General features: G+C 31.0%; 3 protein-coding genes across 4 annotated transcripts; all 3 read left to right on the top strand.

Annotated features, from left to right (window-relative positions):
- The first annotated feature begins 32,090 nt into the window (after positions 1-32,090).
- Positions 32,091-37,050, top strand: LOC148202565 (hydroxyproline O-arabinosyltransferase RDN2). 2 transcript variants are annotated; one of them, XM_088110538.1, is made up of 9 exons: positions 32,091-32,250; positions 33,120-33,593; positions 34,611-34,678; positions 34,767-34,968; positions 35,326-35,423; positions 35,543-35,612; positions 35,715-35,786; positions 35,964-36,077; positions 36,751-37,050. In XM_088110538.1, exons 2-9 carry the CDS (start codon positions 33,198-33,200, stop codon positions 36,811-36,813), a joined length of 1,083 nt encoding a protein of 360 aa, XP_087966664.1. In that variant the 5' UTR covers positions 32,091-32,250; positions 33,120-33,197; the 3' UTR covers positions 36,814-37,050. The 2 variants fall into 2 exon arrangements, with proteins under 2 accessions (XP_087966664.1, XP_087966665.1); XM_088110539.1 differs by having other exon boundaries at positions 32,130-32,250; positions 33,061-33,593.
- Positions 37,051-51,060: 14,010 nt separating this feature from the next.
- LOC124837824 (aspartyl protease AED3-like) lies at positions 51,061-54,054 on the top strand. Its single transcript, XM_047313283.2, has 3 exons — positions 51,061-51,594; positions 52,336-52,810; positions 53,403-54,054. The coding sequence occupies exons 1-3, from the start codon at positions 51,124-51,126 to the stop codon at positions 53,765-53,767; spliced, it is 1,311 nt and encodes a 436-aa protein (XP_047169239.1). The 5' UTR covers positions 51,061-51,123; the 3' UTR covers positions 53,768-54,054.
- A 12,600-nt stretch (positions 54,055-66,654) lies between these two features.
- On the top strand, positions 66,655-68,452 carry LOC148202564 (U-box domain-containing protein 17-like). Its single transcript, XM_088108696.1, has one exon. The coding sequence runs from the start codon at positions 66,854-66,856 to the stop codon at positions 67,835-67,837; it is 984 nt and encodes a 327-aa protein (XP_087964822.1). The 5' UTR covers positions 66,655-66,853; the 3' UTR covers positions 67,838-68,452.
- The last annotated feature ends 3,637 nt before the right edge of the window (positions 68,453-72,089 follow it).

Genomic DNA, 72,089 nt, shown 5'->3' with positions numbered 1-72,089 from the left:
TGGTATTGATGGACATAATTCCATTATCCTCGTGGAGAGGTTACATGGTGGTGCCCGATAGTGTTGTTAGTATGAATGGTTGGAGTTAAGTTTGGGGTTCATCCTACATTCTAATGATCATTCATGCTCACTTAGAGATTGATGAGTTATGTTGTGAGAATAGCAAGAGGTCCTTGTCTACGGGCCTTATTTTGGTCAAAAACAATTGAAATGGACTAACCTTGTATGGTAGCTTGGATTGAGCTAACAGTATTACTACTACAGGTGCAGGAACGACTATAACTTGACATTCAAACTATATCCAGATGAGTCAAGCCTGTGCGTATTATATGTTTTCTAGAATGTTTGTATACTTGGTTTGATTTGATGATCTGTGTAGAAATATTTGTCATTTTATGATATTTTCTATTTACACTAGCTTACCTTTTTTTTTTATGTTCTTGTGCTTTGGGATCTTGACTATGATCATCAGGAACCACTATAATTTGACATTCATACTATATCCGGATGAGTCAAGCCTTTGCGTATTATATGTTTCTAGAATGTTTGTATACTTGGTTTGATTTGATGATCTATTAGAAATCTGTCATTTTATGATATTTTCTATTTACACTAGCTTACAATTTTGTTTGTATGTTCTTGTGCTTTGTGATCTTAACTATGATCATTCGGTGAATGTGACCAGAGGGTAATGAGTATCTGTGGAGCAGGCGTTGTATGGCGAGACGACAAATGTTTAGTCTTTTATAGACTAGTTTCTAGATTTATAGTTTGGTTCTAAGTTGGATTGTACAAAGTTAAATTTATAGTTATATTTTGTATAACTATGATGGAACTTTTATTCCTTGTTTTGATCGACTGTTCTATTTTATTAATTATGTAATAACTCTCCTATAGTTTAATACTATATTATAAGATGTTAATTTTAAGAGATATCCCAAGTGATAGTGATAAATCTAAAACTCACGTTAATAAATATATCATAATATTTACTGTGTTTTATTTATGTAGACGAACTCACATGGTGAAAGAAAAAGACTTATATAATAATAACTGTAGTTTTGAGTTATAAAAATATTTTATGCCTTAACATTTGAAACATTAGTTAAATTCTTATATGTGTCAAATAATTTAAAATATTTTAAAAAACATATTTATAACTATATATATATGAATTTATTAGTATATATATTAATGCTTGAATACCTAGTACTAGAAATTAATGGAAATTTGTCAATAATTATTTTGTTTGGAAGTACGGAGGTAGATCAAACCATGATTACATACATAAAAAAGCAAGAATTAATTAGTATAGAGAGCTGGTTAAGTAATTATTGTTGTTTTTCATTATAGCTAGTAGTAATCATTAATCGGTTTTATATTTTCTCACTAAACTTTAGTTTTTAACGGGGAAACAAATTTAAATAAGTTTTTAAGAAAAGTTTAAAATTTTACATTTAGTCTTTAACATTATATTTACTTTGTTAATAATTTTCAAATTGTTCTTTTACCTTTTGAACTTTTTTATCATAATATCCCATCATAGATAACGAATTATATTAATATAAATAATGTATGAAAAGGAACAAAAACCAAAATTTAAAAAAAATAAATTAAATGTTAAACTTATAAACTTCTCTCAGACAAAAACATAATTTAAGCTGCAAAAGAACGAGTACGTTTTCTTTTGGTTTAATGTCTAATAGGTCCTTATTTTCGTCCAGAATTTTAAATAGGTTCTTTCATTTTTTGGCGTTTCAATTGGATCTTTATTTTTGTTAATTTGATGCAAATAAATCATTTCCGCCAATTTCATCAAACGGCGTTAATGAGTGTCTGACGTGGGACACTGCATTTTTAATACACGTGTCAATAAAAACGTGTGTGAATGCGATTTTTTAAAATTTAGAATTAAAGAATTAAGTAAATATATTATAATTTTTGCTGAAATTAATTAAAGAAAGGGCAAAGATGAAAAATAGTATTGTTCTTTTTGTTGAAACATCCATTGTCTCTGGAAGTGGGAAATCAAAATCAAATTGGGGGAATTTTGTTTTTTATTGACACGTGTATTAAAAATGCAGTGTCACCAGGCCACAAAACACACTCAATAACGTCGTTTGATGAAATTGACGGAAAGAATTTATTTGCATCAAATTAACAAAAATAAGGACCTAATTGAGACACCAAAAAATAAAGGGACCTATTTAAAATTCTGGATGAAAATAGAGACCTATTAAAACATTAAACCTTTTATTTTCAAAGTCAATAAACATTTAAGCCATGTTGCCACATACTATGTAACTTATCATTACATATATTCATTAAATTGTAAAAGAATTATGTATAAGATAAACTATATTATGTTATTTGTGAACTTATAGTATTTAATTAAATTTCCATTTCATTATTAAAAAACGTTAAAACCTTCGTATTTGGGACATCATTTCTCTGACAAATTAATATTATATAAAACGCAATAACCTAAGATTCATTTTTTTTTTATCGTATAACATGGAAAAATGCACTTGGTAGATTTTTCAACTTCCAAAAACAAGCACACACATATAAACATGACATTTTTATATACTATATTATTCAATATGAATGCGTCTAAGTTAGTAAAACATATGTGGCCACTATATATTTTTATTATCAAATACATATATATATATATATATATATATATATATATATATATATATATATATTATGAATATATTAATATAAAGATATGAAAGTTACATCATTCAATGGTGGAATTGAAGTGTTTCCTTATAGCCGACCCTAGTTTCTTTCACTTCTTTTGTGGTGTTTTTTCTTTTTCTTTCTTTTCTTATGTTTGATTTTTTTTTCCTTTTTTTTTCTGACGTTGAAGGACTGTTTTTGGTCTATGGTTCTCTTTTATTGTGCATTTTCTCTAACAGGTTGTGGCCAATATCCTTTTGGTGACAAGTAACAATCATCTAATTATTTTTCTTAATTTAATGACACTAATTTAGAGAGCTTTGATTTTGGTTTTCAAAAATGTCTTCTGATGTAGTAGTAAATTTGAAAGTCAATGCTTGGTTTTACTCAAATTTGTTGTATATGTATGTTTGACCTAATGGGACATTACATAAATTTAGGGTTTATAGAGAAAAAGACTTTGTCATTGGTAGGTAGAAAACCTTTGTGTGGAGAACATCAAGACACCTTATGCTCAATGAAAAAGGCCAATGTAATTTATTTATTCATCTTTCACTACCCTTTACTTTTATTTTTTAGGGGTTATAATAAACTTATAATATATTTCTTTTTCCTTTTTATTGTGATTGTTTTATGTTCATATAACATTGTTAGCATTTACCTTTGGAAGAGTTTTACACAAGAAAAAAAAAACCCTTTTATTATAAACTCTTTTGGGATGAATATATAGTTATTTTTTATTTATGATATTCTTAAAATGATTGTTTTGATGTTAAGATAAAAAAAAACAGTGAATGAGAAACGTATTTCTTAGATATGTGATTACCATACTGTTTAACTAAAAGAAAAATATAAATTTAAAGTTTCAAAATACGTTTTATCTTTATTCACTAAACTAAAAGCCAATAGTTATATACAAAATTTAAGCAATAAAGACAAGTGTTCGTAATAAACATAAGAAAAAATGCAAATAACATTCATGTTTATCTGATATACATATAATTTTAATCTTCTCAAAGTTATATTACATAAAAAAATTAAGACTTATATTATATAAGTCTACCCACAAGATATGCACTTTTACATTACTATATATTGTATAAACTTTGAAAAAAAAAGTATTATATAGGGTTGAAATAATACAAGAAGATGTGAAGTAAAGTTAATTATGTTAAATTTGGAGAATGTGAGGGTAATATATTGGTGGTGAAGAAAATCGTAAATAGGTGTGAGAGTGTCACTTTCATATCTTTTAAAATAGGTTTAATCCTTTACTACATCCCCATTTATGTACGAATGTCTCAATTGGGTCCTCATATTTATTTTTATCTCAATTAGGTCCCTATTTTTGTAAAATTGAGTCAATTGGAACCTTGCCGTTAATTTCAATAGACGGCGTTAAATTTATTGAGTCGTGGCACGCTGACGAAGCAAATTTTAATGACGTGGATCAAATTCATTTCCACATGGACCTACAGCACCGTCCAGTACTCTCCTTCTCTCCTCTCCTCCTCTCCCCCTCCCCCTCCCCCTCCCCCAACCGAGCTTAGACTGAACGACATAGCAACTGGCGTTGAAGGTGTTGCCGATTCGGATAGCCTCGGTGCCTTCGTCCTCGGAGGTGAAATCGCTGCTGTCGTCCAGATGGTGCTTGTCCCCCATTGCCTAACCCAGTGCCTACCTTCTTGCTGAATCTCAAACCTATAAGAAGCTTTCTCGGTGAAAACCCGAGTCGATTGGTAAATGGGAAAAGGGGCACTAGAATTGGTGCTAGCAACAAAAGAATTCCCAGTTTTCATTACAAGTGAAGAATGCTGTGAGTCAGGAACAAAAGTGCGTCCTTGAAAGGTGATGTTTTGAGAAGAACCACATGCAATTAGATAGCTATTAGGAGGAGTGTATAAGGAAAACGACCCATTAACCAAAACTAGAAAAACAACAACCAAGACCAAGGGAACCCATCTCATGAGTTCCATCTTCACCATTTTAGCTTCTTCAATAGTCCATAAACCGCCAGATGAAATCACCAAGACGCGTTCTTTCAAAACCCAAATCCGAAGGGGACCCAAGAATGCAAATCTCAAATCCCACAACGAAACCTGCAACAAGCACGGATCTATCAGGAGTAATGCACAGAAGAAGACTAGCCACCGGGCGGGGTTTCAACTCCGTCGCATCCTTACCGTTCTGGGCGTCGGTGGCAAACCCAAACGCCACCGGATCTGGGCGACCCAACCACCATCTTTTCCGATCTGGGCGTCGGTGGCAAACCCAAACGCCACCGGATCCATTTCCAACCGTGGCGCCGTCAGCCTTGGAGGCCGCCACCGATGGGCTCTCCTATTCTCATTTATCTATTTTCTGTTTCTGTGCTTGATTGTTTTGATTGGGTTACAGTGTAGACAAAATGGTGATGCTTTCGGTGGTGGGTTTGTCCGAGTGGTTCTTGATGATTTCCAGTGAATACAAGTGAGTATTGTGAGGGGTGGAGAATTGAATTTTCAGAGCCGTGTGAAAGTGAATGATAATGGTATTGGAAGTGAGGGGAGTGTGGTTGGGAGGTAAGGATGAAGATGGGGTGATGAGCAGAGAGGAGTCAATTATGAAGATTGATGGAAAGGTGTTTCCAGTAGCCGTGAATGTCGGAGGTGATTGAAGAAGATAGGTGTTGGTCGTTCAGTGCTGGACGGTGCTCGGTTGGGGGAGGGGGAGGGGGAGAGGAGGAGAGGAGAGGAGAGTACTGGACGGTGCTGTAGGTCCACGTGGAAATGAATTTGATCCACGTCATTAAAATTTGCTTCGTCAGCGTGCCACGACTCAATAAATTTAACGCCGTCTATTGAAATTAACGGCAAGGTTCCAATTGACTCAATTTTACAAAAATAGGGACCTAATTGAGATAAAAATAAATACGAGGACCCAATTGAGACATTCGTACATAAATAGGGATGTAGTAAAGGATTAAACCTTTAAAATATTATGATTCATGAATGTGGTCTGATCTACAGAAATTAAAGATGGAAGAAGTGTGATGGTCCCAAACCCTACGTGCAACACATCACACTTTGGAGTTTAGAAAAGGTCAAACCCTAAATATCCATTGCCCCACAAAACCTTCATTTTTGTTACATGTAAAGGTGACACTTGTCATTTCCTCCCACACAACTATATTCATTCATTGCTACATTATGACTATGCTTCACCACCATAAATGGAAAAGGATATTAGTGGCAAATGGGGGTCTTTTTTTTTTTTTCTTCCTTAAACAATAATGATTGCAAAAAAATTAAATTCATACTTTTGGAATTATTTGTCTCCCGATTTGAATGACTAATCAGATTTTAAGGAACATAAATAATGATAGGAGGAAAAAAAAACTTTAAAAACTTGAGGATTATCACTTAGAGGAGAAACAATTTGCTAGGTCGGAAATTGATACAATTATACAACGAGGAACACTATATATATTATGATTATTATTGTCCACAAAAATCTAGTCCAAAACACATAAGTTTTATTTGGTGATTTATCTTTGTTATAATTAATACTTGATAAGTTAATAAAAAAATATTTTATTTAGGTTGATGGGGAGACTTTTGTATTTAAGAAGTTGGGTTAGAAAAATAATGTAATAAGATAATTATTTTATCTTTTTCTCCTTTATTAGCATTATCCTTATTATTGACAATCTTGTTATTATTACCAATACTATTATAACTATTATCATTATCATTACATTTATCAATATTATATATATCATTATTATTATTATAACAATAATAAGTATTAGTAGCAGTATTACTACCACTGTTTTCCATTATTGCTAGTATTTTGGATGTCATCACAAATATCATAAAAAAAATATTATAATAAGATAATATTTGCATATATTTTTTATATTCATATATTCCATCTAAATGGTGCAATTATAACATCTATTTTATCTTTCCAAATGACAGTACAATCGTCAATGTCTCGTAAGAATCAAAATATATAGGTAAAAATTTAATATCTAGTTCTGTTAACCTCATCACACTCATTGAATTATATTGAGATTGAAAGAGAAAAAAAGAAAAAAGTGAAGGCAGACAGAAAAAAATGTTAAATTGTATGTCTATGAATACTTTATACGAACCTCACATTGCAAATTAGTTCAAGTTTTTAATATAATATTAAAATTATGAGTTAGATTATATTCTAATAAAAAATGTTGTTTGTTGAATCTATTGTTTTACTATCGGATCATTTATTAATGCGTAGTTTTACGTTTGAGATATATATATCTCAATATAAAAGAAATGTATTGAAAATCTTACATTAATTAAAAATAAGATCAATTTATAATATCATTTTATAAGCTGATTTTGTAAGATTGAGTTAGATATAATATTTATCACTTTCAAACATTTTTAAAATATTTTATAAAGTTTATACACTTAGTTTTAGGGTTAAATATGTTTTTAGTCCCTAAACTATTGGCCATTTCTGGTTTTCGTCCCTGTTTCAAAGTAAGGTACAATTTGGTCCTCATTCTTTTCGAAACGTTCGTTTTAGTCCTCGAAAACTAAACACTTTTTAAAAATTTGGTCCTCATTTAGCAACAAATGAGGACTAAAACCAAAATTCCGAGGACTAAAACGAACGTTTCGAAAAGAATGAGGACCAAATTGTACCTTACTTTGAAAGAGGAACGAAAACCAGAAACGGCCAATAGTTTAGGGACTAAAAACATATTTAACCCCTTAGTTTTACAATATATTTTTTATTATTTAAAAGAGTTAGAACACTCCGATGATTTATTATTTATATATTTTTTGCCAATAAAAAAAAGATAGTATATTGATATAAGTGGTTCACTTTAAACCTTCGACATTGATAATTTTACTTTAGAAAATAAATTATGAAGTAATCGTGTATATGTTTAATTTCTAAATTTGAGAATGGCTCATGGAAAGATATCTTTAAAAATTAATCGACATTATTCGTTTTATACCAAAAGAATTTTTAATTTTGTGATAGATTAATTAGTATATGTAGCTATCATGTAGGGTATTTTTGACAACGCATTTTTTAAAGTAGACAACAAAAGTTCGGGCCATACATATCACTTGTTGTACATACTTATATAAAAATACTTTTAAAAAGTAATCGAAATTTTTGGCTTTATACACTAATAAAATTTTTATATTTTTGACAAACACATTTTTTTTTATATTGAACAACACTATTTTTTTTAGGGTTAAATATGTTTTTAGTCCCTAAACTATTGGGTTTTCGTCCCTGTTTCAAAGTAAGGTACAATTTGGTCCTCATTCTTTTCAAAACTTTCGTTTTAGTCCTCGAAAACTAAACATTGTTTAAAAATTTGGTCCTCATTTAGCAACAAATGAGGACTAAAACCAAAATTCTGAGGACTAAAACGAACGTTTCGAAAAGAATGAGGACCAAATTGTACCTTACTTTGAAATAGGGACGAAAACCAGAAACGACCAATAGTTTAGGGACTAAAAACATATTTAACCCTTTTTTTATACATCACAAGAGTTTGAAGGATAAATTACTTGTTGTACATGTTACGCACTCATTGAAAAAAAAAAAGGTTTCCCAAAAATATTTTTGACATTATAATAATCAAACTTTTCTTTGCCGCTCATAAAAAAAAAAAAAAAGAAAAACCTTCACCATGTACGACAAATAACGGGAGCATTCTTACAGCCAGAGAATCTTGAGTCTTAGAAAATGAGCTTTAGAATAATTTCATTCTACATTAGTTAGGTTAAACTTTGTAATGAATTATTCTCTGAAAAACTTAACCATTTTCACAACTTAATAGTCAACCAAACAAACATCAAAATTAATCCATCTCATAGTTGCCATTTCAATTTCATTTAATTTCTCACAACTTTTTCACTCTTGTTTGAAAAATGTTGTTGATAGATCGTGAGAGGAGGGTCACTCTTATTGGCACACCATCACATATTTTCCACAATTTAGAAACTAAGATCCATACATGATAAGAAAGAAATATTAGTATATTGAAGAAGCATCGTACTATATAATTAGGTTTTAGATTCCACCGATGATGTCATAATTTTATCATAAACTATTGAGAACTCTTATCATTAAAGATAAGATAAATAAGTATAAATTTCATTAAACTAATTTTATATGATTAGACATAAAATTTACTTTTTTAAATAGTATTACAATCATCCCAAAACTCTATTATAGCAAGATTTATTATTGGTTAAGTATACTCTACTATTATACTATCCATTGTTTAGTTTCATATTTGATATATATATTTGTACGAAAAGAATGTATTGAAAATTTTACATAAATTATAAAGTAAATTTAAAATATATAAATACACGAAAACCTACTTATAAAGTTAAGTTTATTAAGAATTTAAAATATTTTCTAATTCAACTTTTTGCTTCTTGTCACGCATTTTTTCTAATTCATTAAGTCAAATACTATAATCTTATTCATATTGTCACTAACCACATGAATCTATTCTTATTTAAAACGAATCTTTTGTTATTGGAATGAAAGTATTTGAATCGAATGAATGTATATTTTATGTTAAACATAAATAGTGGTGGCATGGCATGATGGTAACTAACCTAACTATATATATATATATACATACGTGTGTACATGAAAATCAGAAGCTGATAAAATAATGAAAGCAAAAATGTAATCTTAATATAAAAAATGAAAAGAGAGAAGCTGATTGGAAAGGGGTAATTAAAAAAAGGGTCTATCATTGTTCCCTTGTGATGTTAGGTCAAAGTGAGTGATTAGGCTCTAAACAAAGGTTAGTGTCAAAGAAAATGAGGTTGTTTTGTTTTGTGTTATTGAGAGACAGAAAGAGGGTGTGTTGTCAATGAAAATGCAGGCACTTTGTTGGTGATTGGGATTGCAAAGAGCCCACAATTGCTCTAAATTTATTGTGCTCTTTCATTTTGATGTCAACCATGTTAGGGTTTTGTCTCCCATTCAGGTAGCTCATGTCAGAGACAAATACCCTTTTGTCTAATTCTATATAACTCTTCAACACCAAAGGTTCCTTAGAGACAAGACCAATGCCTCATCTTAGGAAAAATGGTCCCCCACTATGTTTCCACATATTTTCTATAATTGTGGCTATAGACAACACTACATTAACAACTTCACTTCCTTTTAACACTTCTTTTCTGGCCAATAATATCTAGGCTCTATGTCAAATCAAGTAGAAGTAGGTTTTGGAAGGACAATCATATGTTAATTAAGATTTTCCACAACATTTTAACATAATACACAAATACACATGTCATTTTTTTTATGAATGATTCTTTTACTTACCTAAATTTTTTACATTCATTTGATACTATCCTTTCTTACTTTTTATACTCTCTTTTTTCTTGAAAAAAATACAAAAGTTTACACTTTTATGACCATTTTACCCTTGTATTATGTGTTAAATGAATGTAAAAATGTATCATGTACCACTACTCATTTTTTATTCATCAGTACAGTAACCAATAAATAATAGTATAGTAAGAAAATTATGTATATTATGTTAAAATTTTGTTAGAAAATCTATGTTAAAATATTTCTTTTTCATATTTAAAGTAATTGTTATTAATTCTTTTTACAAATTAATCAAGATTGTAAAATATGAAGTATGAAGTATGTATTTCATAAATATAAATTAAATTAGTGATTTGATTCTTAATTACTTAACAATTTTTTTCTCCAATAAAAAGGTTTTATTGATGCTTTTTATTTTATTTTATTTTATAAATCATTTTATTATTGATTAAACATTATTAAAATAAAAATATATATACAATTATCAAAATTTATCATTTTAATGAATCTTAGTTCATGTATGAAGTGTGTTAAAAATGTTTTTTTTTTTCTATTTTTCTATGTAGAATGTTTTCTCAACAAAAGATGAAGGATTCAAAAGGTGGGTATAATATATAATACATTTGAACTTCTTGTACGATGAGTTGAGTTTACAGTGGTGATATATTTTTTATCATGAGCTTTAAACTTTTGTTTTATAATCATGTAAGTGTCACATCATTTGATAAACAATGGAAAATTTTTAGTGGGACTCCTTTTTAATTAGTATCTTAATGTAACATTTACTTAGGTATATGTATCTTATTCACTAAGTTAAATATTAGAGGAACAATTATATCAAAAAATATGAAGGAGAAAAGAAAAAAACTCCTCAAACTCACATAAAGTCAATAATTTATCTTTTCAATTATACAGTTAATTCGTAAGATCAATCATGAGACTGTAGACCCTTGATGATACAACTACACGATTCCTGATGTTTGAATGGTAAATCATAAAAAATTTAAGAAAATCTTTACTTCTTCCTAGATAGTGTATGATCCACTATCTAAAAAAAAAGTTTGATCCACCCAAGTTTGAATTGTACATTTTTTTTGTTTTCTTTTTAACTGGTCCCAGTTTTGTTCTTAAACCTAGTACCCGTGTCTAACCTATTTTTCTCTGAACAAACTATGTTGTCAGATTCAATTTTTTATACATATGCATGACATAAAGACAATATTCACATGTAAAGACTTCTAACATTGCAATGTTTTCTCCCACCTTACATAATAAGTTGCCTAAAAAAAGAATTTCCAAACTTATTACTATGATGTTTGAACTTTTCACACCATTGTTACCAATGACTATAATTAAAGTGGTTTTCTTTATTATGAATTAATTAATTTTTTCTCTCCATCTCTGGCTAGAATGATTCACGTGTATAGGAAAAAATGTTAAAAGAACCATAAATTACATTTTTTTTAAGCTAATGTTATAAGAGTTTGATTTTGTAGGATGAAATATTTTGAGAAGTGATACATAAATTTAGAATTAAATATGTTTTTCTCCTGTTAGTTAAAATTGAAAATATCTGGTACGAAACTTTGGAATATTTTAATTTTCTTTCTTTAATGGTTTTAGACTCTAATTTTTAACTTTTTAACGAATTAAAATTTTGTTAAAATTGTCGTGCGTGTTTTTTCTTTGATCGAAATCTTCAATGGAAAAATTAGTCATTGTTAATGGCTTCGTAACTAACAGTAACCGTGCGAAGAGAGTTCCATGTTTTGTTGTCACGCTCCTTTTCTTCTTTTTTCATTTTGTGTTTGAATAGGTAGAGGATTGTCTCTTTGTGTGTGTTGGTCCGAGCTTGAGGAGTTGTAGATGTTGTGTGTTCTTTGTGGATTATGTCTTACTGGATTTGAATAATGGAAGAATTGTGAGTGGTGAAAAAGATGGAGGTTATGATGAATGGTGAATAATTGGAGAAGGGAATTGGATAAGTTTGTGTGGTTTTTGCCTGCAATTTGGTTAAAGGAGCAGAGTTGGTGCATGGCTGAATGAAGAAGTAGAAATGTGGCTGCTTTAATTGGTTGTGAAGGGAGACTATAAGACCCCATAAAATTGGGAATAATTATAAATAATATTTGTATGAATTTAATATAGTTTAAAGGTGTTAGGTGAATCAATGTAATATTGTATAGGTGATTGTTAATTTTGTTATGATATTGGAAAGGGGATAAAAAGGAGTTATATATTAGCTTTTGTACCATTTATTAGTTTGGGTGTGGTGGCCCAGTGGTGTAGGCGCTGGTCCAACTTCTTATGCGACTGAGCTTCTTGGGTCGGGCTGGGTGTAGTTGCAGGGTTAACTCGGTCCAAATGGGTTTGTTTTAAGTTTTTTTAATTAGTTTAGGTGAATAAATACTAAATTAATCAGGGTTAGCCTTATAATTTAAAATCTAGCCACCTTGAGGGAAATTTCAGAGAAAGAGAGAGGGTTTTTGGGTTGGTCACGCGAAGGTCTAGAAGTTGAAAGGGTTGTAGTTTGAGTACGGATAAAGGTTTGCTAAGAGTAGAGGTAAGTGGAGTTAGGCTTCAATGTCTATGTTTGAGAAATTATGTGTGAGTGTATGTCCCTTTTGTTTGATGTGTGTGTTGTGAAGGTGATGGTATATATCATGTGAATCATGCAAATGTATTTGTGTTGCATATGTTTTGTTGAGTTATGTTCATCCTTATATTCGTAAATTATTATGAATGATTTTAAGGTTTTAGGTTTTTTACGTGTTGCATGAACATGATATATGATTTTATGTATTGTATGATTTTATTGGATTATTTCTTTCCAAGACCAAGTTGTGTATGGGTGGTTTTGGGTTATGCCGAGTTCTTATGAGGTTAGTATAACATGTGTTATGGGATTGTCGGGTTATGTATATGTAATGCCATATTGATATATGCATAGACCATATTGTTAATAGATTATCTTGAGTTCTTTAGGGTTGTTTTACGTGAGGTTGAGTTCATTTATGCATTATTATAATTACCTCATGTGTAATCGGGTTGATTTACATAAGGTTATGATGTTTAAGGGGTGGTTGAGTTATATGTATGTCTATAGTTGATTTCCATACTTTCTATGTTGCTACAATTATGTTTTTCGATTGTATTGATGATTAATTTGTGTGTTTCCATGTTTTGTGCGGCCTATTTTGGGGGAAATAGGGTGTGAAACTAGGTTGACCGAGTTGTGGCTGGGTTGGCTGAAGTGTCTGGCCGGCTAGTTGGGTTGTCCAAGTCTGGAATGTTCTGGACCTCAGTTTTGAGGTTCTGGGGCTCAATTTTGAATGTTCTTAGGATCATTTTCGTGTGTGTGTGTGGTGGGCGGTTGGGTTTGATGTTGGTCGACCTCCTAGTGACGATGACTGAGTTGTTTGAGGTGTTGTTTAAGTTGTTTGTGTTTTGTCCGTGCTGTTTGGGGACCTCAGTTTCAGGATTTTTGAACTTGCTTTTTGGTGTGGTTTAAGCCGATTTGGGGTTTTTATCTCATGGCCGAGCTATTTAGGGTGTTTGACGAGTTCTTTGAGCACTTTGTCGAGTTGGTGTAGCTGAGATCGAGTTGTTTACATTACTTTTCGAGTTGTGCAATTTGATTGCCAAGTGTTGTAGTGTGTGTGTCGGGTTGTTTGTAGTGTTAGTTGAATTGTTTTTACTTATTGTTTTTTAATAAACCATATTATTGTGTTGACTATGGTTGAGGCGGTGGATCGTATGTAGTTTGACGTATTCTTTAGTGGTGATGCGAGAAAGTCCTTGATTTAGTGCAGACCCTGTTTTAGTGAACAAGAAAGTCCCGCGTTAATGCGTAGGTTCAATTTTGGTGAACTGGTCATGTGTGTTGAAGTACGGAAGATGACATATGGCGATAGTGATTGGTGGTGGTGACATGATTTATCTAGATAAGAGTTTGGATTAACAATGTGTGTTTTGTGTGTTGAAATTGATTGATGTTATAAGTTTATACATTATTAGATAATTGTATTATAATATGTGTTTTTGGATATTGATGTTGTTAGCTCACCCTTGCATTTGTGGTGATGGTTTCCACTAAATGATCGTATTTATATTAGAGAATATGATGTTACAAATCATATTGTTGATGATATTGATGTAGTGTAGATCGAGAGATGAGTGGAAAATTATTTTCAGGGTTTTCAAACTTTATTTCTTTTAAATATATTATATTGAGGAATTTTGGTACGAAATTTCAAGTTGTACTCAGATTGTTTATTATTTTCATGAGTTTTGATTAGTTTTACGATGACATAAAGATGTTTTAAAATATTTAACTATATTGTGATTGTATCAGAGTTGTATTTTTTTTTTAATCATGTAGCATTCTTTTACATGACATCGTAAATCGGGGTGTTATAGAGACAATTAGTAGTGAAGGTTCACAATAGGTTCGCAATAGTGTCTCGCTAGAAGAAGGAAATTGACGTTAGCTTCGTTTTAAATATGTGAGAACGGTAGGCTTTGTCCATGTCGACTATGACCATGATATCTATGATAGCAGATAACGGGTGATAACATTACAATTTTCGATAGTGAAAAGAAAAAAAAAAGTTCAGGGGTTTTTGTAAAAAAATAAGAAAGAGACGAAATAATATAAAACAAAAAACACGGTGGTGGTTTAAAAAGGTAATTTTGATTCAAAAGAATAAAATAAAAAACAAACATATGTTTTTATACTTAGCAACTAAATAATTCAAAATTAGAGATTAAAACCACTCCTTTTAAAAGGATGAGATCAAAATAATTATTCAAAGTTTTATTGCAAGAACCATTTTTTAATTTTACGTAATAATACAAAAATCAAAATATATTTGATCCATTAATTTAAACTTAAGTCTAAGCTCCTAGGTTTTTAAAACATGATATCCGTGTTTAAGTTGAGGGGTTAGAATAGTATTTTGAATTTGGTGAATAGATTTTGGGTTTTCCTAATGGATTGCATAAGCTACTTTAGTAGGGGTGAGTTTAGTAAGCGTGTAGGGAGTTTCAAAAAGAAATTTGAAAGAATTCTCTTTCTTCCACCAAAATATCCATCACTTTTACTTCTCCTTCATCATTTTTCTTGTATCATTTTTTTCTTTTCTCATTACACAAAACCCCACTCTTTATATTAATATAGGTAATATATATATATATATATCACCACCATTATCACATATGAATAAATGATTTCTTAAACAATTTTATGCTTTAATACAAATTTTTAAGAGACACGAATCAAAACTCTTGACACTTCGTGATAATTCGTCCTAATTTTTAGATTTAATTATTCCAATAATTTTTATTTTTTTAGTGATTTTTTTCAAATAAATCTCTCACCGTATATATTTTAAAGTAAATAATATATATAGTTATCGTTTGGATTTTGTAAAATACCAATATATATTTTTTATCAATCAAAAGTTATATGCATTTAGGAAATTTTTTATCAAAGGCACCCTTAAGAAGAGAAGATAGAGGTAAAAATCATAATAAAAAAACTTCTTTTCAAATTATAAACACTAAACAAGGTAATTTAAAATAAGAAAAAAGAAATGAAAGAAAAAGGAGGAGAATGAAGAAAAGCTGGCAACAGCTGGCAATGTATCAGTTATTGGCAGCAGCTATCGTAGCAGGCCTACCACAATAATTAGTAGGAACCACACCATATTTATAGTTTAATCCAATAAATAAATATAATAACTTATTATTCTTATTCTATTATTCATATAACTTTATCTCTATTTTTATTAAGTTTTTATTACTTATTTCCAATCAAATAACCTTTATCTTCACTTACATTAATTTCTAAGTCATTTATCAATTACGAAAAATAAATTAATAGGCAGTTGTAATTTAGATTTCTATATTAATGAACTAATGTTCTATTTTCCGATAAGACTGTTTATTTGACAATAATTAATAATTAAAGATGATTTCTAAGCAATTAATGTACCAGCGTAAAAAATATTCTGATAATATATGAAAACGAAAAAAATTTTTGATAAATAAATGTGATGGTAAAAAAATTATAATATTCTTATTTTAACTATTTAAGAACACCTGCTGCATGACTGCATGAAAGAGTTGTCCATAATTGTCCATAGAAGAGAATTTGGAGAGGCAGGGAATAATGAAAGTAAAAGTGGTACTCATCGCAGACATCAACAAATTTAGAAAAGGCAATTATCATATTTTCTACTCTAATTTATTTGGTATTAATAAAAGAGTATTTTCCTTTTATATATAAATTAAATCGAAGTAAATTAAGTATGAGAAGTCAAAATATTACTTTATGCTAAGGACGCTTAACCATAAAATGCATTTGGTGATATGAGTAGCCAAATCAATCTCTTTAAGCTATTATTCAACTGTATAGTCTCATACCTATACAGTCTGTAGATCTCTCTTATTCCGATGTATGTTCGATTCATCCATGTGTCCCTTCCACTGGAAGTCTGTAATGTGCCCCTTACACATGGTGCCTCTTGCACCGACGATCACTCCCCGCCCTTGTCAGTGCCGGGTGTCACAGTAAGAACATTAAAAAGTTAATGATTATAATTTTGATTTAAAATATTTTTCATTCTTTCCTTTACTTTACCTACATATATTTTATGACTTTTACATAATTTAACAATTTTAAAAAATTATAATTTTGTTTGAATCTTCAAATTTGTATACATTTATAATTTTATTTTTTTAATTTCACTTAATTATAAGTAATTTCTTTTGTAGCATATTAAACAAATATTTAGATAAAAATTGAACTAAAAGTATTCAAATTTAGAAATTATTTACAGCTTAACAGTGAAGTGAATTTGAAATAGAATATTTAACATATTGAAAAAGCAATCCGTTATTTAACTATAAAAAGAAGTTTGGAGCAACCCGAAGGAAGCAGCTGTGGTGGCTGTAGATGGCAGAGTTGTATTGTAGGGTGGCGGAACAGCGTGGCAGACATTATCGCTGTCCGTACATAACGTCACTGTAATCAATCACTTTTTTTGAGTGGAATCTAAGATACGGCTCAATATGGACATAGAGATCATAGTACATATAAATATAATATTAATATAATTATGTAATTGATTTAATGTTTTCTAGCTATTTTTACACTTTGAATTGGATTTAATATTGATTATTTTTGGACATCGTGGTGAGTTGTACATGTTATGAGAGACTTTATTCAATAAGAAAACACTTATTTGTTCTTATCGTTCGTCTATAATTGGTCACTTGTAAAATCGAATATCGAATATAGTATGTAAAGATATTTTTAAACTTTTTTACATGTATTTTCAACTTTTTCTTTAATATCTATAAGTCAAGATATTTCACATATTTGCCTTTTTAAAGTCAAACAATATGTAAAAGACAACAAAATACATTTTTATGTTTTATAATGGTTGAAATTTATTAAGTATAAAAAGTGACATAATCATAGTATTGTAAATATGATAAAAAAAAAATTCGGTTGAATCCCCATGTATAAAAACTAACAAGTAATAAAATTGTAATAAATTATAAATATTTTTATCTTGGTTCCACTTAAAATAGATATAGAATGTCATTTTTCAATATTGGTTAGACCCATAACGATATAAAATAAAATGTTTAATATTTGGGTTAAATATGTTTATACTCCTTTAATTATCACACGATTTCGGATTTAGTCTCTATTAGAAAGTTTTGTTCCTTTTAGTCCTCTTAGTTTTGAAAATATTATAATTAGTCCTTAAAATTGAACGACGTTAAGTTTTCTGTGAGGTGGCAAACGACGAGCCACGTGTGATGCCACATTCCCTGACTACTTTTAATTGACGTGGCAGTAAAGGTCTGGTGGTCGGTCGGCCTGGTGGGTGGCCGACCACTCGGTCTGGTGGTCGGTCGGTCTGGTGGTGAAGTTCTTGCCATGGTTGCTCCTCTAGTGTGTCGCTAGTGTGTGTTTGATCGTTCTTCAATGTATTATGTGTGTGTTCTATATTCGGAATCGTTGTCGTCATGTGTTATGTCTATATGTATGTGTTTGTCTATCTAATTTTTTTGAGTGTGTTATAATGTTTTTTGTTCAATTATCAATTTTTGTTCAATCATGTATCCCTTTTTAGGCCATCGAAGTTATCAAATAAGATTGTTGTAGAAAGTTGACAATAATATCACAAACATAACTTTTCGAGGCATGTAGATCTATTGTCCTTAAGAACTTATCTGCAGTGTCTACAAGTCTCCTAGGATTCAACAAGAACTTCCCAAAAGATTAAGGATACCTGAACTAGTAAGGAACTCTAAAAAAAGTAGAAAATAAACCCATGATGTTTTTAGGAAAGAAAAAAGAGAAAAGATGAAACTAAAAGGAAAGAAGAATGAGAGAAAAGTGTTGGGTATTTTGGAAGAGTAAAAGAATGTACTATTTATAGAGTAAAATAAGAGATGGGAAAAGGCCCACGGTCTAGATATTGCTGAAACTACTCCTAGAGTTCACACCTTATGTTATTAATCAAAAGTGTTCACAAAATCCACATCCCGATCCTTGGGGAAAAAAGAGATTTGACCGTGCAATGAAGAAACGTTCATCATGCAACATTTTTGCGTTGCTTTCAAAAAATTGGTTTGCAATACAAGTTTATAACAATCCCCCATAGTGCAAAACACGAGAAAGAAATATTGAAAGAAAGAAAGGAAGAATTTTCTTGGGTTTTATAAGATGTAATGCATTAGAGCTGGTATAGCAAGCTATATGAACCAGTTTTAGATAGAGAAACTTAACACACAATGTAGTTGATATAGCAAGCTATACGAACCAAGGACACTTGACGTATGTCAGAGATTTATCAATCATAATACACCCCTTACAATCATTGTTGTTATCGTTGTGTTGCATTTACTAGGCCATACACGTGACCGGTATTCATAAGTGCTCTAGAGAACATGTCAAAATCTTATGCAAGCAGCCCCACTTTACACTCATATAGGTGATTTCATCACATATATGCTGCAAATCATACACCACCCATAAGGGATATGAAAATCATTAAAAACTTTGTTTAAACTAAAATTCTTTCAACACATAGAATGTTAAGTACAAAATTTAACCTCTCAGTAATACAGTTTCTAACACTTTCATAAGCACCATAAGACTGGACATATTTGATTTAAAATCAAATTAGTGCTACCAGAACTAACAAGTAACTTATTTTACCCATATGAACCTTATTCATGGAATCTCTAATCACAAAGGTTGGGTTACTATCACTTGTTTGTTTGCCAGTGGCTTAAGTCTCATTTTCCTCGATGTTTCTAAGATCATATTTCTTCTTAAGGGTTTAGTGAGAGGCTCTACTAGATTCCATTATGACTTCATATGATCAATGGAAATAGTTTCACTATTTAGCAGTTGCTTCACCAAATTGTGTCTCAATTGTATGTGTTTGTTCTTTCCATTATAATTTTTGGTTTTAGCTATAGTTATTGCCGATTGGCAATCATAATGTATTGACACCGATGAAGTTGGTTTCATTCTTATTGGAATTTTCGCTAAGAATTTTTTCAACCATTCAACCTCACTATCAATCATCTCAAGAGCAACAAACTCAAATTTCATTTTTTATATTGCAATAATTTTTGTCTGATTAATCTCCATGTAATCACACTACCCTAAGTGTGAATACATAACCACTAGTAGATTTTGTCTCATCTAAATTAGAGATCCAGTTAACATCACTGTCCCTTCTAGTACAATGCGAAATCCATTATTCAATGGCATAATCCATTGAACCCAAAGTCTCAAAACTACTTTATTTCTAAGTACCCTGTTTTCCCCAGGTCTTACACCTACAAAAGACACTTTAAGCTTAAGTCAATCAAGTACGTCAGATGGTAATAAATATTGTAATAGTTAAATGTAATTAATTTATCTCGTGTATTGTATTATTTATATCTTATTTATGGGTTTTTACTTGGATGAGTCTGTTCCACGTAACTAATTACCTTGATTAAATTTTCCTACTACTATGCTTATATGCTTGAGTCATTACCCTAACTTAATCATATTTTGTTACAATTAATGATGCAATCGATAGTATCGTTCTAGCCGAGGATATGTCGTTTTGATATGATTATATTTAGGCCAAGTACATCTCGGGTCAGGTGACCAAGATGTTCTAAAGCACAGGTAGTATATAAATCAAAATAAAACTTATTAACCTCCAACATAAATTACTATTTAAGAATTATAATGGAAATTATTAAAGGTAGAGGAACATGGTGAAAGGTGAAGGAAAGTAACGAGATGGGAGGTGGTGGGAGATCGAGGTCAGTGGAAGAAAGTGATGGGAGATCGAGGTTGGTGGAGGAAGATAGTGAGAAATTGAGATCGATGAAGGAAGGTGATAAGAAGTGTAGGAAGAAAAAAAACTAAAATAAAGTAGATGAATTTAAGAAAGATTACTCAAACTTTTATATATATATATATATATATATATATATATATATATATATATATATATATATGAAACTTTAAGATGATATTAACAACAATTTAAAATAATAGATCAATTTAACATAAAAGAAAACTAAATTGATTTTATTTAATAAATATTGAGACTTGAATAAAAACTAAATAATATAAAAACCAACATAAACTATAAATCTAAATATATAAATTAAATTACTAAGCCAAAAATACTTTATATACATTGATAAGATCTTCAATTTCTTTTATTTTTTATTTTTTGAAAAGTTGAACGGTCAGTATCTTATTTGAATTATATATATATATATATATATATATATATATATATATATATATATATATTCTATTTGTATTCCTAAACAAAAATCAAATAACCTAATCTAACCTAATTTTAATATTGTTAAATTTATTGACTTAAACTAACTCAACTCAATAAAAATTTATTAGAAGTTTTAATCAAAATTATTCAGGTGGTTGTTTCAATTTAGTACACATATTAATTATGCGAGCTCATGACAAATCAATATAATTGTAATAATATTTTTGACAAATTTAGCAGTCATATTTAATTATGTAATGATTCTAAGATCATATATATTTACATTGATATTTTTCGTCATTAATCCCACAACAAAGAGAATTCAGGTTAGTTGATGAAATGAAGATTAATATAGATTCCAATTTTTGGTTGATAGTAGTTTCTTACTGCACCCCACTATTTCTAATTACACCTCATGTTAATAGAAAAAAAAATTAAAATAGTCTCTTTACTGCACTATACCATCACTGCTACTATTATGGCTGCAGCTGTCATTATCGCCACGCTGTGTCCTTCTTGTTGTAGAGGAAGAAGAAGAGAAAGATAATGCATTGTGGAAAAAAATACATATGGGATTTTAAATTTAATAGGAGTGCAGAAAATAAAAATGGGGTGCAGATAGAAGCAGCCCTCCTCCTTTCATAACCAAAACTTTTGGAAGGGCCTTGGCCCAATCAGTTGCATTCTTTATTGGAGCCCAAAATCATAGAAGAAAAAAAAAGATAACACCTAGTATTCTCTGACTAAGCTTAAAGTTTTGTCTTGAAAATACATGGCGGCATATAAAATAATGTATCTGTGATAGCAAAACTTCTCACTATTCCTAATATTATGTTAAGTATATGTCATTTGTTTTAAAAACATCTTTTTTATATATAGAGTAGAGAAAATAGTTGTAAAACAAAAAATACTTCATATTTTAATTTTAAAATAAAAATTCAATATCCTAATAGTCAAACGACATTTTATTTCTAAAAAAATAATTTTTTTATTTAGGAAAAGTTCTTTGTTTTTATATTTTAAAACTATTTTTTTCTATAATTTTTATTTAGTTTAATATAATACTTTTAAATAAAAGAAGATAAGTTTCGTTTTATTATAATTATGAGAAAAAACGAATATCATTTATTAAAAATAAAAAGAAGTTAATTATTTAAAAACTAGAAAGAACATGGACTTAATTTTATTAAAAATGTAAGAAAGATAGTTATATTGTCATGAGTTCAAAAATATATATTATATGTATATTAATTAAACAATTCTAACAAAGGAGTATAAAAAAATTATTAGATAGAAATATATAATTTATATTTAAAATATTAAGTTTTTTCTATATTATTTTTCTTTACTTTTAATTATATCATTTTATAATTTCTAATTACTTGATCATTCAATAAAATAAAATTAAAAGAAAATATTTTAATTTTATTTTTTAAAATAATATTATATTTATTGATAATACAAATCGTCATATAAAAGATTTATGTAATACTTTTGTCTTTAAAAAAATGTAAAAAATAATTATATTTATCTTTTCTTTATTTTATATTTTAATACAAATATTTTTAGTATTGATTATTTTAGATAAATATGTTTATGCATTGATTAGATTAGATAAGACTAGCTCTATACATTAAACAAGTTTGTCCATCCACAAATTAGATGAGTTTATTAATACACATTAGATAAGTTTGTTCGCTCACTAGTTATATAGTCTTGTAATACTCATTACATGAGTTTGCATATACAATGATTAAACTTGTTTTGGGTGAGATGTTGAGATTTCTTACTCAAAGCACTAAAAGTTGTTTTGGAGACTAGATAGGCTTCCTAATGGTCCTTCGTTATCCAAGTTGCATGGTTCTCTCTCCTCCTTCGCCTATTACCAATAAATGGTTATTATTCTCATTAATTGTCAATCAATCAATGTTTGTTATTATTATTGATTATCTTATAACTACCTTAATGATTGTCTTTATCGGTTATTGAGTTATTAATTGTTTGTCCACGGGTCCACTAGCTTGACAGGTATCTATACAGTATAATATTTTTGGATTGTTTACTATAAAGTTGATAAGACTGTCTTATATAGTTAAAGAGTTTATAAGACCAAAATCTTCTTGAAGTGGTTCAATAATAGATGAGATAAATATCTTCTTTGTCTGTAGGATGGAATTAGGTTGATATCCTCTCGTGTGTTTGTAGTTGTTTTATAGATTCGTACGTACTTTTGTTGACAGTAGAAAATTATTTTGTTTTTTAAAATAGCTAAAAATTCAATGTAAGATTATTAGAATTTGAATTAGTAAGTTTGAATATAGTCTTCACCTTTTTTTTCTTTTTATTGTTCTTTCAGTTCCTATATCAATTAGAGTAAAAAAATAAAAGTTACATTTTTCTAACTTGCATTTTTTTGTTTTAAAAGTAATTTTCTTTTAAATCAATTCACATTATTCTCCTCTTAATTTAATAAAGCAATGTTATGTTTCTAACACTATACACCCTATTTACTAATAAAATTAATGTATTGTACATGTATGGAGACATATTGGCCACCTAAGGCCATGTACTCGGTTTATGTACGGTTGGCCAAGTCAACATGATGTTAGACATCACTTTAATGTTGGTAAGATCAAATTAAGACTAAACAAAGTTAATCAAGATAATTAGCAATATGGATCAAACTTCATGTAATTAAAATCTCAAACATTATATAAATAACACACTACACAAGGTAAATTGATTATGTTCTCATTATTACAACATATATCACATTTGACACACTTAACTGATTTGAGTTTTGAAGTGTCTTTTTTATCGAGACAACCCTCTTTCAGCCTGAAAAGGACGATATCTAAGGAATTATTGGCTCATGAGTATTTAAAGATTAAGTACAAAAAAGATAGTAATTTGAAAAGATCTTTAATAGGATATAGTTTGTTCAGAAAACAAAAACAATTAACATTTCAAATTCATAATATAATTTCAATACATAAATCTAATATTTGCATTTACAATATACTTATACAAATCAATTACAATTTACAATATACTTATACAAATCAATTAACATAATTTAACGTTGTACAACCATGTTGTGCACAACCACTAACCAAAACATTTTTAATATGGAAAATGGTATGTTAATACAAATTTTTTAGCAACATTGTGATACAATACACATGTCATTTTCTCATTAAGTTTAGACTACAATAACAAATAAATAATGAACCAGTGAAAAAAATAGCATTTATGTACTGTGTCAAAATATTGTAAAAAAAAATTGTATCAAAATATTTTTTTTCTTTTAATATATATGCTTTCAACGGTATTCTTTCCTATCAAAGTAATGCAATCAAAATCATAAAAAATAAACTCTAATATTTTCATATCAACTTCAATAGTTCATCTACAATATAAACAACCGAAGATTTATATTTACTTTAAATATCAATTGAAATTCTCCATAGGTTCTCAAAATTTCGCAAGTACTTAAGATTTTTCTTATATTTATTTATTTCCTCAAATCTCAAACAATCTAATTATGAATTTAAATTAACTTCCATTACTTTAAATTATTTGTTTTCAAAAAATTGCTTTAAAATGGAAAGAGTTACACAGATCCTAAATTGCTTGCATGTTATAACATTAACTAGTAGAAATTTATATTTTCCTATTTGACCTCACATGAGATGGCATAACCGTATTCATGACCTGCAACCAAAAAATAAAATAGAGAATTTTAGATCTAGAAAAAGAAAAAATATTCAAAATTAAAAATCCTAATTTAGTACAATTGTAAACATATAGTCTAAGGTCTTTAAAATAGAAAATGACAAATAATCATTCAAAAATAAAAAAAAAAAGCTAAAAAAATTGAGATATGATATTTCATAAGAAATAAAAATAAAATATTTTATTATTTACAACTAAACTTATAAATTAAAATAAATAAATTTTCATATTCCATTTTCATAAACTATCTATACTTACAAAAACTCATTTGTTTAAAAAAGAAGTAGACACAGAAATAAAACGAATCATTCTTTTTTTTTCTCACATCACATATTAATAATTTTATTATTTATTGAATCTAAAAATTGTTAATTTTATTTAAGAAATAAAATTCATATATTTTTATATCATATTAAAACATCACTGGAAGAAAAAATATCACTAGAATCTTATGATTAATGTTTGACTTCGAGTACACCTAACTTTATTTGACCTTTGGAATTTTGGTATAAAGACACTAAATGTAGAAAATGACAAAAGAAGAACAACGAAACATGACGAATTAAGCAATTAAATAAATAAAAAATACGTTCAAGTTTTTTATCATGAACACGTTCAATTTTAACGTACATTGATCTAAAACTATTACTTAATTGTGCGTGGCACGTTATTTGATTCTCAGTTTGAATAAAAAATATTCTTTATACATGTTGTAATTAAAAAAAAGTTGCAAATATCCCATGACGTTGAAAAGTTCGTTTTCATGTATTTGCAATTAAAAAAAAATACGTATTTTTCATGTATACATGTTAAATTATTTCTTAATTTTGTGAATTGTTTATAATTCTTATTAGGTTTTAATTTCCTTAATTGAGTATCTGAATTTGTATTTTATTTTTAAATGAGTATTTTCCTTAAATACGTTGTTATGAAAAAATTATGCATATAATAAAGAATGGGTTTGAAGTACTTTCAATTAGAAAACGTATACAAATTTAGGATTTTAGATTTTTTTTGTTAGATTTTTATATTTAAATTATTTGTAATTTTTAAATTTAACACTCATCGTCAATGTAAGAGTAAAACGTCAACATGAATCCCAATTTAATATGTTCGTTCTAATTAAGCAATTACATGTCAAAATTAAGCAATTTAAAAATTACAAATAATTTAACATATAAAAATCCAACAGAAAATTTGAAATCCTAAATTTTTATGTGTTTTCTAAATTGAAAGTGCTTCAAACCCCATTCTTTATTATATGTATAATTTAATTCAGGTCGAGAAAATGATGTCGAATGGTTGGAGTCGAATGACTGAATATGTTGACACGAAAAGATCAAATGGTTAAAGTTGAACGATTAAGCTAAATGGTTGAGGTTGAATGACTGAGCCAAATGATGGAGATTGAAATCTCAAGACTGAAAAGTCGACAGAAAAATTTAGGCCTAAAGGTTGAGCCGAATGGTTAAGGTCAAGTGGTTGAACAAATCAATTGGTTGAGACTGAATAGTTAAGGCTAAATGGTTAAATAGAGCGACAAGATAAGGTCGAGTGGTTGAATTGAATAATTGAAATCGAGTGGCTAAGTCGAATGGTTAAGGTCGAAATGTAAAGATTAAAAGTTAATAGAGAAATTCAAGTTGAATGGCTAAGCATAATGGTTGAGGCCGAAATGTCAAGCTTAAAAAGTCAACCCAGAAACTTAAGTTGAGAGGTTGAGTCAAATGGTTGAGGTAGAATGGTTGAACAGGTCAACAAGAAGAAGCTGAATGGTTGATGCCGAATGGTTAAGGTCGATTGGGTGAATCGAATTGTTAAAACCAATGGTTTAGACCAAAATTTCAAGACTAAAAAGTCGATAGAGAAATTTAGGCCGAATGGTTGATGGCGAAATGCCAAGACTGAAAAGTGGATAGAGAAATTAAGGCTAAATAGTTGAGGCTGAATGACCAAATCAAATGATTGATGTCGAAAATTCAAGATTGAAAAGTTGACAGAGAAATTTAGGTCGTGAGGTTGAGCCAAATGGTTGAGGCGGTGATTGAACAGGCCGACAAGTTAAGACTAAATGGTTAAGGTCAAGCGATTGAACAGGTCGACTAGTTGAGGCCGAGTGGTCGAGGCAGACTAGTCAAGCCGACTAGTCGAACTGAGAGAATGAGGTTGACTGACTTAATTTAGAGATTCAGGTCGAATGGTTGAGGTCAATTAGCCGAATAGGTTTAGAGGATGATGTCGAATGGTTAAGGCCAATTGAATGAACATGCCAACAGTAAGAGATTGAATGGTCGAGCTGAATGGTTGAGGCCAAAATGTCAAGACTAAAAAGTCGACAAAGAAATTCAAGTGGAATGGTTGTGGTAGATTAACCTATCAGGTCGAGAGGATGATGTCAAATGGTTGGGGTCGAATGAGTTAATAGACTGATAGGAAGAGACCGAATCCGAATGGTTGAGGCTAATGAATGAGCCAAATGGTTGAGGTCAAAATGTCAAGATTGAGAGATCAATAGAAAAATTGAGGCCTAAAGATTGAGAGGTCGATAGAAAAATTTAGGCCTAAAGATTGAACCGAATGGTTGAGGCTGAATGGTTGAGGTCGAGTGATTGAACAATGCGAAAAGATGAGGCTGAGTGGCTGAGCCAAATAGTTGAAGTTGAGTGGCTAAGTCGAAGGTTAAGGTTGAAATGTCAAGATTAAAAGTCGGCAGAGAAATTCAGGCCGAATGGTTGAATATAATGGTTGAGGCCAAAATGTCAAAACTGAAAAGTCAATAGAGAAATTTAAGCCGAGAGGTTAAGCCAAATGATTGAGGCCGAGTGGTTGAATAGGTTGACAGGAAAAAGTCAAATGGTTGATGCTGAATGGTTGAGGCCAAATGGACGATTCGAATTAATGAGGCTAATGGTTTAGGCCGAAATTTTAAGATTGAAAAGTTGACAGAGAAATTTAGGCCGAATGGTTGAGGATGAAATGCTAATATTAAAAAGTGGACAGAGTAATTAAGGTTGAATGAGTGAGGCTGAATGACCGAATCAAATGGTTGAGGCCGTAATGTCAAAACTGAAAAGTTGACAAGGAAATTTAGGTCGTGAGGTTGAGCCAAATTGGTGAGAGCAGTGATTGAACAGGCTGACAGGATAAGGTAGAATGGTTGAGGTCAAGCGGCTGAACAAGTCAACTGGTTGAGGTCGAGTGGTCGAGGCAGACTAGTCGAGCTGAGAGAATGAGGCTGGCCAGTCGAAGCCAATTACCTCTTTGATAATGCCAAATTTTACCATTATTTAAGCATCATTTTAGTAGCAAAATCAACTCCTTTCTAACTTATAACTTGTTAAATCCTCTTCTTTTGTCTTGTTTTCTGAATAATTGTGTTTTTGGCTACTTTGATGTAATTTCATCTATAATCCCCTATTTTGTAGCTAATAATGTGCTTGGGAGGGTCTCCAATAATGTCTAAAGCTGAACCAACCACTAGAAGCAAGCAGATCTGCAGAAAAAGTGAAAATGATGCAGTGCTGAAAAGTCAGGCCCGGGCCCCTCTGGCTCAGGGGCGCCCAGTGCCACCTGCACAGAAGCCAGTTCTGCGTGCTGGTCGCGCCCGGGCGTGAGAAATGGGGCGCCCGGGCGTGACTTTCCAGAGAGTCTCGCGCCCGGGCGCGACTGAGAGGGCGCCGGGCGCGACTTTTGCTGATGTGTCAGATCCAGCTTATTTAACCCTAAAACGCGAAGGGGTTTTGGTCTTTGGTTCGTTGGAGGCGCGATTTCACTGAGAGGAGAGCTTGGAGGGCTGCTAGGGTTCGTGGGAACACTCCCTTCTTCCTCTTGGGTTCTTCATCTTCTTCCATGGCCATTTTGTAAGCTTAAAGGCTCTCCATGGAAATGGAGAGCCAAACCCATCTTGTTGGGGATAGATGTAGCCTTTGAATTTTTGTGTAATTGTTGAATGATTTGATTATATATATGCCTTTTCTATCAATTGCTAGTATTCTTGTTTCCGATCTTAAAGCTTGCATGTAATGGGGACGTTCATGACTTGATTTTGGGGTTTCATGGGTTATGGGGACGTAAGATGGAACCCAGAACTGAAATAGGAGTCCTTGTGGTTCATTGATTCTAGGGATGGAAGATGATTCACATGTTGTCTTAAGATCCTAGCTCTTTAATGCGGGTTTTCTTGTTAGATTGTCCAAGGGATTGGAGTTTGATAAGGAAAACCTAGGCTCTTTCACTTAAGGGATTAGGGCTAGAGTGTTTTAGTGGATTGACTTTAGTAAATTGATAGAGAGGAGATGAAATTGATTTTACACAAGAGTGCATTGGTGAAAACTAACCTTAACAATGTCATTTCATACCATTTCTAGTCTTTTCCATTTTCAAGTGCCTTCAATACCAAAGTCCAACCTTGTAATTACTTATGAATTTATCTTTTTGCATATATTCTTAAATGTTGAGTTGTTCTTGAGTCTAGATGAGTTATTAATCGCACAATTCTCTAGTATTACGAGTCTCTTGGGAAAACGATACCTGGTCTTACCACGGTTTATTACTTGAACGATTCGGTACGCTTGCCGAAATCCCCTAACACTCTTCTACCACATATTTGCTTGTCATGTTCTTTCTAGTCATTATGGAAGTAGACGAGTGCTTAATTAGTCTCACAGTGGACACCTAAAAGTGTTTGCAGGGTCGGTTGAGTACTCTTAATTGCTTTTCTTTTATTACTCTTATCTCTTGTTTGTTCAATCTCCAAGGTCTCTCGTGAATCCAAAATCGCTCGACTTGTAGAAGGTACTATGATTCTAAAGTCAGTAGGTGACCGATTGGAATGGTATTAAATACAATCATATATGTTTGTGGACAACCATACCCTAGATCTTTATTTATAGTAGTTGTTGAGTTTTTATCTTTTTGCTAGCTTAATTACGGTCCAATCATACCTTAATTAACATTAATTGATTATTTGTGGTTATCATTGACTAAGTATTTATTTGACTTTTATTCTATAACCAATTGATTTGTTAGTTGATCAGGAAGATCGGCTTGGATGATCAACTAGGATGATCAATTGGGATAATCGACCATATTGGTCTATTAAGATGATTGATAATGATTATTAGTCCAATAATATATTGATTGGTCTCTCTAGTTAATCCAAAGATATATTGTATAATAATCATTACACCCATAATATATTATTATATTTTATTTCTTTTATTAACTTAAAATTTTAATTCTTTATTATAGTCCCTGTTCAATAACTTACGTATTCAAACAAAAATTTCACAATAGAAACAAAATCAATAACTTAGTTTTTAAAATCAATAACGTTTCCTACTTGACAACAACTTGATTATGGAAGAAGTCTACCCATACAAACAAACACAAATTACAAACTTAGGCTAATTCAGATTCATTTTTTTCTAGATTGTTTATATAGAAGCATTGAATTTGTAGGTCACGTGCGGACAAAAAGAGAAAAAAAGCTCCAAATTTAAAAGGCATAAAAAACTTATCCTAATAAAACATTATTAAATTTTAGAAAAATATATCTTCAATCGTTTCCTTGTCCACAACTTTAGAAAATTAAAATAAAAGTTGTAAAAAAAGCTTCCACCCTCCTTTTCACTAAGCCAACATTATTATCATATGTTTAATCTTGTTATCGTTATTAGGAAAAAGAAGAAAAACATTAATATTTTTAACATTTTTTTATGTAGCCATAATTGGTTAGATCAATTTGATTTTATGGTAAGAAAAAGTCATTAAAAATATCCAAAATTCTTCATCAGATAAATAAAACATCCTATTTATTTGTGGACTGGGCTATAATTTATAACGAATAAGGCCTAAAAAAAGTTATCAAGATTTAGACATATGTAACCATTTTTTATGAAAAGAAAAATGTTTAATCCTTATGTACGAATGTCTCAATTGGGTCCTCGTTTTTTAAAGTGTATCAAAATGGTCCTTAATTTTGAAAATTCATATCAATTGAGTCCTTTCCGTTAAGTTGGCTGGACGGCGTTAAAAAAATTCATGAGTGGATGCTGAGATGACGAACGAACGCTCGTCCACCAGCGAACGAACGCTCGTCCACCAGAGAACGAACGCTCGTCCACCAGAAAACGAACGCTCGTCGACCTCTTACTGCTGGACGACCGTTCGTTCCACACTGGACGACCGTTCGTTCGGTGGTCGACGAGCGTTCGTTCGCTGATGGACGAGCGTTCGTCCGCTGGTGGACGAGCGTCCGTTCGTCATCTCAGCATCCACTCATCAATTTTTTTAACGCCGTCCACCCAACTTAACGGAAAGGACTCAATTGATATCAATTTTCAAAATTAAGGACCATTTTGATACACTTTAAAAAACGAGGACCCAATTGAGACATTCGTACATAAATAGGGATGTACTAAAGGATTAAACCAAAGAAAAAATTATTGATTATAGAGTAGTAGTCTGAAGAAAAAAAGGAACCACTTTAATCAATTGAATTTTCTTTAATCTGCTAAAACCAAGATAATATATCACATGACCATTGACTAATGACCATACAATAATTACTTAATAAAAAGGTTAGATCTGAATATCATGTTTATGTTCATATTTAATTTTTTTCACAAAGTGAAAAAAATGTATATTGGTAGTTCACAAACATTAAGTTTTTTAAATATATTTAACTAATATTTATACTTTGTATATCTATGCAAAAGAAGTAGTAGTAACACACTGTAATATTAATTAAATTTAGTAAAAATGATTGAATTAAGAGAGCAAAATTAATGAAACGTAAAATGTATTAAAGTTTTAAAAATTTAATAAAATTTAAGTAATGAAAGAAAGTGTGTTGGTAGTTTTCTTTTTGAAGTGTGTTAGAAGTTCTGTTAACAACATTCATCTAACATTTAGTACTAGTCATGAAAGAGAATAATATTTTTATCTTAAAAAGGATGACAATATTGTAATTGAAAGATTACGTAATTTATTTAATTTAACATACACTCTATCATTAATTAGTATTTCTTTTTCAAAACTATTCTAACAAGTGAAACCTCCACAAATTTATAGTGTTGTATTAAAACTGCAAATTAGCATATTCTTGTTCCTTTTTAATTGTTGCTATTTTTTGGAAGACTTTTATATTTATACGTAATTTTAAGGTTTTAAAATAATATTAATCACTCCTTTAGTAATTATATTCTTATTCATTAATTTAATTTGCATTTATGTATTTACTAAGAATAGAAATGAAAAATGGAAAATAGTCAAACTTGGGAAAATTTACCATGCTTTAGTTTTATGTGACAACCTTAAAAAATAAAATAATAAAAAAGGTAAAAATAATGAGACAGTGCCTTTCGTTGAATTTTAGTATTTATTTAATCATTTACATTTGAAAGTTGACTTTTCTTAAATCATCTAGCATGAATTTCAATTGGTTTAAATTGAAATTAAAGAAATTAATGAAGGGAAAAAAATGACATAAAGTAATAGTTATTAGTTAATTAAAGGATATCGCCGCCGTGTTGCCTCCATCGGGGGAGAAGAACAACCAAACTACAACTCACTTTCTCTCTCTCATTCTCTGATCTATAAATCATCATCTCACTGTAAAAACTCTAACAATTCAAAGGTGCGTTTTTTTTCTCTGTTTGTGTCTCCATTGTTGTGTTTCCTTAACTTTTGCAATTTTTCTGCACACCCATTTGAGTTTTCTAGGAGTATGGCTGTCACTTCTTCAAATTTAGCTTTGACCCATTTTTTGTAATCTTGTTGTTTATTCACCACCGGGCAGGTATTGGTGGTTTCCAGTGTAATTTGATCCAATTCCTTGGAAATCACCATGCACCCTTTATTGCCATTGTTGTTATTTTACCAAAAAAATAATATTTTTTTCAACCAATATTGATTCCGGGAATCCTCAACGGAAAATGAAAATCAAGATGGAATCTTGGTTTGCTTCTGTTTCTGTTTTTCACTTTATGTATCTGATGTTTGATTAAATGTGGCTCTTTACCCTTTCCTGCAGTGCTTCCCAAGTTTTGAATTTCTATCCTGAATAGGTTGTTCTCTTCATTTTCAAGATTTTTACATCCAGTGCCAAGATTCTATTCCTAGTATTAGATTTGTATATTTTTTGCTTATCCATTGAGTGTGTGTGTGTGTTTATTGTTTGAAAATGATTTTTCTTCTTTATATTGGCTTCTAAGAAAAGTTTATTTTTGAGAGGTAGTTGTAGAAGTGGTTGATTGGGACCACTTAATGTAATTGTGTAGCAATTGGCTGTTGAGTTAATTGATAGGTTCGTTTCAGAAAACCTGGTCGAATTATAATCTGATCTGACCGTTTAAAATTAAATCCTAATTCTGTACAATTGCAATCTGATTTGTTCTTTAACTTGTCTAACTCTGGTGATTGGATGTGTTGAATGAAACTTGGTTAGTTCTTCTGCTGAAGAAGTGAGAAACATGTAATCTGATGAAGAGCTATTTGTTTGTTCAGAGCATAGTTTATTCTATGAAGAGCTTTTAGGAGGTTGAGGTCCATGATATTTTGAAATCTCTCTGGAATAGGAAGACCATGGGACGAGCTTCAACATTCCTTATAATTTTTATAGTTCTTGGTTCTTCCTTTGCCACGTACAATCTGGTAACAATGCTAAGGCGCTATGGATCTTCGGAAGGTGTAGCTGTTCCTGATGGTAGATTGCTTTTTGACCCCATTCTTGAGATGCCTGATCATGTAAAGAATCGGAAGACATCTAAAGCACCTTTTCATGTGGCATTAACGGCAACAGATGCTCCATATAACAAATGGCAGTGCCGTGTCATGTATTACTGGTATAAGCAACAAAAAAAGTTACCCGGGTCAGAGATGGGAGGATTCACTAGGATTCTACATTCTGGAAAGTCTGACAACTTGATGGATGAAATTCCTACTGTTGTGGTTGATCCTCTTGCAGCAGGTTTGGACCGGGTGAGTTTACTGTCATTTTCCATTATATTCTTTATATGTTGTTTGCCATCTCCTTATAATTCAGCTGTTTGGCTTAGTAATGTTTTAGTTGCTGTTAGAATTGATTGTGATATACCATGATCACTAAATCTACGTACATGCTTTGTGCTAAAATCTTCAAATTTTATAAAAAGCATGAGGTTTTTGAACCGATGTACTCTGTTGAAAGAAGTGAAATCTTAGAAAACGATTTCGTGTCAATGAAATAATTCAAAGAATAATATTGAAAGGAGTAGTGTTTTTGATTGTTTCTAAAATCCATTATGCAAAATATGTTTGGAAATGATTGACATGCCTAAATTCCTAATGGTCATACATAACTATGATATACTTCAATTCGGATCATGTATCCGTGTCCAATACTTTAGGATACTTTACTCATACTTATCTATGAAGTGAAGTATCTAATCTATAAAGCATTTGCACTTTTATGATGACAATAATTTATAATTTTTTTTACATTGTTTAATACATATGATTTTAATTTGGATTCACACAATAGCAATCATATATTTATCATGCTTTTAACAAATTTTGTACATTTTTTATAGCACGTATTGTATCCTATTATTTTCGAAATAAAGGTATCAGCGTCATAGCATCCATGCATCATAGCATAACAGCAAAGAAATGCAAATTTAGGTGGTCTTTTCCTTTTGTCTTTTCAAGATGAATCTATTGGAAGCTTCATAGGGGAGAGTTCATTCTTCAAATGTTTTCTTGGTCCAACTGTTTAAAACATAGATATGATTTAGAAGTTAATGTGCAAATAATGTCAACTGCTTGACACATATTTGAGTTTTTTGGCTTGTCTGTCCACATTTGTGTTCCTCTGTTAAGTTCTTGTTATTGATGTTTTGAACTTTTGGTTAATAGTCAATAACTGAATGTCTCACTATGATGTTAGTTATTTATTTTCTTCTTCTTTAGTCAATATAAATTAGATGTTTTCTGATGCATTGCATTATCTGTTTGCAGGGATACGTCGTTCTGAATAGGCCATGGGCCTTTGTTCAGTGGCTGGAAAAGGCTAAAATAGAGGAAGAGTTAGATCTCTTACACTATCAGAAATGTGATCTATTTTTTTTATTCATAATGATGAAATATAACTCAGTTGCTTCCCTTTTGATGCAGATATGTGTTAATGGCAGAGCCTGATCATATATTTTTACGCCCTCTGCCCAATCTGGCCTATGGAGGACATCCAGCTGCTTTTCCATTTTTTTACATCAAACCTGATCAGAACGAAAAGATCATTAGGAAGTTTTATCCTGAGGAATATGGACCAGTGACAAATGTTGACCCAATTGGCAATTCTCCTGTAATTATCAGGAAGGTAGAATCTCTTCCATAACTGTTCTTGATGGTCGAATTACTTTCCATGTCTTATTCTTGTTAACTATGTTACTGTTTTCTGAAGACCTTAATGCCGATACATTTCATATTGATGATAGACCCAGTTCAGAATCTATAGAAAAAATGAATTTTTGTTCATGGATCCTATCTGCCAATGTGCTAGCAGCCTTAGACAAGGATTAGATGATAAAAAATGAACTTGGATATTTGAGGGTCTAATAATTTATCAAATGATAAGATGATTTTTCTCTCAACCACCCCTCTTTATTTATATGCATGCAATGCAATGTACCTAACTAAACTCCTTGCTATGTATTTCTCTGTTTTATTTTTTCAGGACTTGATAGCAAAGATTGCTCCTACTTGGATGAATGTTTCTTTGAAGATGAAAGAGGACCCAGAGACTGATAAGGCTTTTGGATGGGTGCTAGAAATGTATGTCTTACCATGTAACTAATTAATGGTGCAGATGTTTTTCTTCTAAATGAGGTGGTGATACTGATATTTTCATGCTTATGCTAATGGATTTTTGTTTTTTTTCTTGTGGAGCCAAGGTATGCTTATGCCGTTGCATCTGCTCTGCATGGTGTGAGGCACATTCTGCGGAAAGACTTCATGCTGCAGGTTTGGCATAACACCATGTTTCTGGATGTGGTGTTTAATCTGTGTTATATATGAAAGGCTTACCCAATTCTAGTTTTACTTTTCTTGTCTGTGACTTTTCAGCCACCCTGGGATCTTGAAACTAGAAAGAAATACATACTTCATTATACTTACGGTTGTGACTACAATATGAAGGTAAAATGATTTCTTTGCCCTGAATTGCATAGTTGTGATCTTCTAACATTTGTCATAAATTTGCCTTCAGTGAACAAATATCTGAACTAGTCAAATCTTCTTTCTTTCTTGCTATGCTATGGAACTTTGCTTTAGCAGATACACTTTTGTCTCACTAGTGTGTTTCATGATGCTCAGGGTGAGTTGACTTATGGCAAAATTGGTGAGTGGAGATTTGACAAAAGGTCACATCTACGAGGACCTCCACCAAAGAACTTGCCTTTGCCCCCACCAGGAGTTCCTGAAAGTGTGGTATGTGTATGTAGGACTTGCCTATTCATATAAGAATTTTATCGTATCTTATTGGAATAGTATGTAGCTAACCACCTTTTCTTGATGCATGGAACTTAACATAAATTTTTTACACAAAATCCTTTAAGAAACTCTGTCTGTAATTTCATACATGTTTCCATTTTACTTACAGAAAAGTGAGAAGAAAATGGTATTTTTTCCAAACAGCATCATGTATTACTGTCTGAATGTGAATCAGTAATGAAAACTTCCATATGATGCACCAATACTTCAAATTTGTATCATGTATCCGCATTTCTAATGGTCTATGATGCCAACATACACATAGTCAAAATAAAAAGTTACAAGTTACTGTGATCATAAAAGTACTAGTATTTCATAAATGGGATATTTACTTTATCAATAAGTATAGTTAAAGTTTCTTAAAGTATCATATACGGATATAAATACATGACACAAATTGAAGTATGAGTACATAAGAACAGCAATGGTTAATTCCAGATATCATGTGTTTTAGAATTGAGAAACACCTCATACGATGAGACTTGATTACACTTATATATAGCACTAGCATTGGTTCTGTCCACTCTTTCTTCTAGTGCTGTCTATCTGAGACTGGAACATGATAGAAAGCATTATTAATGTGTTGTTTGCTTATGATATATATCTGCAGGTGACCCTTGTAAAGATGGTGAACGAAGCTAGTGCGAACATTCCAAACTGGGAGACAACGTAAATATTTTCCACACTCTATCATCTTGTCCAAGTGCATATTTCGAAAAATAGAACAAGACTGTAAACACTGAATCTTTTTTGGTCTCGAATTTAGTCTTAGAATCATAGATTAATGTAAACTATACCCATTTTTATGCCAATTCAAATGCAGGATAAAAAATCTTTCGTATTGTGTTCTTGTTGGTGATATATTCTTGAATGGTATTTGTTCAATAAGTATTGGCTTCCAAATTGCTCATGTATTTCTTAACATTTTCTATTCATTCATAATGCTTATGCGAAACTGAAGCTTAAAATTTCTATATATTCTTCCTTGGATTTGCATGTTAACATAATGAATAAAAATATTTGAAATCGACATTTCATTGGAACATAGCCTCTGGACTTCCAAAAGTTTTTCCAAACTTCAACGTGTAACATCAATACCTCCACTTATTCTATCACTTATAAATTGTTGTTCCCTAGGTGGATGGTGGATTGGGGGCAAAAGCACTAATGTTTTTGAAAAATTAACTAAGATTTGAAAAAGATATATAATCCCTACATGTGAAAAAGAAAAAAATAGGGTTAAATATGTTTTTAGTCCCTAAACTATTGGCCGTTTCTGGTTTTCGTCGTGTTTCAAAGTAAGGTACAATTTGGTCCTCATTCTTTTTGAAACGTTCGTTTTAGTCCTCGAAAACTAAACACTGTTTCAAAATTTGGTCCTCATTTAGCAACAAATGAGGACTAAAACCAAAATTCTGAGAACTAAAACGAACGTTTCGAAAAGAATGAGGACCAAATTGTACCTTACTTTGAAAGAGGGACGAAAACCAGAAACGGCCAATAGTTTAGGGACTAAAAACATATTTAACCCAAAAAAATAAATAAAATCAATTGTAGAAAAAAAGAACTTGTTTAAATTAGAATTTTTGTTGATCTGTTTAAATATACGATCAACTACCTCCTCAAATATGTGATGCAATTTAAAAACTTTGAAAACAAATATAAAGAATTTATAATTTTAGAAAGATGAACTTTTTAAAATAAATAAAGAACTAAAGATTTATAACTAATTTACAGTTTTGTAGAAAAACTTTTTCATTGTTTATTTAATTCAAAATTTGTCCTGTAAACGGTAAATAATTTACAATCTTCGATAAATATCTGAAACCTTTTAAGAATTGTAAATACAAGATTTTATATTTTATAAACATTTTAAAATCCAAATCACACAGTAAAAGTCTTTAAAAAATCATTTAAAATTTATATGAATTAAAACAAAAAGTCTTTTAAAAATAGACTTGCAAGGATTAAAATACGTACGCAAAAGAAAGATTTGATATTTTTAAAGAGAGCATGATTTAATATAAATATGACAAGATATTATAATTTATTTAATCATTATTATGGCTATAAGACAATGTTCAAAATTGATGTAAAATTTAAAGTTTTTATTAATATAAAGAGTTAATATTTTAAAACGAATGTGAATTAATATAAATATAATAAAATTTTATAATTTATTTAATCATTATGGTAATTTTTATTTGTCTAATATGATAACTTAAAACTCGTATAACATTTTAAGAGTCAGAGGAGACGGACTAAACCGTCGGTCTAAATTTTTAAAATAAATATTAAAGTTAAAATAATTCAAAAAATTAACATTTTTATGTTATGTAATTTAAATGGTACAATTATATAATATTATTGTAATTTAAATAATTAATACTTTCAAATTAAATTTAGTTGTGAATTATAACATAATAGTTTGACATTTAAGTATAAAAATATTATTACGATTTTCAGTTTGTTTAACCTTGTGTAGAGATATAATGTGTAAAAAATTTAGAATATGAAAAATGTATTAAATAATTATTGGAATAAATTGATTACCCTAAGAAGAGGTAAATAACAATTGTAATTGTGAGGGACCTCATCATAAATATGGGAGGCTCCACTTGTAAGTTATTATGCATTAATTTCTCCTCTTACCAATAAGAAAAAAATTATTCTCAACTTTAAAATGGTATTTGGGTGATTTTAATCAAAATTATGACTACCTTTTACCAATTTTTTTTCTACTTCCACACTGTTCTATATTGCATATTAATTTCTATACTGCTCTCTTCAATTTTTTCATTTTAAGAAAAGGACAATAAATAAATATAGTCTTTAATGTAATAGATTAAAAAACTTGTAAAGAAATGAAAAAAAAAGGAAAAAAAACGTTTCAATTAAAATTAATTAAAGATAATGGTATGTTTAAGTTAAAACAAGTCTTATTATTTCTAATTTTTTGTTTAACTGGAATATTTAGGTTTAAAATTATTTAAAGATGGTTGACTAAATAAATAGTCTATTTAAATCTTTTGTGGTGATGCATAGTTGACAGAAAAATAGTTATAAATTTTAGCAAGTTTGAGTTGATAAGAATAACTTACCATTTTTAACTTTGACCGGTCAAATATTAGTTTAATATGTTACTGTAATCTATTTTAAGAAAATAAATCATATAGACAAAGTTTAGTAGGTATATTAAAATGTAAATTATATCAGTAGAAAATTAAATTAATTTTAAATATAAGGATTTATATATAAATCACAATACAAATATAAAATAATTTTTGATATTTTAATATAATAATTTTTTTTTTAAATATCATAATTATTTTATAAAATAGATTGAGTTGGTATGAATCTAATTAGGTTATCAGGTAAATTGATTCAATAAAATTTATCCAATTTAATTTAAATTAGAATCTTTCCATTTTGTCTTTACTTATTATATAATTTTTTATGTTTAGCTTAACCAAAAATATAATACATTTTTTTTTGTCTAATTTAATTTATTCTTAAGCAATTCATACCTATTTTTGTTCTAATAGAATAAATTAAAAAAAAACTTCAATACAACTTATCTTTTTATATATAATTTTTACTTTCTTTTTTGTTTTATATGATTCTCCTCCTCTTTCTTAGCAAAAAAAAAAATTATAAACTCTTAAATTTTTTTCTCCAATTTATTCTAAACAACTTTCATGTGAACTCATATATTTCTGTAATAAAAGGTTGCATGAAGTAATTTCTATCCAACCACTCGAATACATTTTTTTTAAATAAATGTTTTAATTATACCTTTAAATATGTTAAATCCTTTTTAAAATATTTTTATATTTTTTTCTGGTGAAATAACTTTACAAATTTACACTTTACTATTTTTTTATTTTTAAAACTACAAATAATTTTTTTATTCTCATACAGAAAAATTTAAATTTCAAATTTGACATTTCATTAATATATATTTTATTTAATGATACCCATGACCCTATCCTTGACTAAACCAATAAATCACACAGATTAATCCAATGGTCAAAGATGGATAGCTTCAACTCAAAGACTCACCGTTTTAATGTTTACGAAAGCATTGTGGAACCAGATAAAGCAAATGATGTCAACATAACGTTATCGTACGGTTGTGAGTAGCCAGCGCGTGCCCTCACTTGTGACTGTCGGCAGAAGAAAAATACTATTTAAATTAACAACAAATTAAAACCTAGAAAAATATTACATATTCTATAGTAAATTTAAAAAAATTATTTTTATTTTCTAAGTATAAAATTATTATTTTAATTTTTCAATGAAATTTTTTTATTTTCCATTTTTTCTCAAATATTATTTAACATTTTTCACTCGTACAGAACTAATTGTTTAAATTTATATTTTTTAGCGTAAAATAGGCGGAATCATGATTTTTCCTTAAAAGGTTTGAAAAGTAAAATAATATTTAAATCACCACATCTAACATAATTAAAATTCACAAAATCAGAAACAATTAAAATTCAAATAATACAATATTTTTTCTATTTAATAATAAACGGTGGTGAAAGAGGTGTGTAATTGTGCCGACAGCACAAAGTGACAAGTGTGATGTTGTTTTTCACTTGCATTTGTCACGAGCATTATACCTTTCACCTCAACCACACTTACACTTTCTTTATAGCCATTTGACATCTAAAGAATAAGATGAAGGGAGGGAAAAACTATGTACTTTATATATGTATATGTGATACAATTAGTTTGTATTAAATGTAAAAATTAAGTAAATTAAGCATTGAATAATTCTTACAAGACATAATATGATGTTAACTTTTATAATATTATTTTAGTGATAATATATGAAATTTTGTAGAATTTAAGTTTTTATACATATATAATAAATATCAAACAGATTTTTGAGTTCTAGGTTTTGTGTTTTCAAGAGTTAATTTTTTGTTATTAAAGTCTATAGTTGAACTCTTGTTTAATCCAATGTACTTTTAATCTTGAAGCATCTTTTGGCATATCCATAAATTTGTCTGATTTATGTTTATTTGAGAAATTTTGCTTCTTTTAGGGTACTACTATCATCTTTAATATAGAATTGATTAAGATCTATATTTCTACTTTAGGGTTATGGTTAACAAAATTGTTTAAGGAGTAAACAACCTCTTCAATGGTTGAAAATCCTTGATACTTTGCTTTTATGCTTCCTTCGATAGTGTTAAGTAAAGATGATATTTTCTGTAAATACTCATGTTAGGTCTAATGTACCAACAATAAGTTTTTTTTTCATGGGACTGGGACATCATTTTTGAGAAATAATAATTGAGCGCATTCAAAGAGTTTAATCTTGTTGTTGGTGTTGCTCTCTACAAAGAGCTGACAACAACACTTGTTGTTCCTGATTAACAGAGCAATCTTTTAGTGTTCTAAATTATTGGGGATGATCCTTAGGTAAAATCGAAAATTGTTGTAGACCAAACTAAAGAGGGTTGGAAATTCTTCAGTTGTTAGGCTAGTGTTTTGTCTTTGTTGTTGCTTGCCATCTGCATAAGTTAACAAATAGAGTTAGACAATCTTATCATTGATAGATTGTCTACCACAAGGTTGTCTTATTCAATCTGAGTTTGATTATTAGTTTCATCTCTTAAGTTGGCCAATCAATGAAGAAGAAAAGGAATTAGGATTCTATTGTCACTTACATCATCATCAATTTATTCAAAGGATAGTGAAGGTTGTGTAATGATCTCAAGTTTCTCCTTTTATTTTTGTCAAATACATTTCTTCCATGAACGAGACCATAAACACTAAGTTTAGAAACAATCACAAATATTTGTTCAATTGTTGGAGTCTTCGGTCCTTGATTTTGTAACAGAGATATTTGTTCTTTGGTAAGTCTTCATCGCTCCTTTTATGTAGAAGGAACCTTCATTTTTATTATTTTTGATCCCAAAAATGTTGTTAATGTATGTATAAGTTTGAAATTATGAAAAATAATCATGAACAATTGAGTTTTAGTATCGAAATTTAAATCTTAGGTTGGCAAACCAATTCTCAAAGCAAGTTTCATTATCATGTTTTGACTATCATATATAGAACAGAACAACTAGAATTTAAAATTATAATTCATAAATTCAGTCAGTTTAGAAAGTATGTTGATGTACTAGAGTACGTGGCATTGTTCTTACCTAGATTCCTATTGAAGGGAGATAAGCAACAAGTTTACAACTGATATAATATATCATAACAACTGTACTAAAATTAAAAGACATGAAAAGGAGAAGCCAGATTTATGTGGCGGTAGTTTGCACAATATTGAACAAAATAGAAAACCAATGTGACAGAAGGTAAAAGTAGAATGAAAGAAAGAAAAGGAAAAGACTGAGAAAGGATGAACCATTTACTGATCTTGAAGCTCTCAAGACTCACAAACCCAAAAGCTCTCAAAAGGATTCACGACACTTATAGATCTCGAAGATTCTGAAGAACACAAAATGTCACATAACGTGGTCAACGCTCCTTTTAAAGGCAAATTTTTCATTGTCTCAACATTTCAGGTCACTACTACTAGTTGATGTCTCAATAATACCAGTCAAAAAATGTATATCTATGTAAATATACATAATGTTGATAGGGGGAGTAATGTGAATGCTAAACCCAATCCCTTTTTGAATTTGGTTTTTGATGATGACAACACATATATGTTTCCATGACAACAACAACAAAAATGTTTCTTTATGTTTTTGACATATATTACCTAAATTGTTTGGGTTGCATACTTTCTATGGTTATACATGTGTTTACATCTGTTGTATGCATGCTCATGTTTTCATATGTTAAAACCACTTGCACAGAGCAAGTCTGTATGAAGTAATCAATTATAGTGGTTATGTAATCAATTAAGTTCATCAGATAGCTAGTGCTTGAACTATGACAAACTACAAGTTTTAACCGATTACATTATATGTAAAATCGATTAAAACTCGTGTCTTTGCTAACACCTATTTGCTATGTGCAATGATGAGTTTTAAGAAGAAAAAGTTTTCAAAATTGTCTAAGTGTATAACTTAACTGATTACACTGTTTACATAGTCAGTTAAGTCTGATATACTTTGAAAATTGTTTTAAGGATAAGTCCTAACTGTAATAACGGTTAGATTTTCAAATATCTTGACCTACCATTCATGTGCAATCAATTACATTATCTGCTTAATCAACTAAATTTGTTGTAATGTAATCCTGGTGTAACATTATCAGAAATGTAACCGATTACATTATTTTTGTAATCGATTAAAAGCGTCAGACATGAGAAAATCTATATAATGACACGTCGCGCTCTATATTAAAAACTTTTACGACTTTGATCATTTTAGAAATTTCATATCTGATATCAGAAAGTTAAGAAAGAATTTGCAGGTGCGCTGAGTTGCTCCAAGAATCAAGATACGAAGAAGTTGATATTTGTTTGCAATCAAGAGATTGTGGTTTCCCTATGCGTGGTGCCAGGAAGAAGAACGTGGTTCTTGTGACTTTGAGAAGGGTCTCAAAGGGGTACTGCAGAGAAGAGGATTGTTCTTTCTGCAGGGTGTGTTTTTGCTATATTAGATTGGTGAGTTAGAGAGGATATTACATTTGAGAGGTGGTCTTTGTAAAGCCTTGTTGTAAAAACTCAAATCTTTATAGTGGAAGGTCTTTCAATCTAAGGTTGATTGGAACAGACTAGATGTAGGCATTAAGGCTGAACCAGGATAAAAGGATTGTGTTTGTTTTTCTATCATTTAACTCTTTACTACATTGTTTTCATAATTGTATTGTGTGCTAAAGATAATTCTAAAGATTCCAAAAAGATAGCAAAAAAAAATCATTTTTATTGAAATTATAACATCCTTTATTTTCATATTACTAAAATAGTATTGTGACTTAAAGGATAGAAGGGAACTAACCCTATCATTGTGATAAGGATGGTGGCTTTGGGATAAGGGGAAATATTATTCTTAGTGTTGAATCTATTGTATTAACAATTTATAATAGGTGCAAGAATTTACAAGAACATCGACACCATATGTATACATCTCTGAAACTAGAGTCTTATAGGTTTATTTGTGTCTAATGTTAAATGATGAGTTGAATGATTAATATCTTATTGCAACTTGATTGATATGATACAAATTATTTAAATTAAGTTGATGATAATAAAGTTATATGTATTATGATTCAATGTCAATTGTTCTTACCCTGCATTTTGTGGTTATGGTCTTTATCTCAAATAATCGTATATGTATGTGTATATGTATAGGAGTAGACATTTCGCAGGTAGTAATGATGATCAATAACGAGCTTGTAATGTTGTAAATAAGAATGGATGTAAGTATGCAATGTATTCGACAGTGCCTGCAGAAATATTTGTATTTTAACAAATATATATTTAAAAAATTTGGAGGATTGTGAATATGTACTATATAGTTTACACTTTTGTATTGAATATTATTATTTGAATCATTACAATATTTTCACTAAAAGAGAAAATATTTTCACTCAAATGAAACCACCACTTGAACAAGATTCTATATTACTCTACCAAACTACTATCACTTATATAATGATGATTATGTAGGAAAGAGAAAATTATATATTTAATTTAACAAACTAACCATTTCTTAAGACACTAATAAAAAATATATTTAATTTAACAAACTAAATGTCTCTTTCTAAAAATATAACATCATCAAATTTATCATATGTATAAAAACACTTGTGCTAATATACAATACTTATTTATGCATATTAACCATAAACGTTTTGGGAAATTATAAAATAGCAGTTTCGTAATATCCACTTATTTGAAGTGATAAACATATTAAAACTAACAATTCTAAACAAAAAAATGGGAGAAAACAAAGAAAGAAATATAAGAGATTAAGAAGGAATGGTTAATAGAATACCTTCAATTTAACATCCCACTAACACTTGCATGACTCTTTAAATATTTACATTACCTTTTAAAGTTAGTTTTTCAAAATATATTTTCTCCTTCACATGGAATCAAACTATATATACATATAGATATTTTCTAAAGATATTAAACAATTACAAAATACAATATTTTTTTCTCTCTTTAATTCATCTATGTTGAATCCTCCTACAATTTCTTTTTATATAATACACAATTATATAAACAACATAATATAATATTTACATTTCATCCAAATGGATATAATTCCAATTTATTTCTGAATTAATATTAGAATCAAGAGTTTGACAATCAATAAGCTACATCTCATGTCAAAATACTATTGACATCAATCATCATAAATACTTGACTCTATTTTTAAAAAATAAACGCGTTAAATTGTATTCAAAATCTACACTCATCATAATATTTTCATTAAAATTAATAAAATTAATAAAATTAATAAAATTAATAAAATTAATAAAATTAATAAAATTAATAAAATTAATAAAATTAATAAAATTAATAAAATTAATAAAATTAATAAAATTAATAAAATTAATAAAATTAATAAAATTAATAAAATTAATAAAATTAATAAAATTAATAAAATTAATAAAATTAATAAAATTAATAAAATTAATAAAATTAATAAAATTAATAAAATTAATAAAATTATATAACCACGATATCTTTTCATTCATGTGACACAATCTATTCCTATAACCTACCAAACACATTTTGTTTCATACCACATGCTAGTCTATAGGAACCTCTTTTGATTCTCAATACCTAATACTTTTTTATATTTTGGTTCAAACTCAATTTTTTCTTCATTTCTTATGCTTAACATGAACTATTTTATTTCAAAATAAAAACAACTTGAACTAATTTAGCTTAATTGAAATACACCTACGGACAAATTTCAAGGTGAAACATTGAAATATATTCAAACAACACATAATCCTTGCGTAAAATCAATTATTGTGATAACATCACCTTCATATCCCGATCATCTACCCTAAAATACTATAAAAAAAAATTAACTAATTTTCTTTACTTGTCAAGGTTTATTGGATCAAATTTAAACTCTCTAATTAATTCACGTGAAAGTTAAATATGTATATATAAGACTATGAATAATACTAACATACCCAATAATTATAACATACCTTATGATCTTGGACTAAGAAAAAGGTTCATTTTTATCATAGAAGGACCACACGCAATCTCTCTAACTTCCATGCTTGCAAATTTTTTCAAAATTAACTTAAGAAAAGAGACAAAGAGTAACTAACAGATTCTGATAGAAGATACTTACTTTATTCTTCCCTAGGATCCTTGAAGTGGATTCTGATCTATGAATGGATGAACAAATTCTTCAAAATTTTAGAAAAAAAAAACACAAGAGGTAAAGATAAAGTGATTCTAAAAAAATGATAATTTTTTTTTAAATGAAATTTGAATAATTAATTTTTATTTGTAATTTTACACTTGAATAATAAAATATCCATATTTAATCTCAATTATATCACTTCCACTCTTAAATAATTAACTATTAACCAGGTCCTCAACTTTTACGGGCCAATATCTTGCATAAGGTTCACAATTTAACTTATCACATATATAAATATGAACATATTCAATTCTCAAATAATTAAATAACTATAAAAATATTGTTAATAAAATGTGTAAACAATGTTACTTATAACATTTAAAATAATAATGAAAAATGATGAAAACTATTATTCAATATTAAGATATACGTTTTTTTTTTAGAAAAGAATAAAACAATTATCTTTATAATATATAACATGAAAGATAAATAAAACAAATGTTCAAAACTAGAGCTGTGAAAACGGATAATCTGGCTCGACCCACCACGGGTTGGCCACTTAGTGAGCCAACCCAGTCCGACTCATTTATTAGCGAGCCAAAAAAATTCGATCTTGACTCGACCCACCACGGGTTGGTGGGTTAAACGGGTTGGCTCATTGGCTCACTTAATTAACTTTTTTTTCACCCTCTTTTTCTGAAATTCTTATAACATGTTACTCTGATCGATCAAATTGAAACAATAATAATTGGACCAATTGATATAAAAGAAAATGAAACAAATGAAATATATTGTTATATATATTCTAAGCTATCAAGCATAAAATTTTGCCAATTTAGTTTAATGAGACATAAACAACCGTTTGGCCAAGAAACTACATATAGTAATTAACAAAAATATATAGCACAAGATAAAACTGTCATGCTTGTAGATAGGTCTAAAAACAAGATAAAACAAATGATATATTCCTGAATTATCCAATCTATAATATTATCCATCTATTAAATTGGAGTCCTGAATGGATAAATTCATATTATTATGCTCTCTTGAAGCATTTTCTTCTTTATCTCCATCTATAATATTATTCAATCTATAATCTTAGGGTTTTATCTGTAGAGGATAACTTTTGGAAAAAGAGACATGTGAAAGGCTCTATTGTTAAGTAAATGTTGTGCGTTTTGAATAATTAATTTAATTAATTTGATTTCAATAAAAAAATAGGATTTGAATAATTAATTTAATTAAAAAAATAGGTGGGTTGGTGAGCCAACCCGACCCACCACGGGTTCAACCCATGTGAACCGGGTCAAAATTGGCTTGCATCAACAATTTTTACATATTGTTGTCCAATTTTAAAATAGAAATAGTTACCCTATTTTTTTTTCTTTTCATTAATTATCCAATTTTGAAAAGCAAAAATTGTAGGGCACCATGGCTCCCCAAAGGAGAACGTGCCTTATAGTCCCTTATTTCATTCATAAAAAAGTTTCGAATGAGACATTTATAAAAATACTCCTTCATTACCTTTTGCTGTTTTTTATTTTCATTTTTCTTGCAAATAAAATTCAATGTTCAGATCAAGATCTCACTTCAAATATTATATTAATGGGTTTTATAAAACAAACAAAACAGATTAAGAAACAGATCACCCAATGTTTTAATCTTGTCCTCTAAGTTGGTGTCTCATAGTGGGAACATGTGTAAGGTAGTAAATTCCATAAGATCACGAGAGAGACAATGAATCATTTAGCATTATGTTGAAATATTAATTAGCATTTGCGGAATTGATTTTAAATCTAAAATTATCGCTGAGTAAAATAACTTTAAGTAATCTCAATGTTAAATTGACAATTTTGTACTACTTTTTTTTAGTTTATTTTTTTAAAATAAAAGTATTCAAATACAAGTTATATTATTTTAAAATTCATTTAACTCGAAATTATTTTTTATAAACATTCATCCAAATATACATTTTTATTTTATTTTATTCTACCAAATGTAAACCTATAATCAGTCTCGGATAAAATTTGAGTAGTATACTGAAAAACTTAAGTAACCGAAATCTTTACAATTTTTTCATTTTGCTTTAATAATCTTGATACAAAATGACAATAAAAGTAAATAGAAAAGGATAAAGATAAATTGTTTTTAGAAATTAAACAATTAGCAGAAGATTTGAAAAAAGAACTCCAAAATTAAGCTATATAGTTTGGAGAAATTATTTAAAGTCTCATTCATGAGTATGCTCTTAGATCTATAGAACAAATTCAGATTTGTATTGAATGATTAAATCTTAATTTTTGGAGGGTCCTACATTGCAAATAATAGTGGTCTTTTGAATCGTATTACCACTTTTATTTAACCTAAAGCTATGATATATATAACTGAGATTCTTGTTCACTTTCTGAAACCAACCTCGTTCTTTGGCATAATATTTTTGGCTCTTAGGGTTTTCGATTTGGTTTCATTTTGCCAGCAATGGTGCACAACCCTAGGCATCACTTTATCCCTTTTGTTATGCAACTTTATTAAAATATTCCATGGCGTATACTCTCACTAAATAGAATATATTCTCACACCTTCCACAGCAAATGTAACTCAGATTTTTACACTAAATTAAACCCACTCATCTAGCTTCAGAACTTTATATTAATTTCAGTAATGATTTCTTATTATACTAATCCATCAAATGTTTAATTATGTGTAATAGATATTAATCGGCTTCCAACTCTTTCGTCAGATTGACTATTTTTTTAGTTTTTTCCTTGAAAATAAAGATAAGCATAAGTATTGTTGATGATTAAAAAGAATATAATTGTTTCATATATTTTATTTACGTATTTACATGTAAGGTAATAATGATTCAATATCCATGGTTTACAAAGGAAGATGTTATAAATGAGATCTGAATGTAACTATATAAGGTATTGACATTATTTTCTATGCAAAATAAGGTAATAGATTAATAAGTCTTCACTTTTATTTGCTGCTTCATTTTCTCATTTTTATCTGATGTAAGACTTGGACTCATGCTTGAATTCTCAATAGAAAATCATTTACAATGACTAAGACACTCAAATCAATAAAAGAGTTAAAATCTATAAGTGAAAGTGTAAGTAATTATGAAGTAAGTATTAATACTAATTGTTTTTGTATGATCAACACGAGATGTGATCTTATGTTAATATTAGAATAATACTTACCGATAAATAATAACTAACATACCAAACTTTACTAACATGTCAAACATTCGAGATTTAGTTATCACTCAAATATATAAATATTATCCTAATAAATGTAAGTTTGGGGTGTTCTATAATTGGAAAACGTCTTATTGAACTTTATTATTTAATATGTTTATTGAGTTGGATAGAAATATATATTAAAGTTATACTTAATTTTTGAATATATTAATTTGATCTTTCCAAAATTATTCATGTGATCTTATACAAAATATAAAAGCGATAGATTTAATAGTAAATACATAAAAAGTTAGACATGTGGAAAAAATGTTGAGTAATAAAAATTGTAAAATAATAGTTGTGTACTAAAATGCATTAACATGAAGTTAACATTAATGTGAAAGAAAGTTCATCATGCTAAAAAAAAAAGAGCTAATATAAGTAGTAAAAAAAACATAGAGCATTATGGTACTACATCCACAATCTCACATTTGCTCCATTGTTTCTGAGCACTTCATGATAACTCTTCCACAAGACAACACCACTTTAACCCATAACATGACAATACACAATGTCTTTTTCTTTTGAGTTCTTGAAACTGCAAATTCCAACAATATTATTTGCCATTACTTGCTTGATTTCTAGACAGAGAGATACCCAATGTGTGCCCTCAAATGATTCTGCTATTAGAAAGCATATTATTCATCAGTTTGAGGCATGCATTCAACTATTCATGCTTTAACCTCATAGTTGCCCACAACTCACCTTTTCTTTTCTCTCTTTAGTGCAAAACTCATGCATTATAAAATCACCTTTACCCAAAGTACTTTTTTTTATTCTTTAGCACAACCTCATGCAATATACAATCATATTTTACCCAAAATACATTCACTGAATTTATATTTATATTAGGGTTGCTCCAAGTTCAACCTTTTCTTACACACTCAAATTTGTTTAGCACAACCCTCCAAAACAATGGAATACAGTCTGTTATCCCCCACAGACTTCTATTTGTCACCCCACTACATTTTTGTACTTTTATATTATTAAGATTAATTATTATATTTAATATTTGTCTATTTTAAAATATGGAACTCCAATCAATAGATTAAAATGGTTTTATAAACTTAATTATGAGAATCTTATTTAGATTTTATATAGATAAAATGCCAACTAATTTTGTGCATGGATTAAAAAGATATATATGACTAATCACTTTAATAGAGTTTCATTTTTCTTACATTTGTTTTTTGTTCATAATATATAGAGCCTCTTTAAACAAGAACCTTGGTATATATGAAAGTGTGGTAATTTGCTAAATAAAATCTTTTTTGTTTTCATTTTTCATCACATTTTACCAAACTTTGTCTCTTTTTAAAGCTTTTATTTTTATCTTTCTCTCAATTCATCACACACCTCCAAAATCACATAAAAGTTTCCTAGAAATAAAAGCTGCCATAAGGTTTTTCACTATATATATACAAGACGGAGTCCATAGGCACCAACCACACAGCAGTCTCAACCTTAGCCATAACCATGAAAACCTCACCTATGCTCACTCCTCTGGTGCTCTTCCTCCTCTTCTCCCTAGCCAAAGGGCTGAACCCTAACTGTGATGTCCATGAGCATGGCTCAACCCTTAAAGTGTTCCATGTGTTCAGCCCTTGTTCCCCATTCAGGCCCTCAGAGGGTCTGTCATGGGAAGAGAGTGTCCTACAGCTAGAGGCCAAGGACCAGGCCAGGATGCAGTACCTTTCCAACTTGGTAGCTAGAAGGTCAATTGTCCCAGTTGCCTCGGGCAGACAAATCACACAGAGCCCTACATACATTGTTAAGGCCAAGATAGGTACCCCAGCTCAGACCCTTCTCTTGGCCATGGACACCAGCAATGATGCTGCTTGGGTCCCTTGCACTTCCTGTGTTGGTTGCTCTACACTCAAACCCTTTGCCCCTGCCAAATCCACCTCCTTCAAAAAACTTCCATGTTCTGCTCCTCAGTGCAAACAGGTGATCAGATCAACACAAACACTTTTCATCTCTACATTCTGTAAAATCACACACATTTTCTTATAACTCTCATCATACCAAACACTACTTTTTCTCATCATGAATTCTTTAGATCTCGTAGTTTTTTAAAGGATATTATTACAAGCTCAATTACGACTGTTATCAGTTTATTTTTACCATCATAATGTATTAGTTTTTCGAGTTAAAAAAACGATATTTTTGGTGGATGCAGCTATACGACATTTGAGTGTTTGTCCTGTTCAAAAGTGAGGTTTTTATTTGTAACAGACATTAATCAAATGTTTGGAATGATCGAAAAGAATGTATCTTTTCTTGGTCCGATAACGACAAAAGGTCACGTGAGCTACCACTAAACACTGCATTAACGAAAAATAATAAATATCTTTTTGTAGTGTTTTTTTATTTTAATCAAACTTTATATGGAGAATCAACGCAAAAAGATTCAGTATTAATTTAACTGATTTTCATTAAAATATTACGTACAATTGATGTTCTCAGCTTTATCAAAATTACTATTACAGGATTTTTCACGCGCCGTCCACGGCGCGTAGGAATAGCGTAGTCATGAATATTCCAATTGCATTAAAAGCTTTATCCTACAAGTAGGTGAATTAAGTTACCTTGGGAGGCAAAAATAAAGTTCACGAGACTTGCGAACGTGGGAGTTTCCAATCTTCTATGGTCCACTTCACATAACTCTTAAGTCTGTGAAATTTTCAGGTACCAAACCCCACTTGCGGTGGAAGCGCGTGTTCTTTCAACTTCACCTATGGCACTTCCTCTGTGGCAGCGGGTCTTGTCCAGGACACGGTTACCCTAGCCACCGACCCAGTTCCAGGCTACACCTTTGGATGCGTTCAAAAGGCAACAGGAAGCTCATTTCCAACACAGGGGCTATTGGGCCTGGGCCGAGGCCCATTGTCACTATTGGCCCAAACCCAAAATCTCTACCGATCCACATTCTCCTACTGCTTGCCCAGCTTCAAAACACTCAACTTCAGTGGGTCACTGAGACTTGGGCCTGTGGCCCAGCCCAAGAGGATCAAGTTCACCCCTCTTCTCAAAAACCCTAGAAGGTCATCACTGTATTATGTGAACTTGGTGGCTGTTAGAGTTGGCCGGAGAATTGTTGATATCCCGCCGGAGGCTTTGGCGTTCAACCCCGCCACCGGTGCCGGCACCATTTTCGATTCCGGTATGCACAATCAGTATATAAGTTTTACTTTTTTTTATATAATTATAATAAAATCAATAAATTTATCATATAGAATTAAATTTTAATTGTTCCACAATTTTTAAATAGGAAAAATGTACTGTGAGCTGTCATTCATTACAGTGGGGTTCTATTGTCTTAATCTAACACTATTATATTGACCAAAGTCATAGTGATATGATAGAGTGTCATCAAAGGTTCATATGATTACTTTTGTTTATTTTGGATATTTTCTCTCAGAGAGTCTCCTGAATAATTGAAGCCTTTTCTTTCCCATTTTTAAGAATAAACATAATTATATGATGTTCACGTGAAGACAAGATGGTCAATTTTAAGACAAAATTGGAGTCAAAATGACATAAAAGTGATTTGACATGGTCACTTTCATTCATGCTCCACATGTCTTTGTTTTACATTTCTAATCTAATTTCACACTCTCTTTTTATCTAAAGGAGAAATTATAGTAAAACTTTATTACATATGTCACTCATTTTCATTATTATAAAATGCTACAAAAACAAATAAAACTTACGCTAATGTTTTTCCGTTTGATTTTCTAATTCAATACTACAAGGTACGGTGTTCACCCGGCTGGTTGAACCGGCCTACACCGCCGTCCGGAACGAGTTCCGGCGGCGAGTCAGCGTCGGGAAGAAACTCACCGTGACAAGGCTAGGAGGGTTTGACACATGCTACACGGTCCCCATAGTTGCGCCAACCATAACGTTCATGTTCTCCGGCATGAACGTGACACTCCCGCCGGACAATACCCTCATACACAGCACCGCCGGCAGCATCACGTGCTTGGCCATGGCGGCGGCGCCCGACAACGTGAATTCGGTGCTGAACGTGATCGCCAACATGCAGCAACAAAACCACCGTGTGCTCTACGACGTGCCCAACTCAAGGATCGGTGTTGCTCGTGAACTTTGCACCTAATATGCATGCATGACGATGAGTGGTTCTAGGTCAAAAAAATTTCATGATTTGTGGGAACAATAATAACGATAATAGTGTTGCATTGAAATTTGAAGTTACTCCTATGTTGGTGTTTGATCTATATATGATATGGGTAGGGTTTTGGCATATCACTTTATTGCTAAGTATATTTATAGGCATTGCAAAGTTATATTTGTAGCATGAAAAATGGTTATGTTTGGAGCTTTGTAATGGTACGTGTCACGGGTTCATATATATATGTAGCAATTAATTTCTTGTGTCGTTTATTGAGGTTGATTGAACTGATAATGACTTCATATTTGGTACAAGTTCACGGGCTGTGCCATTATCATTTTACGAATACGGTCTCACTCTTTTCATGTCTTTACCAATATCAACATCATTTTGTATTTTTATTTACTCATTCGAAGTAAAATTTCTATGTATTATTAAACTAATCAAGAAACAAATTTTCAACACATAAATTAGTTTTATTTTCAATTCTATGTTTTTAACCCTTTTTTGTTCTAACATCAATTGAACTTCATAACTTCTAGGTAAGTTCCATGAGAAAAGTTCATGATTGAATTCAAAATTGTATCCCAAAAACGAAATGATGGTTTTTCAATGGACAAATATAACCCAAATTTAAAAGATAATGAACTAAACAAATTTGAAAGATTTAAAAATCAAAACGAATCTTAAAAAAATAATATAAGGAATAAAAGTACAATCTAACGTTAATTGAATATAATATAAAGTTTTTTGTTTTTTTCACTAATTATGCAAATGCGGGCAAAAGTGTAGCTAACTTGGAGCAATTTCTCGCCCAATTATTAAGTGGGTGTTACTCCCTCCACCCCCACACGTCTCTTCCTCCACCTCCCCAATTTTCTAAAATGCCAATTATATCCTTCTAAAATGACAATTATATCCTCAAAAGTTAAAATTTTTATTTTTATTATTTTAATATTTTAATTTATTTAAAACTTCTGATTTACTTCCCTCTGCACCTCTTCCTCTCTTTCATTTTCGTTTACCTTTCTCTCTTCCGTTAAGCTTCTTCTCCACCTATAACAAATTCATATTTTAACAAATTCATATTTTAACAAAATTATTACGTTTAAAAACTAACCATATATAACATTTAAAATTATAAATTTAAATATAAATTACTGTAAATAAAATAAACAAATAAAATAAAAACGAAACGTAAAAGGAACACTGCCTCTGGACGGATGACATCCTTCAACGGATGTCAACATCCGTTGAAGGCAAAACGGATGTCGACATCCGTTTTGCCTTAAACGGATGTCGACATCCGTTTTGCCTTCAACGGATGTTGACATCCGTTGAAGGATGTCATCCGTCCATAGGCAGTGTTCCTTTTACGTTTTGTTTTTATTTTACTACGTTTTGCGGCTCATGCAAGGATTATAGGCTTGGATATTAAAAGGATTATTGGAAGTATGGGAAGGATTTAGGGTTTAGGATTATTGGAAAGATTATGACTACGTACCTAGAGAGGAACCACGACAAGGACACTACACCATAAACGCACTGCACCACGTACTGCACCGAGAACAAGAAGAAGATTGTTTGATAATTCTTTTCACGATCACCAAGCTTTGTAGAAAAATATTTTACTCATACAAGAAACTACGTAGGTTAACAGTGAAATATGTTATAAATGAATAAAATTAAAAAACAACAATTTTAAAAATAAAATTTTACTGAGGGGCAAAATAGTAAAGGAAAGGTGGAGGAAGGGGCAAAATAGTAAAGGGGAGGTGGAGGAAGAGATGTGTGGGGGTGGAGGGAGCAACACCCTTATTAAGTTGGACCAACAATTTACTGGCCCAAATTGTATTCGGCCTATCTGTATCAACTCGTGGATTAGTTCTTCCCGCACCACCATAATTTGATCCTTCACCCCCATACAGACAAAATTTTCAAATTTATCCTTTTAGTTTAGGGTTTTTATTTTAAATTTCAGAATATATAATCTACAGACATTCCAAAATATACAAAATAAAATTTTTTGTATTTCAGATTGTATATTGTACTGGAATATAAAATAAAAAAAATACATTTTAAATTACACAATCTAAAATATAAATTTTATATTCTAAATTCTGTATTTCAAAATAAAAAATTTCATATTTCAAATTGTACACTGAAATAACATGTTTAAGAAGAGGAGGCATTAAAGAAAAATAAAAAAGAGGAATCCTGGGCGAAGAGAGAAGAGAAGGATAAATTAAGTTATTTCATATCCTATTTAATTATTCACCTCAAAAAGTAAGTAAACGGGTACTCTCAAAATATAAAAGTTATTAATATTTATGTTTTAAGTGATTAAATAGTATTTGTTTTGGGTATAGAGTCGAGGATTACCACAAAACACTCATTCACATTTTACTTTAAATCAGCTTAGGTGACTCTAAATGTTCTTAGTCAAAATCATTCTTTATTCACGTTCCAAATTGTCTGGTGTACCGGTTAAAGACATTTCGACACTTAAGTTAGTAATTAATCCGATCGAGGGCACAGTAAAATCTTAAATTCACAACACATACCTTCTTACCTTTGATATCTATTTATAAGTTTCATAATGAGCCTGTGATTAGTGGAATTCTAGTCATGGTCGAATTACGGCTCATTATCTACTAACTAGTTCTTACCAGTAATCTTGATTAGAAGAGATGTTTAGGGATAGTTGTTGTTGGAGGTCGTCCGTTCAGTCTCTCATTCTTCCATAATGAGCTTGTGATTAGTGGAATCCTAGTCACGGCCTAATTACGGCTCATTACCTACTAAGTAGTTCTTACCAATAATCTTGATTAGAAGAGATGTTTAGGGATAATTATTGTTGGAGGTCGTCCGTTCAGTCTCTCATTCTTTCATAACCGTGTGATCAATTAATAAATAACGTTTATTTATATTGGTTGTCTGACATATGATGGTGCTAACTTCACCCTATTCGGTCGGTCGCTCCTTGGTGGTCCTATCTGGTAGACTCCTATAGTCCATAGAGTACGATATTTAATATTAAAAAGAAATTACCAAATAGTGTTTAAATATTTTAACTTGACTACTATTTAAACTTGTATTTTAAAATGAAGTTTTATCGTAGACAAAAATTGGATTCCTTTTTTTTGTCAAAATAACAATCTTATAATATAAAACACTTGAAATTGAAATCCATGTCCATGTCTTTAACCATGCCCACGGAATTAGGTAAATATATTAATAGGAAAACTACGTGCAACATTGACCTATTATAAAAAGGGAAAATGAAGATTATTAAGAAGGTTCCTTGCAGCCAGAATGAAAATATTGAAAGATAAAATGGAACACTCATCGTGTTTCTTCACTTGTATAAAACTATAAACAAATTTGGACATGTCGGTCTAATAGAGTATATCATTTTCATTAAAATATGCATTTACATGTATTGTTGACTATTTTGTATACAACTAACCAAATCTTCCACCTTCATTAAAGACTCTTTTTATCCACTTTAATGTTTGGGTGTTATTTAAATGTCCTTTTGATGTGACACAAAAGTTCAACAACTACTTGATTATTTTAAAAGTAAAATATTTATGTTTCTACGAGTAATCAAGTTTTAGTTATGGTTAACTTAAAAAAAGTAACTTATATATTTGTAAAATAATTTTTTTAACACATTTTAAAATATTAAGGTCCATCAATATATCTTAAAACCTCAGTCCATGACAACATAAAACTCACCAAAAGAAAACTTAACTAAAAGGTTTAATCCTTTTTGACGTCCTTATTTGTGTAGGAATGTCTCAGATAGGTTCTCGTTTTCTAAAGTGTATCAAAATGGTCCTTAATTTTGAAAATTGATATCAATTGAGTCCTTTCCGTTAAGTTGGCTGGACGGCGTTAAAAAAATTGATGAGTGGGATGCTGAGATGACGAACGAACGCTCGTCCACCACCGAACGAACGCTCGTCCACCAGCGAACGAACGCTCGGCGACCAGCGAACGAACGCTCGGCGACCACCGAACGAACGGTCGTCCAGTGTGGAACGAACGGTCGTCCAGCGGTAAGAGGTCGACGAGCGTTCGTTCGCTGGTGGACGAGCGTTCGTTCGTCATCTCAGCATCTCACTCATCAATTTTTTTAACGCCGTCCATCCAACTTAACGGAAAGACTCAATTGATATAAATTTTCAAAATTAAGGACCATTTTGATACACTTTAGAAAACGAGGACCTATCTGAGACATTCCTACACAAATAGGGACGTAAAAAAGGATTAAACCTAACTAAAAAGTCAAATGCATTATCCAAACACTGTTACAAAATTAATCATAAAAAAGTGTTATATTGGTGTCTCACAATAAATAACACTTATTTAAATAAATATTATTTATTAGTGTTTGATAATATATAACAGTTATTTAAATAAGTATTATGAATGTTCGATTATTAATAGAAAACTTTTTTTAGACAGCATTCACATAAATAGTGATTATTAAGTGTTATTTATGATAAAAAATGTTATTTATGTATTTTTTTAGTAATAAAAATTTTTATTTAGTATAAATTTTAATTACATGTGAAAAACGCCAAATGAAAAAAAAAACTTCCTCCAATCAAAGTTTTATTTATTTAGATTCAACCACCAAAAATGATCTTGTAAGGAGACTTAAGAGATTTTTGTAAAAAATTAAATAAATGATTATTTTTAAAGATGTAGAATAAAATGTTTAATGCTTAATTATATATTTTTAAAGGGATAAATTATATTAAATTAAACTTTAAATACATTTTTTTTTAGTTTTCAAACATTTGAACACGAATTTAAATCTCATGTCCTAGATATTAAAATTAAAAGTCTGGTTCAGGTATTATTTCTGGACTCAAATATACACATCATACATTTTTCACCTAGTTCATGAGTTAGATTACTTTAAAAGTAGTGTTTTCTACCTAACAAGAATGCATAATTTTCATCATGAAAATCATACAAAGCCAAAACTTGGGTTTATATCAAACCAAGTTTATAACACAATAAAATAATAAAGAGTACACAAGCTTCCAAAGACTTTGGCAAAGCTATTACCAATCTTCCAAGTTTTAACATTTTTTTTCTCCAAAGATTGGCAAATTCCAAACTTGATAGTTCTTAAACTATTTATAAATCACGATTAAATTTTATAACTAATATTTAACACAATCTTACTAAATTAATTTATAAAGTAATATTTGCATTTCCATTATCTATTCCGATTTAACTATATTAATAATTAATGTAAGATACTAATAAATTTAATAAAGATTATCGAAACCGAAATATTTTACAGTTATTTTATATTAATAAAGAGTGACTGCTACCAAATTGTTGATCTAAGTCTTAGCAAGCTCACTTTTCTTCAATTAAGATATAAAAATAAAGTTTAATAAGTAGAAAAAGAAAATGGAATGATCAGTCAAATTCTTCAATAGAAATTAATTATCAACGGAAGAAATATTTTGAATCACTATTAACAAGTTAATCAATATTGTGACTTTTGAATAAATTTTAGATTAAAACCAACTTATTTTCCTACATACCCTACCTAATACCATGAATATATATTGAGATATTGTTAATTATTAAGCTATATTAATTCATCATCTTGTGGTATAGTTGAAAAAGAAAACATTAATTATCATTTTTACAACTATTTAGTCGTTATCAATTGCACGGTGTGTGAACTTATTTGAAAAGTGATAATCAAATTTAAATTATGTTTACATCATAATTTATTTAAATGTGTATTTAAGACATGTGTAGGTTGGTTTTAGGTTTGACGTAATGTTTAGGATAGTTTAGGAGTAAAGGTGATTTTTTAGCTTGATTTTGGGCCGCTGTATGGCTATGATTCCAATCTTTAACATAAAGGATTTTTTAAATGATTGTCTTTTACTTTGCATTCCTTAGGGTACAAGGGAACATAAAATGATGTAACTTAAGGAAGAGTTGTTTAAGTAAGGATATTATGTATTACAATTGATGATCCAATAGACTCCATCAAGCAGTTTAATTATAAGAATATTATAATGTTTTGCAGAAATTTTCTATAGGACTCATTTAGAGTGTTTATAGTATTTTTCAGTGGAGTTTTTCCTTTAAGCTCTTTTCAAAGAGTACTTTTTTTTTTCAGTATTTGTACCAGATAATCCCCGGACGGTTTCAGACAGAGCACGTTGGACGTCCGGTTGGACTCGAGCACTCAGTCGGACGGTCATGACAGGTAGGTTTGTAAATGTGATTAAGGTAAAACACTGATTAGAGGGTTGGGCTCGAGATTGGGCCGTGATTAAGGCCCTGCTAATCATAGGTCCATGACCAAAACTATAAATACAAGTCAAAGGTAAGAGGTAGGCAGATTCATTAATTGCACATTTATTGCAGTACTAAAAACCGATCGGACCTTTTACTGACTTAAGCATCGGAACACCTTTAACAAGTACCCTCCTAGGCGCACAGGACGGATGAACATCGACCTACAGAAGGAAGGACCACGAGAAAGACTAGACGGACGTATAAGAAAACGTGCGGATTTAGGACCCCATATAGGAACAATACTTAAACTCAATAAGAGATTAAGAAGATGTTATTTTAAGAGGTGTGACTATTTGTTATCATCTAAAGAGATTTATGTATTCATTATAATTTGAAGAGATTGGTGTATTTATTGTAATTTAGAGAGGTTTGTGTACTTATTCTTTTATCGGTAGAACTCTTAATCTATGTATTTGAGAGAGAACTGAAAAAAAAAAAAATCTTTTGTATACTTAATCTTTCTGAAAATAGACTATCTAATTTAGTATTGTGCTAAAAAAGTTTAAGGTTTTATTCATTCCCTTTCCAAAATCTACTCTTTCTAACATCATGATATTGATTTTTGCATAATTGATTGAAAAATTAAAGGATTCAAAATATATAAATGAAGATAGTACTATGAATTGGACAAACATCTCATGTCACCTAAACTCTAAGATAAACAAGATTTTGATTTACTACTTGTGTTCTGATAATTATCATTATCATTGTTTTTATTATGTTTATTTTCATTTTTTATTAATATTATTATTATTATTATTTAGATAATCAAGATTTTATTAGATAACTTTGGAAAAGATAAGTAATTGGCTTTTATTTGTGAGATATTGTGTAGATAAGTGGAAATATCATAAGATTGAGGAATATATTAAGATAAGTAAAATTCATTCAAATACAAAATTCATACTCAGTCTAGTTCGATCCATTCGTCCAATGAGCAAGGTTAATTCGCCCAATGAGAAGACCCAAGTTGCTTAACAACTTTAGCTCACCCAACGACCTACGCGTTACAAAAATCTTTAAATAAAAAGTGTTAGAGAAGAAAATTATCTTTTGGAAAATAGGGAACAAACCTTAAGGGAGAGATGACAGAGACACATTCTGAAGGCTAGAGACACTCATCATTACCATTATTTTCATCATCTATCCCTTTTCTAGTGCTTAAAATGTCTAGGAGTAACTAACTCCCTTACTCATTGGGGTTGGATGTAATGTATATTCACTCTTTGTGATTTCTGTTATTCAATATACTTCTTTTCCATTACTCGTGTTCTATTCTCGTTCCTAATTGCATGATTTATTGATTTCTTATTTATGGTATCTGATTATTAGAAAATATATTAGAACCTTGATTTGGATAGAACAACTAATAAATTTTTCCTCTAACCATAAAGTTTTATTAATTAGGCAATTTAAACATCTTTACTTAATGTGAGCTTTTAGTAAAAGTATCTAAGAGATTATAGTTTTTATTAGTAAGGTTAGATTTGCCTATGAGGTATTAGTGCTTGTTAGCTTCTGGTGTAATTGTTAGAGAAAAATTTGGAAGTATATTGTTTAATGTTTTTACATTGAATTGGAACATAAAATCCAACCCCGGATGAAGTCTCTACCGCATTTAATTTCATAAACTTAATTACTTTCTAGAATTTATAATTATCTTATTAAAAATCAATCATTTTCATTATTTTAAACTTTTTAGCTTTGATTATTAAATAGTTATAGTTTTTTTGAAAGTCTTTTTAGAAAACAATATCTGAATTTTTTACTTTATTACGTACATTTGTTAATATAATAACATGTTGCAAGATAATAATTAATAATGCTAGTTGTACCAAAGCGAGTTGATTGTCGACTCGCTTGGTAACGACAGAAGTTACAAACAATAAAGACTAATTAAGAGTCATTAATGGATGGTTAACACACATCTTAACGGCTTGTAATAATCAATTAATAGGTTTGATTACTATAAACTCTATAAATAAATGTTTAATGTCGAGGTACAGACATATTTTGACATTTTCTCATTACATTTTAGACCTTCATGAGAGACATATCTGACTTGAGTGTCAGAGTACTTTTTGTAGGTCAACCCCCAATCAACAGTAGGAAGAGTGAAGGACAAGCAAACGATTGAATGCAGACAGAACTGGAGTAAACGATCGTCCATCGACCCCATACATCGAAACACTAGTAATTAGGAAGAATATTGTTCAACTTAGCTTTATAAAATAATACAATATTGAAAATAATTATATATGATATAACTTACAAAAATATGTAGAATCGTCATTTATGATATAACTCACAAAATATAAAGAATAGTCACCTATGATATAACTCAAAATTAAAAAAAAAAAAACAATATAAGAAAGAAAGCTCTATATTTTTTGAACATTGATTAACCACCAATATGTCACACAAGATATAAACTAATAAGTGTCACTTTAAGATAAAGAAAAGAAGGAGTAATAAGATATGTTATGTTATAATAACCAATAAGTATTTTCGTTCAACAAAATCTTATAAAAATAAGTACATAAGTTCTATTTTATAATGTGACGAGAAGGGATTAAATAAACACTTGATATTATATAAAGAATATTTTACTGTATAACCATACAGTCGTACCATGGGGTCGACCGAATGAAGCCACTGAGAAGGGACGACCGACTAAATAGGTTAAAGTCTACCACCACGCGCCAGACAATCCAGATAAATAGTGTATTAACCGCACGACCATAGAAGATGGGAGACTGAACGGATGACATCCAATAATAATCATCCCTAAACATCATCTTTAATCAAGAGTACTGGTAAGCATTACTTAGTAGGTAATGAGCCATGATTGGGTCAGAATTAGGTTTTCATTAATCTCATTCCCATCTCGAAACCTATAAATAGAGGTCAAAGGTAAGAATGTAGATGATTTTATTTATTACAGATTTAAGATTTTACTGTGACTTCCCGATCGGATTAATCACTGACTTGAGCATCAAAATGTCTTTGACAGGTACACTAGAACAATTTGGAAGACAAGTGGAGAAGGACTTTGAATAAGAACATTTTAAAAATACCTAAGTGAATTTGGAATAAAGTTTGAAGGAGTGTTTTGTGGAGATATTTGACTCTACACCCGAAACAAATATATTTAAGTTACTATAAGCAATTCAATTAGAAATATTACATTAAATATAAAATATAAAATATAATGAACATGTATCTTTGACATTTATTTAAGTATTTATTTATGCATGTTAATTATATATTGATTATATTATTTATGGTTCTTTAGTAAGTATTAATGTATATGTAATACTTATTAACTTATCTTATTTATTTGTATTTGTTACATAAATATATTATTATGTTTTGACACAACATTACCATCTAATCTTGTCCAAAAATGATAATTCTATTTAAATAACAAATACAATTATTTTATATAACAAATAAAGATAAATAAGATAAGTTAATAAGAATAAATGTAAGAGCTTAGAAAATTGTTTTAAGTTTGGTAGTATGTTTTGAATAATGAGATTTGATTAGTTTAATATTAAATGTTTAAAGTATAAATAGGATTTCTGTAAATGAGTTTTATTGTCCCAAATCACATTTTAAAACTCTTTTCCTCTATAGCTCCCTCACTTCTTTCTAGAGTTTCTAACTTCCTGTTTGGTTGTTTGAGGATCAGAGGCCGCTAGAGTGATCTTTGAGGTGAGCTCTCCACTTCTATCCAATCACTTTTCTCAATAGAGTAAGTTAGTTTATTTGAATTGTTTACTCTTCTTATACATGTGAACCATCTAGGATCGCATGTGGTGTACCTTGATAATGTTTGTGTTGTTCATAGAGGTAGATAGAGATTTTGAGTTTCTAAAGGTGTTTTGGGTTATTTTTTAGCTAGTTGGTCATCTTTTATGTAAGGAAACATATTTACCTTGTTTTAAAGCTATAAATTCCTTGAGAATGTTAATTTGCATGTTTAGTTTGTACGAAATTGGTTTATTTGCTTATATTGGTGTTTAAGCGGCTGAAATCTCGATGTTTGTGTGTGTGTTTGTACTATTTGAGTTGGTGTTGAATTGAGAAACTTGGGATTTGATCATTTGAGCAATTTTTGTAGGGTGAAACCCATTGACTATAACTCTGCAGAGCAATAGAGACCACTACAAATGCATAACTTGCTAGAGTCTAATATTAATACATGTATTTAGATGATCGAGGCTAGTATAAATGATTGCATGTATTAGGAATTGTTGATGTTAATGTTTATATGTGTTAATACCTCTCTACATGTTGTGTGATTGTTCTTTTTGGTATATTAGCTTACCTTTTTCTTTTTTGTTCATTTGTTTATTCATTATTCCTATTTGCAATGATCACCTTAGTGGTGTCAGCAAATAAAGATATTTCTGTAGATCCAGTGCAGGACGAGAATTGTGCTGAAGTGTAAATTTAAGATGTTTAATTCTTATTTATACCAAATTTTGAAAAACTTTATTATGCTTTTTAATTAGTATAATAATACTTTTTAGAATTATATAACATTCATACATATATTTTTAGTGTTATAATTATATTTGAGATGTATTGGATATATGATTTTTCTTTTAATAGTTACACAATTATCGAGATCTCACAATAAAAATAGAAACTATAATCTCATCTAATAAATTCATATAACACTTTAATTTAATAAATTTTATTAATATTTGGTAAAATGAAATAGGAGATTTTGTTTATGATTAATTTAAATTTTTAGGTTTAATAAGTAATTCTTGTTGAGAAATCAGATTTCTAACCGGCTAAGCATATTAATGCTCAAATAAATTTTTCTTTAATTATTTATATGATAACGCACTCTCGGAACCTAAAAGCTATTATGTATGAAAGGAATTTGCACCAAAAAAAAAAAACTCTTAAAAGGTTAAAATCTTATTGTTCAAACAGTAAACTAAAAAAGTCAGTATGAAAGGAATTTACACAAAAAAAAAAAGAGTGAAAAAGGATCTTAAAATCAGATTAAAAAAATATAAGCTTGTGATCCTCATTTGGTTAGTATAAGGTGTTTTTTTACAATATAAGTATTAATGTTTGCTGGTATAACATATTGTGATTAATATGACAAACTGAAATTTGACATCTTTAATATTTTACAAGTTTGTATTTTAGTATGCGCACTTCAACTAATCTTAATTTCGTGAGTCTTCGGTATGATGCTTACAAAGTTATTCTACACTAAGAATACATCGTAAATAATAAATATTAAAATAATGGAATTATATGTCACACTTCGTGAGTAAATAATGTCTATTTACAGTATTTATTATTTATATGAACTTTGATCTTTTATACACTTAAAATTCATAGAAATATCTAATCTTAGGGTTTAGTTATCTTAATTATTTGTTAGTTACTCTAAATCGTGCTTACATCAGAAGTCCCTTATATCATAACCCCCCCCACCATAACCTGTTTCTGTATGGATGTGGAAACCCAGATAGGAACCTAATAAACCTCAGCTGCTCCTTCCTGTGATGCCGCTACTATGATATCTCCCTTCCTGCGCTATACTCTCTGATGGGAAAATGGGCTGGGTACCTGCAAAGGCACTCCGACGCTCAAGTCAAAAAGGGATCTACTGAATCTTTTCAGTTCAAAGTGATGAAGAAAAAGAATAATTTCTCTCTCTTAATTTCTCTAAGGGGAAAAACGTACCTTTTTTCTAGTGTGATCTTCATATTTAAAATAGTAAAATAAACCGTATACCTGAAAATCCGGTCAGTTATCGAAGTTGGTTACCTGGAATGTTGTAACTGTTGGATCGTGTTTGACACTGGGTCAATTATTCTCGTGATTCGTGGCATTGACTGATCTTTGTAACTGTTTACTCTTAACTGCTAAATTAGGAATTGCTCACTGATTGTCGAGCGCCTGGTGAATCGACACAGACTTGTGAGTGTTCTGTGTCGTGTGTTATATGTCGTGACACCGCTGTTGTGTCGTGTGTTATATGTCGAGACACCGCTGCTGGCTTATCGACTACCAGTGTGTCGACATCAACAAACGATTGACGTTAAGAAACGTTCGACACTCCTGCGATCGTGACATTACGATCGTAAGATGGATCGACAAGCTGTCGTCCGTGGTAATCGTCGACCGTTGGTGAATTCAGGTATCCTACGGTACATAACCCATAAATTCTAAATCTTAATTTGATATATCATGCATGCATGGAAATTTATATTTTATTTTAAACATAAAATAAAAATCTTTTAAACTAAAACAAATTATGGCATTTATAAGAGATGCGAACTTTTTCTATATATTTATTGTTTAAAAAGAAAAATCCTTTAAATAACATAAATATTACATGTGATATATAACTTTTCTTTTAATTAAAAGGTGTATGAAAGGAATTTACAGAGAGAAAACCGTTCTCCAAACCCGATCAAACCATTGAATAAAAAAGCCGGTGTGAAAGGAATCAAATCAAAATTTGTGTAAACCCAAAATATAATTACCCACTTGTCCACGCCACCCTCACAACGAGTCAACACCGTGCGAAACCGCCAGGACCGAATAATCTCCTCCGAGTCCTACTCCCTCACGCCTCCAAGCATCCAAACACGCCCTTACTTATATTCCTCCCACGCGCTTTTCCCTCTCCCTTTCGTTTCTTTTCTCCTTATCCCCCGAACCTCCCTCCGAACCACCATGGACTCTCAGCGCCGCACCGTCCGCACCCTAGTCTCCAAGCTCAGCTCCGTCTCCGAAGCCGCTCGCGTCGACGCCCTCTGCCAGCTTCGCCTCATGTCCAAGCAGGACCCGATAACCCGACCCGTAATCTCCGAAGCTGGCGCAATCCCTTATATAGCGGAAACCCTCTACTCTTCCTCTCACACTTCCCAAGAGAACGCAGCGGCCACGCTGCTCAACCTCTCCATCACTGAAAAGGAGCCTCTCATGTCGACGCGTGGCGTCCTCGACGCGATCGCACACGTGATCTCTCACCACGCCACCGCCTCATCACCCGCCGCCGTACAGTCCGCTGCCGCCACCATACATAGCCTCCTCTCATCCGTCGACGCCTACCGTCCCGTCGTCGGCTCGAAGCGAGAGATCGTGTACTCGCTCGTCGATATCCTCCGTTGCCACGTGTCCTCGCCTCCGCGCACCATCAAGGACGCGCTCAAGGCGCTCTTCGCCATCGCGCTCCACCCGCTCAACCGCGCCACCATGATCAACCTCGGCGTGGTTCCCGCGCTTTTTTCGCTCGTCGTTAAGGATGGTAGGGTCGGCATCGTGGAGGACGCGACGGCGGTGGTTGCGCAGGTTGCGGGATGTGAGGATGCCGCCGAGGCCTTCCGTAAAGCATCTGGCGGCCTCGGCGTGCTCGCCGACCTTCTTGACCTCGCCACTGCCGCCAGCATGCGCACCAAGGAGAATGCCGTCTCGGCTCTCCTCAATCTTGTGCGCTGTGGTGGGGAGAAGGTCGCCGCAGATGTGCGCGACGCGGTGGCGTTCGGAGCGCTGGACGGAATTAGGGACGTTAGGGATGGCGGTAGTGGCAAGGGGAGGACAAAGGCGGCGGAATTGTTGAAGGTCTTGCTCGGTGAGAGCAATGGCACTGTCGATGTGGCGTTGAGTAGTGATAACTGTTCTTCCTTTGGTTCCTCGAGGAATCATGATTCGGATTGAGTTTGGTGACCCTTGTGCTGATACGGTTTCATGATTCTTTTTGTTCTTTGTAGACCGGAAATGGGTTCTCTCTGTATTTACACATTCTTCGCGCATTCGTGAATTGGAACCAATGGATGAAGATAAGATGGTTCACTTTTGGATATGTTTAGGATGAAACTCAGATGCAGTTACTTATGTGATTTTTGGCTATGTTTCTTAGTCAGAATTGGAGTTTTACTTAGAAAATTTATGTTGACAAGTAACTAGAATCTAGACTGTGCAAATTACCAAAAGAAATCTTCAATTCTGATATTAGAACATAGCCCATAATAGCATTTAAAGATTTTTGTATCCAAGTCTGTTGGTGTATTTGTTGAGAGAAATATGAGTTGTGAGATATTCATTCAGTGGTTCTGATTAGCTGAATGCGTGAATGCAAGGATGTGGGATTGTCCTGATCAGAGAGAATCCCGGTCGAACTAGGGTTTAGACTGGCACATTTGGTGTACAAATTAGGTGATAAGTTTGTTTTTTATATCATATTCTATTCATTATTATGTTATGATATGAACAATATCATGATGTGTTGTACATTTTTACAGTGTTGAGTAATGGATAACAACTTTCGGGTTATTTAGTTCTGCTGAGGAGTACTTTTGTTTTTTCATTGGTTCTGATTGGATTTGAGTTTTAGCCTTTAATCTGTTAAACTAATGACTAGTGAAGGTTGCATATGATGTGTCTCAAAGTACATCAGCTAAGTACACTTGGTGGTAAATACAATGATTTTGGTTTTATCTCTGATAATTTAGATGCAACTGTTAGCAGTCATGTGCATGCTGTAAGGTGATTTCTTTTAGGTGGGTGGGTGTGATCAATTGGTTGTTGATGAAACAGTGTAGCTTTGTTTCTGGTGGTAATAGAAGCCAAAAATGGAGGTTGGTCTGTACAGCAGCACTAGTTGTTGTGATAGTCCTATTTATAGATTCATTCCTCATTTGCATCACATGTTCTATGTTTTTATTTCCACCCATAATGTATATTATGTTCGTCTTTACTGGAAAGGTTTGATGTTGTATGCTAAGTGCATTCTGTGATAGAAAAGAAAACGGAGTTGGGCCCTAGAGAACATGTATCTACATTTGAAGGATTTAGTATTTGATTTTAGATTCTGTAAACTACTGAATATGCATCTCCATTCATGAAGTAGGTGGAGTCCTTTTTTGTTATGGATTAGATTAGTCTCATTGAAAATTAAAGCGTATGTCCGTTTGAATATGGGAAGACCATCTTAGTTGTGATCTTCTATGATTTAAGTAAGAAATTTTTCATTGTGTAGGAATATATAGTCAATATTTATGTTGGTTAGATTAAAAGTTCATTCAGCAAGTTCAATTCTTTTCACTGTGACTGTGCAATAGCATCATCACCAGTCTATTTTAACATGCAGCATGGTTCACAGCACATGTTTTTAGTTCACATCTGGTTTGGCATTTTAAAAATTTGTTGTTGCTGTTGCTGCATCTGAATGATGTTGCTAATGCTATCAGCAGAATTCTATATTGTTTAAAAGTATTTAGACTTATTGATGGAGAAAGATTAGCTATTACTGAATATAAAATGATTACTGATGGCTTCTATAACATGCTAACCTTGATTCTATGAATCTTCCTAGTTTAAATATTTTTGTTACACCAACCTGTTGAGTCACTTGAATGAGAATTGAGGATTAGATATCTGCGTGAGCCTTTTCTTTCTGTACAAGTATTACATTGCAAGATGTGTAAGTTTTCTTTTGAATGGCAGAGGTGAAGAAGGAATAATCATCTGAATTCAAAGTTACAACTTTCTACAACATTGTCTTACCTTTTTCATCTTTCCGATTTCTTTTGGTTTAACTCTGACTATAGGAGTAGTTCTAAAATAGTTGCACTTTTGGTTTAACTCTGACTATAGGAGTAGTTCTATAATAGTTGCATTTTTTTAAACTTTAGTACACGCTCAAATTAATTTTCACCTACTGTTTTGTTTTAAGAAAAAATTATTATATTGCTTTAGTTTATGCTTAAATGACTTTTTCTGTTCCCAAGTAAATTTGAAAATTTTGCATATATAATTTTGCTCCTTTCGGTAGATATTCTGTAAGACTTAGAGACTAACCTTTCTGACGTGTCTTCCTTCCGAAAGTTGGAATCGCTTGAGCTGCTTGCCTTTCTTCTGTCTGAGCCGTTCGATTGACTTTACTCTAGATCTTTCGGTTGCCTTCTTGCTCCAGAGGGGAGGTATCTGCAAAAGATACTCCGACGCTCAAGTTATGCGTGAATTTGAAGAACCTTGGTTCTTAGTTGAGTATTTAGTGAAGAATTATCACTATTGAATGTTTGGGTGTTATGAAGTATGAGTTGAACGTAACTGGAACGTACCTGACTTTTAGCCTTGGCCCTGTATGTATAGGTTATCACAAGCCTAATAAAATATAAACAGACTTACCTTAAAATTCGAGCGGTTGCTCATAAACAGCTTTATGAATATCTTTAATCAGATATCTTTTATTATTTTAATTTATGCTGGACCTTTGGCCTCATAACAACTAAAGCGTTGGTTCAAATACCATTTGAAGCAGCTGATTAGCGATGTGGGCCCAATTACGACCCAATGACCTTGAAAACCATTTGACCAGGTTGACTGTAGTGGATGAACCAAACGATCCTGAGTGGATGGATCAAACGGTGCTGAATGTTAACCGTTCGGTCTCCACTAGGTACGACACATTATGCCCCCCAAAACCCTAGAGTAACTCATTTTATAAGGTTGAATGGCCAAGCAGGCGAGAGTGCTTTATTGAAGACGCTTGATTGAGAATGACTGTTCCTCAGCTCTTGGTGTTCGACCTAGGAGTTCCTGGAGAACTTCCTAGTGAAAGGGCTTTACCTCTCAGCTTTGTGACTTTGACCTAGGAGTTCTTCCTAAGGAACGGGCTTCACCATTCGGCTTTACACTAAGAGTTCTTGGAGAACTTTCTAATGGGAGGGCTTTACCTCTTTACCGAGAAGGATTTATCTCTCGATCTTCAACATCCTCGAGAGGGATTTACCTCTCTGCTGAGAAGGATTTATCTCTCGGTCTTCAACATCCTCGAGAGGGATTTACCTCTCGACCGAGAGGTATTTACTTCTCGACCGAGAGGTATTTACCTCTCGGTCTTTGAGCTAGGAGTTCTTCCTAGTGAACGGGCTTTACCGTTCGGCTTTGTGACTTTAACCTAAGAGTTCTTCCTAGGGAACATGCTTTACCGTTCAGCTTTGCATTAGGAGTTCATGGAGAACTTCCTAGTGAGAGGGCTTTACCTCTCAGCGTTATGACTTTGACCTAGGAGTTCTTCTTAGGGAACGAGCTTTATCGTTCGACTTTGCACTAGGAGTTCCTGAAGAACTTCCTAGTGAGAGGGCTTTACCTCTTGGCGTTGTGATTTGCAAGATCCTATCACCTGCACTGAAGAAATATAACAACTCATATTTTACATGGTGAGAAAAATAGTAGCATAACAAACCAATGCATTAATGTCAAAATAGGTTGTTATAAGACTGGTCGACCAAGCAAATAAGACCGTTCAGTCTTTTGTTGAATGTTTGATGGTCAACGACGACGAATTCGTATTAAGATGTCTTGAATGAGCTGTGTGTGCTTTATGCTTTTTGACCGAACGAGAGAGAGAGAAAGACCAAGGTCTGCTCGAGCTATACCTTGAGGCCATGGAAGGCCGAATGGTCGAATTCCTGATGGTCGAATGGCCGAATACATGTGAAGTCGAATGGCCGAGGACCTGTAAGGTCGAATGGCCGAGTATGTGCGAGGCCGAATGGCTAAATACCTGAGGCCGAATGGCCGATTACCTGTATGGCTGAATGACCAAGTACGTGCGAGGCTGAATGACCGAGTACGTGCAAGGCCGAATGACCGAGTACGTGCAAGGCCGAATGACCAAATACCTGAGGCCGAATGGCCGATTACCTGTATGGCCGAATGGCCGAATGTCTATGAGGTCGAATGGTTGTAAATTTGTAAGAGCTTTTTGACGTTGATGGTTTCTTCTATCAGGATCAATATGTGGGGGTGTGGTTGACAAGATGATGCTGAGAGTGCATCCTTGTCTGGTTCCTTGTGGTTACAGGGAATGCCTCCTGAGTCCCACGGTGGGCGCCAAAATGTTTCAGTAGATATTTTGTAGGACCGAAAGACTAAACTTTCTGACGTGTCTTCCTTCCTTTCG

This window comes from Vigna umbellata, chromosome 3, assembly GCF_029865625.1.
Source record: "Vigna umbellata cultivar VRB3 chromosome 3, Vumbellata_1.0, whole genome shotgun sequence".
Classification (NCBI taxonomy): domain Eukaryota; kingdom Viridiplantae; phylum Streptophyta; class Magnoliopsida; order Fabales; family Fabaceae; genus Vigna; species Vigna umbellata.
Note: the sequence above shows the minus strand (reverse complement) of the source record. Positions and strands in the feature narration are given on the sequence as shown.

Coding starts and splice junctions, on each gene's coding strand:
- LOC148202565 (XM_088110538.1), top strand. CDS start 33,198: ATGGGACGAGCTTCAACATTCCTTATAATTTTTATAGTTCTTGGTTCT. Junction 34,969..35,325: donor CTCCTGTAATTATCAGGAAG/GTAGAATCTCTT, acceptor TTATTTTTTCAG/GACTTGATAGCAAAGATTGC. Junction 35,424..35,542: donor TTTGGATGGGTGCTAGAAAT/GTATGTCTTACC, acceptor TGTGGAGCCAAG/GTATGCTTATGCCGTTGCAT.
- LOC124837824 (XM_047313283.2), top strand. CDS start 51,124: ATGAAAACCTCACCTATGCTCACTCCTCTGGTGCTCTTCCTCCTCTTC. Junction 51,595..52,335: donor CTGCTCCTCAGTGCAAACAG/GTGATCAGATCA, acceptor TGAAATTTTCAG/GTACCAAACCCCACTTGCGG. Junction 52,811..53,402: donor CGGCACCATTTTCGATTCCG/GTATGCACAATC, acceptor CAATACTACAAG/GTACGGTGTTCACCCGGCTG.
- LOC148202564 (XM_088108696.1), top strand. CDS start 66,854: ATGGACTCTCAGCGCCGCACCGTCCGCACCCTAGTCTCCAAGCTCAGC.